The sequence below is a fragment of the Nelumbo lutea genome, chromosome 8 (assembly GCF_056320005.1).
Source record: "Nelumbo lutea isolate HS-2025 chromosome 8, American lotus-T2T, whole genome shotgun sequence".
NCBI classification, from domain to species: Eukaryota; Viridiplantae; Streptophyta; class Magnoliopsida; order Proteales; family Nelumbonaceae; genus Nelumbo; species Nelumbo lutea.
In genome coordinates, this window is record NC_142691.1 from 49,305,683 (window position 1) to 49,360,767 (window position 55,085).

General features: G+C 37.3%; 1 protein-coding gene across 8 annotated transcripts; it reads left to right on the top strand.

Annotated features, from left to right (window-relative positions):
- Positions 1–25,257: 25,257 nt before the first annotated feature.
- LOC148844087 (subtilisin-like protease SBT2.6) lies at positions 25,258–37,219 on the top strand. 8 transcript variants are annotated; one of them, XM_088956770.1, is made up of 12 exons: positions 25,446–26,145; positions 26,245–26,380; positions 26,946–27,185; positions 28,551–28,695; positions 28,853–29,247; positions 30,414–30,509; positions 30,616–30,688; positions 31,954–32,239; positions 35,398–35,723; positions 35,884–36,151; positions 36,291–36,575; positions 36,648–37,219. In XM_088956770.1, the coding sequence occupies exons 3-12, from the start codon at positions 27,007–27,009 to the stop codon at positions 37,052–37,054; spliced, it is 2,460 nt and encodes an 819-aa protein (XP_088812896.1). In that variant the 5' UTR covers positions 25,446–26,145; positions 26,245–26,380; positions 26,946–27,006; the 3' UTR covers positions 37,055–37,219. The 8 variants fall into 8 exon arrangements, with proteins under 8 accessions (XP_088812895.1, XP_088812898.1, XP_088812896.1 ...); XM_088956764.1 differs by having other exon boundaries at positions 26,251–26,380; XM_088956769.1 differs by lacking the exon at positions 26,245–26,380 and having other exon boundaries at positions 25,258–26,145.
- The last annotated feature ends 17,866 nt before the right edge of the window (positions 37,220–55,085 follow it).

Below are 55,085 nucleotides of genomic sequence, written 5' to 3' on the forward strand. Positions count from 1 at the left end.
GATAGCTAGGGTCCCCACTTCTTTTTCTTAATATATCTAAACAACTCTAAGTCTTCCCTCCCCACCATTTAACCCTGTGATAAGGAGTAGGGCTGTCAATGAGACCGGCCGAATCCTATTGGGATGCATTCAGTATGACTCCAACTGGCTCTGGCTTGTAGATTAATTGGCAACTCGATTTGCGTTATATATAAGCTATGGTGTAGGTTAACCATGAATCAAAATAGGACTGTTTTTTTCATTCAGGTGGTGAGCCAGTGGTTCAATGGTCTGGGTTAAATGAGTTAATTAGTAATATCATAAATTGTATAATTAATTAATTATATAAAGGGCCATTTACTAGAACACCCTCTGTAGTTTTACAAATTTGTTTAAATCTATCCTATAGTTTGTATTTTATTAAAATACCCCTTATAGTTTGCAACCTATTTACTTAATCGACCTTTCATTAAGAACCATTTGTTTTGGCATCTGATAAACTAAGTGGAAAATGTTCAAGGGTTTGGATCTATGATTGTTTATTTAAAAAATACCCCTAAATTGAGTGGAAAATGTTTAAGGGTATGGATTCATGGTTGTTTATTCGAAATATGCCCCTAAATTGAGTGGAAAATGTTCAAGAGTATGGATCCATGGTTGTTTACTCAAAAGTACCTCTAACACTTCTTTATATATAAAACAAAATTGACCAAATAGAGAAAATAGAGTGGTTGCCCCTGTTTTATTAGGGGCAAAAATGGCATTTTTATTTTTAGTTTCTTTTAATTAAATTTATTTGAATGGAGTATGATTAAAACTATCATTTTTTGCTTTCATCTAATGGAAAGTCAATTAAGTAAATTGATTGTAAACTATAGAGGATGTTTTAGTAAAACACAAACCGTATGGTAGGTTTTAGTAAATTTATGAAACTATATGGATGTTTTAGTAAGTGACCCTTGTATAAAAAACAAAAAAGTATTGAAAATTACAGAAAATTAGACATGACTTTAATGTTATATATTCATCATATGTTAAATAAAAGGGTTTGATTATGATACTGTAAAGATATGATATTGGAAAAAATTATAACCAATCAATTAATATCATAAAACTGTTAATCAATCAGGTGGCTTTCATCAAATTTCAAGGGGGTTGTGATTGGTCAAAACTCTTCTGGTATCATGCATTTCCAGCCTCATTGATTTTTCTAAAATAAAATTGATTATAATAAATGGGAATTATTGTCATTAATAATAAAAATAGTTAAAAATACATAACAATAATAATATTAAATGTCTAACTCATGACCCATTTTGTGGGTCCAATGGTTCGACTGGCCAGATCACAGATCACTTGATCATTGATCAAGTCTTTTTATTTTTCATTTTCTTATGTGAATGGTTCATGATGAAATTGACTCAGAAATATGATTGGTGATGGGTCAGGCTCAACAAGGTTGAAATTTACACTGCACCCAATTGCATAGCATAAACCAGGCCAATTCTGTCAGATCCAAACAAGTTGAAAAACCTGAAAGCTCACTGATAACGGTTTCAACTTTCAACTGTTTAACTGCCAAATGCCAATTAGATCGTTCAGGCTGTAAGAACCATCAAAAGAACCAGGAGAAGTGGGTCATTGGTTCATCGGTTCAACCGTAAGGCTCAACCAATTACGACAACATTTACATTTAATTATTTCTATAAGTTTTCGTTGTGTGGATATCAATTTTTTTTTATTTATGCTGTTAACTATTTCATATTTTATCTTGTCCAGTTTCACGTCCCCTCATCACACAGCCACTCTATCAAGTTGTGTTCACGTTCAGATCTGTACTGATTAGAGTTGTCAATGGGTGGCGTCAGGTTTGGGACAGGGTGGACCGGTGGATCAGTACTAATCGAATTATTAATTAGTTCTATAAAATAGATTTAAAAATGAACCAATTATTAATCGGGCCCGATCAGATTAAACCCGGTTATACTTAACATCTATAATTACCTCTGGTAATAATAACTTGAAACTTTATTTTAAATAATATATATAAATAGTAAACTGTTTATATGTTGATTAAGACACATGTTTTTAACCAAAATTATTCTATATATGATAAGAAGTATAGACTTTTAAACATAAAATATAACAAAACCAAGGGACATTTAGGCCTCGTTCGTTTTTCGGTAAGTTATTTACCCGGGTAAGTGTATTTGTTCATTTTTTTTATTTTCTAGGTAAATAAGACAATGATCATTTTAGCCTTAAAAATTCATTATTAAAAGAGGAATTTTTGTTCCATCCAAGTTGTTAGCAACTTTTCCCCACGAGAAAAAGTTATTTATCCACCTGGAGATATTGATACCTAGGAAAATAAATTTTTCTTTACCTCCACATAAATCTGAAAAAAAAAGAACACGGATTTTTTGCCCCCACCCCCTCAAAATCTAAAAACGAATACCCCGTTATATGATATGGAAAGAGTTTTGGCCAATCAAAACTCACCCTTAAATTTTGATAAATAACACCTTATTTGCTATCACGTTTATAATTCCAATTTATTGGTTTATTATTTTTGAATATTATATCTTTTCCATTTCATAGTTGAACCCTTTAACTATATAATGGATCTGGATATCCTAATCAACTTGGGACACCAAGAACTAATCCCGACCCAATTATTAATTATAACAGATATCATAAAACCAAAACCGGTATAATCGGTTTTTTTTGTTCTATCGAAGAAACCTGACCCATCGACAGCTCTAATACTACTGAACCCGGCCCACTGAAATCCCTACTGACTACTGTGTGGTGATTCAAGATCTCGAATTAAGGAATTCGAGCTCCATGCATTGGATACTCTCGACTGGATGAAATGGGATATTAACAACCATTCCTGAATTTTCTTTTCTAGAATATATTAATATAGAGCCCAAATTCCATTTCTCTTTCCTGATGTGAAGAGATAGCTCGGGCCAAAGATTCATTACTATCAGTCTCAAACTGTTGAAACTTTTACCATGTTCATCATTTGTATAGTATTGAGAGTTGAGATGATCATTTTCCCAGTGGGACCTGGTCATGGATGAGTCTCGACTCTTGACTAAACATGCACAAAAGAAGAATCCAAATATAGTGGCCCAGAAGGTTCTATGGCCCCAGAAGCCGAGGCCCAAGTTGCTGCCATATTCTTTTGTCTCTCCTAAAAGACACGCCCATTAGGGGAGCACATTTTGTCTCTTAACTGGCATGGCCATGCCATGATGGACCCTAAATCATGTGATATATAATGTGTTATGAGAGAGAGAATTGAACTATTGCAGCAATTAGAGAGGAGAGATAGAAGCAATTTGTGATTCAAAGCTTCAACCAAACAAATCAAACACAAAGCACTCAATTAGCTCTTTTGACATTGACAACAACCATCCTCTCCATGAAGCAAATTGAGATCATATCGCCCCACAACACCCTGTAGCACATCTCTACCGTGTATTTGGAATATCTCACTGACAGATGTCATCTCAAGCAAATTATAAGATTGGGGTTGCATTCAAGGAATCATGCAAATATGAAAATCCTTCAAAGCCCTAAAGCTAGTACTTGGAAAGAAAGGACAAGATGTCCAAACAGTCCTCTACATTACAATGCCCCATATCAATCAGGACCATTCGATCATTAGCCACCATTGCCCTTTGAACTTCACATGGGCTCACATTCCCAACTCTCATGGTTTTTAACCTTATATATATGGCCCAAAAATTGGATGATAGGGCGATTCAGGGCTTTATGGGACATACTGATCATAAGGACACTCAAATCAATCACTGTATTTGAAAGGCCAAAAGGTTGATCAGAAAGGATTCCAATTGATGATGATCATGCGCATCATTTAGGTTGTACGGTTGTTGGGCTAGGTGGGGCCCAGAGGGTTATTGAAATGGAATGTGTGTACCATATCAGATCACTTCCATTATGTGGAATCTTAAATCTATGCTTATATTATTGGGGTGAAATGGTCACATGTGGTGTATAAGCATGAGGACAAAGGTTTGTGGGGTTCATCCATCACATGTGCTGGAAAAAGTGGTTGTTGCAACCGTCCATGTCTAAGCCAGGATTCTAAAATCCAAAAGGAAAATCATTTTATAATTCAATTATTCAACTCGCACAAAACTAGAGCTTGATAAAATTATCCACCCCCTTTCTTTCCAATAATTGGTATGGATATTAATGCATTTGAAAATTGAGACTAAGGTCTTATTATCAACACAAAGGCTGTGTTTGGTATGAGAGAAAACAATAGAGAAATAGAAAATTGATGGAAAGTTTTTAAGGCTGCATTTGGTTGCAGTGTAATTTTATTTGTACTAGCACAAATGTATGTGAGTACAAATGAAGAAAAAAAAACGTAAATTCTTGTTTAATTTTGTCTTGGGTTTTACTGTATTCTGTTTTATTCCCTAATTTACTTCATTTGTGCTACAATCAAACACAATAAGCTAAAATTTGAAACAAAAATAGGTTAGAATTTACACTCAAATCATTTGAACTGCCATATTTTTGCATCGGTGCAAATTTATTTACATTGCAAGTTTGTAACCAAACACAACTTAAGGCTTAGTTTGGAAGGAGTGAAAATATAAATATGTAGAGTACAAAATTTTGTATTTTGTATGTAATTGTACTGTACATATTTGTATTTGTATTCTTTCCAAACTGGGCTTAAAAGAATTCCACAAATTTTAATTGTTAATAACTTTTCCTCTATTTCAGTTTCTCTCTTATTTTCTAAAAAACCAAACATAACCTAAGGCTCATTTTGAAAGGAGTACAAGTGCAAATTTGTAGAGTATAAATACATACAAAATAATACAAAATACAAGGTTTTACACTCTACAAATTTACATTTATACTCCTTCCAAACTGAGCCTAAGGGTCTAAAATCTTGTTTCACTCACTATTTTGGAGGTAAGAAGGGGGGGATTCTTCTCCATCCCATGGGCTATATAAAGAATGATGATTAGATGTGAATGCTTCATTTGATTAACCTGTTAGAGGCTTAGAGTCTTAAATGGTGTTTGGTCCATAACTTTTTTGTTTTACTTGTATCAATTGACTATCAGTAGAAAATTAAAAGCACATTTGATTTTTCATCACTTAGAACTGATGATAAGTAAGAACCAAATGCCACCTTAATGTGGACCGGTAATAGACACTACTGGGTACTCGACAATATGAATGTTGTTTTGTTTTTCAAAAAAAAAAAACTACTGCATCAGAGAAGTATTGTTTTGGCTGATATGGCAATTGTTTTCATTTATAAAACAAAATCGATGCATGTTGGCAAACACTCCCTAATAAAACACACACAGTCCCTAATTATTTCAAATTCAAAACTGAATTATCTGCTTTTTGGTTGAACTTCTAGTTTGTACATGTTTTATTGGGCCGTTGAAAGTGTTTGCATATAACAATGATGGATTCTTATGGATGACATTTCTGCACGGTTCAAAAATATTTTTTTCAAATGTCACGCTCCCCTTTTTTTAATTTTTTTATTTTTATATCCGTGCTCAAACACCCATTACTTAATATATGAGAGTCCGGATCTTCTGTCAATAAAATACATTCTAACCCTCTACCAATATGATCTCACATTGCATATTTCATATATGGCAGGTCCCACTTTTATGGTGGATTACAGTCTGATGGTGAGATGTAGGGTCTTAAATCAAGTTGGTGAGGGTTGAATTCAAATCTATTGTAAACATTTTTATTTTAGGTGTCTCATATATCCTTTTTTTTTTTATAATCAAACGAAACTTTGATTAATAAAAGGATGAGACATCCATGGACACAGCAGAACAAAGCCACGAAGGGACTGTTTCTAACCATGACCCTTTTACACAGGAAAAGCCAACAAGAAAATGAGCTAAACCATTCGCCTCCCTACACGTATGAGAGAAGATAACTGAAAGAGCTTCTGTTTTTCAGCCAAAATATCAACAAAAATAGGCCAGATCTCACTAGGGGCAGGAGGAATGCTATGGAGAGTTCAAACAATTAACCAATAGTTCAGTCAGAAAAGCAGACGCAATGGCCATGGCCTACTCTTTTGATCCACTTGACACTAGGTAAAAGTATGATTACTTATTAGGTTCGACTATTTTTATTTCAAATTTTAACTTATTTTGTTTGATTACAGTAAATTAAGACATAAAGCAGAAAAAAAGTAAAATCCAAAACAAAATTAAACAAGAATTTTCATTTTTTTTACATTTACACTCTCATGCATTTATATTAGTGCAAATAAAATTGCACTGCAACCAAATACAGCCTAATGTTAATTATGATTAATTAATATCTCTCTCTGTATAAGCTAACTTACCTTAACTTCACATCGAGGCCATAAAAGTTAAATTAGAGTTAACTCCAACTAAACCGTTGTTTTATGATTGGTGGTTGTAGGAATTACTTATAAGCAAATTATAGAAAATTCCCTATGCATATAAATCAGATGGATTCTCTCCCTTTAGCTAAATACCTTGTTCATAGTAACATTAATATTCTATATCTCATATTATTTCTTTGATACTTAATTACTAACAGATGGGTCTCATACAAAACAATTATTTATACTAAAAATTAGCAATTCATGAATGTCTACAATAAAGATTGAAAGAACAGGTAAGATATGTGCTACTAAAATTCCATAAATAATTCAAAATTAGATTGCTTAATTAATCTGATTTTTCCTTTTCATTTTTTTAGACAAGCGATCTTTTAGATTAGTACTATTTGATGGTGTGTTCAAATCCTTCTCTGCAAAGGAATAAAGGTATGTCTGATTTAAACACAAACATCTATCAACTTCTTGGGGAACTACAAAAACTTTCATCCATCAGTTTAAAGCCTCTTTTCTAAGGACTTTTTTGTGGCAAATATGTGTTGGGCAAGGTGGGTCTTCTTGACATTCAACTATCTTAGTTGGTCGGCCTTCATTATGATCTTGGTATATATTTGGTTGTCTAGTATAATGTTTGTCCCTTTTCCCCTTTTTATTGTCTTTGGGTGAGGTAAGATTGTCTTGTATGTAGGGATTTGGAGAAAAGGACGCCATATTTTCCTAGCTTTTGCATTGACAAATAAAAAAGAATTTGTTCTCTTGACTTCATTGTAAAAGAGTTGGGAGATGAATTGTAACTAAGATTTGAATGTTTAGTGGAATGGAATTATCTTTTTTGCTTTAAAAATAATAATAATTTTTGGTCTATAAGCTTGAAGACATGAAAGAGAGAATGTGAAAGATTACATATCACCACCATAAGCATTACATATTGATGCTGCTCAGTTCAACAGGCAAGGAGAAAGATGGAGATTCACCTAAAGAGGCAGTTGAGTCACCTGAGGTTATAGAAACAAGTAAGAGGCCCCACAGTTCATTCTAGGGACGGATCTCTAACACTCAAGTTAGCTGAGGTGCAAAGGTAGAAGCTTGAAAGCCTAGAAGAATAAATGAAATTAAGCACAAAGTGGGCCAAGGTGGCTAGAGCAAGAGAATAGAAGAAAATGAGTGGATAATTAGGTCCTAAAAGCAAGTGTTCCAAATAAGAAAACTTAATCCAAAATCATAAACCAATTAGGGTATAGAAACGCTGAAAATGATTCTTTATATCAAATCTAAGAGAAAATGAAGTTCAAATAAATTTAGTATAAAATTCCTACTCGCACTCACAATTATAGAGAAGCTAGCAAGAAGAATGATCGATGCAGATCGAGGTTCCCGTAGCTACACTTGTTTCACTGGATGAACTAGATTGGGCTTTGCCTCTTTATTAAAAGAATGCATTTAGGCCTGAGCTTGATCTTGAGCCTCCCATAAAGCCCAAAGCCCGGGCCGGAGCTCAAAGCCCAACCTGTAAATTGGGCAAAAAAACATTTTATTGTTATTTTACTCAATAATTAAACTGCATTATTTATTTTGAGTGACCTCAAAACCCAAAAATGTTGAAAAATCTCAATATGGCCTAAAAAAAAAAAAAAAAAGAAAAACAATGAAAAAGCATTTATTGTTAGGGTAGTTCAAACATTACAAACTTGAATCGGGTGTATAGTCTCACACCCAAAAAGAAAACTTTATATTAATTCAAAGAGATAGTGAAAGAATAAAAATGCCCCTTACAAATACAACAAATAAAATAGAACAATTGTACAAAAAGAGACAAAAAGGTAGTATATAGCTTAGATATACAACATAAACATGGTTTCATCACTAATGAATCATCCTATTTCACCAATCCCTCTACCCTCCTCCTCAAACTAATGTCTAGGAATAGGAATAAGCATTAGTTTGTCATCAGGAAATGGATGCCGAGAATGTGTCAGAGTTTTGCTAGAGATCTGCCAACTTAAGACTAGAAGACACGTGAGAAAAGTGATAGAACCAACAAAAATATTGATACCAAATAAAATGAAAATCCACTTCAATGTGTTTTATTTGTTCATGAAATACATGGTTTGAAAGGATTTTGATTGCATTAATATTGTTTGCATAAAAAAGGATCAATGAGGAATATGAAAGACCAAGGTAAAGAGAGCACGAAGAAACACTAATTCACTATAAACAGAAGACACGTGAGATACTCATCATTAGTGGATGACTTAGAACCAATATATTGTTGTTTCTTACACCTCCATGATATTAGAGTCTCCAATGGAAACACACCATCTTGTAGTGAAATGTCTAGTGTTTGGACACCCAACCCAATCAGCATCAGTATAAACCTTGAGATTAAATGGAGAAGAGGAGAAGAAGAAAAGACCATGAGATAGTGTTCACTTAACATATTAAAGAATATGAAGAATTGGTGACATGTGAGGATTTTATGAAGCTGAGACAAATTGATTGACAATCTAAATAGCATAAGAAATATCATGCTTAGTCATTATCAAATATATGTGACTTGCCAACCAAATGTCGATAAGTAGTGGCATCACCTAGAGATTCACCTGCATCCTTAGATAATTTATATTTAAGTTCAATTAGTGTATCAATTTGCTTTTCATCTGTTAATGAGGTCGATTCCACCAAATCAAGAGCATATTTTTGTTCGTTGACAAAATACCCATAGTTAAAATGTGATGCTTCTAACCCCAATAAAACAAGGAACCCAGGTCTTTCATTTTAAATGAATAGCAAAGAGTTTGTTCCAAAGAAGAAATATCATTGACATCATCTCTTGTATTCAAGATATCATCCACATACACAAGTAATAGAGTGATACCATGGGTAGATGATTTACCATGGATCCACATGTCCTACATAATTAAAAGAATGCGATAAAGATCTAGAAAATGTAGATGATTTTTCCATGTGAGAAAAAAGAAAAAAATGTTTTCTAGAAATATAACATTCTGTGAAATGCAAATGCGACGAAGTTTGGGATTATAACAAAGAAACCCCTTATGATCAAGACTATAACCCACAAAATCACACATAGCTTCTTGGAAAGTGGGTTTTATGTGTTCATGAGGAGAGAGGTGAACAAAACAAACACATCTAGACACATGAAGCAAATAAAATTTAGGAGAACAATGAAAAAAACATGCATATGGTTACAATTTTTGTAACATTATGAGGAAAGCAAATTAATAAAAAACATAGTAGTGTTGGTCGCCTCCTCCCAAAAAGAATTAGGTGTATGAATAAAAAAGAATGGTCCTCACTTGAGTTGTCATCATAATATTCCCCCCAAGTCAGAATACTTTTGTCGAGGCAATGAATAGATTTCTCACCATAACAATGAACATCTAAATGTGGGGAGCACTTTTGGTTTCTTTCATTAAAAAATTCATCCATGTGTATTTGGTGTAGCCATCAATGAAAGAAGCAAAAATTTATATCTAAGTCTGGGAACAACAAGAGATGGCCAAATATCATAATGTATAATATGAAAAGGTACATTACTATGCTCAGAATTAAAAGGAAAAGGCAACACATGAATTTTGCTTAAACAACAAAATATGCAAGTTTTATTAATATTCTAAAAAAATTCTTAGAAACTAAGCATCTAGATTGAAACAAAAAAAAAAATCAAGTTTATTACCAAAAGGATGTTTGAAATGTCTATGCCAAGGGGGCTATAAGTTATTTCTACAAATAGCTTTAGAGTTCAAAGAAATTGATAATAATTTGATTTCTACAAAATATTTGACTATCCAAAATCCAAGGCAAACAATCACCCCAACCTATGTTCCTTCCCCTTCATTGTTCTAGTTTGTATGTCCTATATAAAATAATTATCACAAGAAAAGAAAACAACATCACCATCATCAACTAACTAACCAACCAAAAATCAAATTATAAAACTAAGAAGAAAGGTAAATAAGTATAAATCATTGTATCCAGTTATACTAAGTTTCTCTCCATTTGAAGTAACCATGTGTTTATTGGATGGACGTTTAAGTGACTGACTAAATTCAAGGTATGTCATTGTCATGTGATTGGAGGCATTAGAGTCTATAATACAAATGTATCACCTTTCAATCCAAAAGAAGAAGAAATCATAGAATCATCATCCTAACTATCTGTTGTAGCTTGACAAGCTTTCAGCCTACTCTTCTTAGTTCCTTGGTTTTGGCCAACCCTTAGGTGGCCTAGTGAGACATTTAATAATTACATGTTTGTGTTGTTTGTAATAAATACACAAGTTCTTCTTATAGTGAAAAGCAACATGTCCATATTCCCTACATTCATAGCACTATATCTTTGATAGGTCCTTCTGTTTGGAAAGTTTGCTAAAAAATAGTCTCTATTTCTAAATCTAATCTCCTGTGCATAGTTGACCGAGTCAATAAATGAGTTTTTTCTCCAAGCAACTCTATTAAAATATTGTCAAGAAGAGTGCTTCCCCTAATAAGAATATTCAACCTATTAACTTCACACTTGGGCCTTAGATGCATTAAGAAATGCATAACTTTCCTATTAGTGAAGTGTTCCTTCAAGACCACAACACAGCATACAGAAGAGGTCTCACCAATATGCACCAATTCATATTAAAACCAAAGATTTATAAAGCTAGCATAGTACTCTTAAATCTTCTTTTCCCTTAGTTGTAAGAGAATATTTCAGTTTTGATTTGGTATTGACAAGAAAGGTTGAACTGCAAATATCCCTTTTTTTCCTTTTATGTCAACATTTCCTTAGTAATACAGAAACCCTACATAGCTATAGTAACATCTGTAGTGATGAAACTAAGGATCCAAGAAACCACTTTGGCATTGTTGACTTTCCATGTTTGCAATTTCTCAACATCCTCACTATCATGTTTCTTGTTTGTACCATCCACCAATTCCCAACAATCATTCCCTTCCACATAAAACTGAAAGCAACACTTATACAAAGCGTAGTTCATTCCATCAAATTTAACCGGTAGAAAATCTGATTTTTCTGTCACTATTTAGAGAATAAGAAGTGATATTGAAGCAAACAAGGGAGGAAGTTCAAGTATGACAATGGTTTCAAACGCAAGAAAGCTAAGAAACTTAGACTATTGGACCAAGTGAGGGATCAAAACCCTTTAAATCCAACTTAGATTGCAATGAAAATTTGTGATGATGAAAAAGGCGGCTTGAAGTTTCTAATTTCAACCCTAATAGATCAATTAAATGAAAGAACACAAAGAAATACCTACTTGACTGGCATCTTTCACTGGAAAAAATGTGCCTTCTTGTTTAGATCGGAACTGCTTCAAGATGACCACAAATGTTGATGCAAATAGACGATTTGGAAGCCCTAAATCTTGTTCTTATGAAAGAGAAAGAAGTCCAAAGTTCAAGGAAGAGAGGATTGAGCCTACTCTGATACCATGTTAGAGTAGTTTGAATGTTACAAACTTAAATCAGGTGTATAATCTCAGATCCCCAAAAAGAAAACTTTACACTAATTCAAAAGAGGTAGTGAAAGGACAAAAAATAAAACTCTTACAAATACAACAAATAAAATAGACAATTGTACATAAGAAAGAAAGTATAAGATAAAAGTATACAACTTAGATATATATACAATATAAACATGGTCCCACCATTGATGAATCATCCTATTTTTCCGATCTCTCTACATATATTACATGTTTTTTATTATATAAAGTATGTATATTATAGAAAAATTTATTGGGGTTAAGTTTGGGCTCGAACTAGGCATGTTTGAAAAAGCTCAAACCCAACTTAAAATAATGGGCCTAGTGTTTTCGGCTTGACCTGTCGGGCTACCTAACATGAACAAGTTTACTCGTAGCAGTGATAAGGAATCTGGCTGCGATGAGACCATATCTAGTGGTGATAAGCAAAATAGTTGTAATGCAACAAGGATGAGAATAAAGTGAGATAAAAGTAAGCAATGATGAGTGAAAACTCATCCCATCAAGCTATGAAATCACACTAGTGTGTGATTAAAAGACCCTTGCATAGGTTGCAATGAACACATACCACTTATCATGCTAACCTTACTTACCAAGACTTTTGTGGCATCTAAACAAGCACCAATGTTCTAGTCGTCATACTTTCTTGCCAATTACTAGCATTCTGTAGTTATCTTCCAATATGCAATGGCCATAAAACCGACCCACTAGTGGATATCTCATTAAGCAATTTCTTAACAACCAAATTGCATATAAGACGTTATTAGCCACCAGCTTTCCTTTTAGTCTTATGCTTATCTATTTGTGTCAACCATCTTTTTGTTTAACTATTTTGGTAGAATGTTTTATGCATCAAAACTATAAAGTAACGTTCTCTTCACATTATATAAACTATGCCAAGCTTTGTAACATACACCTTTTAAATTTGAATACAACTTACGTTTCCTTTGCCTTCAAAGTGTTTCATACCTTCTTCTATCTCTTCCCGTCTCTTGTTGATCTCGTTATACAGCCACAAAGAACCTTAAAACCTTACCACCATCAACCTATGTAGAGATTAAGGTCACTAGGCCTTGTCAAATTATAAAATTAGAGGTTCAATGTAGCTGTAGTTTGTAACCCTCCATGAACCTTTCTTCGTTAAAGGACTACCGACCACACCAACAATAAATTGGCCTACTTTGAGAATAAATAAAAGACAAATTAACTTTAATTCCTTACACCAACTATTTGGAGTAATTTCAGCTAAAAACTACTTAAAATCAATGATATCCAAAAGATTCTATTTTATGCTTGACTTTAATATTATATAATCCATTTAATTTTAAGTTTGTAAATGATTCATTTTGGTTACTTTTTATCCATAGGAAACTTTTGTTCCAATATCAATTCCCATATTTTTATAATAATGTTCAAGTAAAACATCTACACCATCTTTCTAAATATAGGAAAATCTAATATTGTCAATAAGTAATATAAAGGAAAAATATTTTCTAATATTTTTTTAATTTTGATTTCCATTGCATCAACAATATTTTTAAATTTTAAACCATTTCTATATTTTACAAAACATTCACTAATTATATATATGCATTAACTAAATACAAGATGTTAGGTAACAAATACTTGAAAATAAATTAGTCGTATCATAAAAGGTTGTAAAAAATTGTTTATACAAGTTGCAACTTCCCAATCATCATTATTTATAAAATCATGGGCATTTTCTCATTATGAAAATTAGTAAGAATGTCTTTATATGAAAAGTAACTATCCAACACAGTTTAGAACTTCACCTATGTTGATCATTTCATACAATTTTTTATATTTTATCCCATATTTATTACATAAATATTTAAATTTGTATTTTCTTGTTCCAAAAGTTCTAATAGACATAATAGAATTTCTAATTTAAAAAACATGAGGTGAAATAATATTTAAACTTTCTTGTACACAAATTTAAAATGTGACATGCACATTTAATATGAAATAATTTTCTATTTAAAAATGATTTTAATTGTAGATTTAAAATATTTATAGCTGAATTGTTATTACTAGAATTACTAAAACTAATAAGAAAAAAATAATAATTTTCAATATCATAAGTATGTAAAGTATTTAAAATATTTACAATAATTGTTAGGTAAGCATGTGGCCATTCAAGTATTGTAAAACTTAAAATTCTTTTTTGTAACAGTCATGATTCATCAATAAAATGCCCCTATGACACATATATAATTAATATTATATTTGGAATTCCAAATATCATATGTAAGTGAAATTTTAGTATTAAGATTTGACAAAGTAAAATTAAAATTTTTTTTATATGTATAAAAAATTTAAAGCATATGCTTTATTGTATTTGTATAAATGTTTTTAAATTTGGGATTAATAAATCATTATAAAATTACTAGTTCTTACCTCATTATTTCTTGTGAATATTCAAAATTACTAAAAAGCCCATTCTCAATTTGTGATTAATTTTCATTATTTTTTCCTCAAATTATTGGTCGTGTGTTTAGCCAAATGGCTAGTACCATCTTTGCTATTACAACTAAAATCATTCCTATGTTTTATGCAAATAGATTTTTCCATTTCCTTCAATATACGTCCAATATGGGGTGTATCGTATTGGTATCAGATTAGGGTGATACGAGATATGTTACAAATGGAAATGTATCTTGTAAATCATGTGTATCGGACCGATACAAGTGCATATCGACTCATATCACATTGTATCGGTCGATATGCACCGATACCGATCGATACACAACCTCTTCAATTAACAATTCAAATGTTGTTAATAGCGTGATTTGAACCTGGCCAGAACACTACTCGTGTGGTGTGTGAGCCTTACGCTATCTGTCAAACCACTTTACCATGCCATGCATTGTGAAATTTAACGAAATAGCAAAATTGTATTAATATCTATCCAAATAAAGAATCAATATGTATGTTTAACTACCTCAATTAAAAATTAAAGTAAATAATATTTAAAATTAGTATTTTATAAAAAAATGGAATAAAAACTCTATTAATTCTATATTTACATCAAAAGGAATAAAAAAATTATTTATATCAAAATATGATTTTAATCTCAAAAAATTTATACAAAAAAAATATTAATAGTAGAATAATTACTTTTCTACTTAAAATTTATAAATTTGCACATGATATATATCTTTCAAATTTTATATATTTTTATAATTATTAATTAATATTTTAATTTACATTAAATGACACCATACTTATTATTTACAAAAAATAAAAATATGTTTGCAAAATATTCAAGAATATAATATTAAATTGAATTTATCAAATCCACTAATCTACATTTATATGAAAATTTGATTTTTAATTTCAAAAAAAAATGATACAAATAAAAATTTTAGTAATGAAATAATTATTTTAATAATTAAAAATTATGAATTTGCATATGATATATATCTTAGAAATTTTAACCAATTTTATATTTTTAAGTTAAAATTATATATTTTTTATAAATTATTAAATGGTAATTTAATTTATATTTGAGAATTTAATATTTGCTTAACTTTTTTGTTAAAGTTAAAATGTAAAAATAGTAAAATTATATATTTTTTATAATTTATTAAATGGTAATTTAATTTATATTTTGAGAATTTAATATTTGCTTAACTTTTTTGTTTTTTTTTATATTTTAGTTATTCCAACATTTTCAACAGTTACTAATTGTGTCCCGATATATCACACTTTATATAAACCATTAAATTATGATCTTTTTACATTTAAATGACATTTACAATCATATAAAATTTGTAAATATTGTTAGTAATATATAATTTTAGGATTTATTTGAATTTTCTACTATATTTATGTGTATCTTGATTTTTCGTCTGTATCCATACATATTCAAAGCGTATCCCGATATATCTCTTAAAATTGTCTTTTCCGATACTTTGAACCTTGCTTCTACCATAGCGAGATTAATAGTTCATGAGGAAACACCATAAAATAAAAAGAAACTCTACAGATGAGAATGAAGACCCAACTAGTGTTTTAATCCCATGTTTGACCCGGCTAGTTGAAAAGTTGATTGGGTTACAACATAGGTTTAGGTTAACTTCTAACTCGCTATATTTAAAAAAAAAAAAACCCCTATTTGGTTCAATTAATGACCCATTAACCTGAATGGTTGAACCACTGACTTGTTTAGTGGTTTTTTGGTTTTTTTTTCTTTATATTATTTTTTTTTTTTTGAAAATTCATATAATGATGGCATTATATGAATTGATCCCTTGGCCCATATGATCAAATTACTAACTAGGGGTGGAGTAAATTGTCCTAACTGAACTTAAATATTTAGGGGGTGTTCTACAATATGAATGTTTTGTTTCTGTTTTTGGAATTGTGACATCAAGGAAAAAAAAACATGTTCTTGAAGTCTATTTTTGTTTTTAAAGGAAAAAATTTAGTTTCACTCCAAAAACAATACATGTATTCGAAACCAAAAAAAATATTGGTTTTTAAAACAAAAACAAGTTTTCCAGTATAAAAATTATATGATTTATGGAACATAGTGTTGAATAATCAAATGAAAACATGTTTATGAAACAGGATTCAAGAACTTTTTTTTTTGTTTCAGTTTTGAAAACAAAACACATACAAACACAATCAAGAACATGTTTTTTGTGTTTTTATTTTAAGAAACAAGCTATTTTCAAATAAAATGGTTTTGATTTGTTTTTGGAACCGCCAACAAGAAAAACAATTCATGTTATAGAATGCCCCCTCAGCAAACAATGATTTAAAATTTGTTCATTGATCCAAGTAATTTAATGAGTGAACCAAATAAACCATCCAATTTAAACCCTTTAACCCACAATCAGCTGGCTTCCTATTTGGACATATGATTATATGAGGGGTTGTTTAATAATAGCTGAAGAAGTTGGATTGAGATTTATGGTTTTATCTTTAACTTTAGGCTCTCTTTGTGTTATAGTATAATTTGAATTGAATGGAAAATTTTGCCTCCATTTAGTTTTGTATCCATTTGCTTGTAATTAAGACTTGAGAATGACCCCTCTTACTAAGTATGGGGCTAGTATTCCAATGTTTAAAAAAAGGGAAATTGCATATTAGTACATTGTACTTTTGGCCTAGTCTCACTTTGGTCCCCAAACTTCAAAACGTGTCAATCTAGTACCTAAACTTCCAAAACATGCCAGTTTAGTCCATGTCGTTAGCATTCTATCAATTGTTGTGCTACTTAAAACTTTTGAAAATGTCAAAATTACCCTTTGATGCCATTCATCATTATCTTCAACAATAGATCGGATTTTGACAAATTGGCTTTCTATATTGACTTCTAAGAGATTTGGGCATTTGGATGGTTGATAAAGAAAATTACATGATACCTGAATTTGTGTCCTTTCACATGCCATTTAATGGCGGTTAACAATTTTGTAATAAATTGGTATGATTTGGAAGTTTAGGTGTTGGGTTGACACATTTTGAAGTTCGGGGACCAAAGTGAGACTAGACCCAAAGTATAGGGTACTATTTTGAAATTTTCCCTAAAAAAATCATATTTTTATTTTCAATGAATCTTTTCTTTTACTATAAAAGAATTTTGATTTTTTCATGAATACTGATAAATTTTGTTTGACACCCATTTTTTATGGGTAAATTTAAGTTATTATTTTATTTGATATATAAATTTATTATTTAATTTAAGAGATTAAATCAAATTTTATTTCAAATAACAACCCACTTTATGGATCCTACATTATTTAAAACGAGTTTTGCTTTTTTCTTTATAGTATAGGTAACTACCACTAACTTTTTTTTAAGAGCAGAGGTTACTATTGTTTGAAGCTCAAACTTTTTTTAGAGGATAGGCACATGTCTAAATAAGTTTTTATTTTTATTTTTTTATGAAAGTGAGAGTAATCACTTTTGATATACTCTTTCTTCAGAAAATAAGAGCCACTTGTAAAGTCTCTAGTTTGAGGGCATTTCCTTATATATACATTAGATTTGACTTTTGTTTGATGCAAAATTTGTTCTTTTAGTCTCATTTGCACATGTTGGCCGTGCAAATTTTGCTTCTTGAAAACTTATGCAAATTTACACCACTTTCTTCTTACCTCAATTTTCTCTCCTACAAGGTTGACACCACACCATCTTGCTTCCTACCTCACTCCGAAACACATAAGCTTCCTCCTATATCCATTCTCTTTCATATGATTTGGGGACTACATCATTTTACTATCTATTTTACTTTTTACAAACAAATAAGACAAAATCAAATTTGAAGCAAAAATAAACTAGATGTTACACTCTGTTATGATCCATTTGTCCTATGTTGGTAGTACGGGATGCTAATGTGAGGTATGCCACATTGATAGTATGGGATGTTGTTGTGGGGTATATATGTGCTTGGGTTCCCTCCCTCTAACAACTAACTTTTAGGGGTGAGTTCTCGTAAGGCACATAACAAATGGTATCAAAGCCTACACTATGCCTCCCAGTTGTAATTGTGTGGTGCAGATGGTGACGTTGGTATTGTAATGTTTGGCTGGGACCAGGTGGACTAGTGCAAAGCTATCCTGTTTGGGTGCAGGGACTATGAAGCACGGTGGAATGTTACGATCCATTTTCCCATGTTGGTAGTATGGGATGTTAATGTGAGGTATCCCACATTGGTAGTGATGAGGGCGGATTTGGCCCTCCAGTGAAATTGTGACACTTGGCACCTCATGCAAGCCAAGTGCAGCCTCTTGACAACTGGGCAGCTCGGCATAGCTCACCACAGGCAGTTCGGTTGAGCTTGCCACAGCTCACCACAGGCAGCTCGGCAGAGCTTGCCATAGCTCGCCACAGGCAGCTTGGTAGAGCTCGCCACAAGCAGCTCGGCATAGCTCCCCCCCCCCAAGCAGCTCGCCACTTGCAGGGTAGCTCAGTACAAAAGAGCAGTTCGGCATATCGTAGGAAGATCTCCTGCCTGACAACCATACCTGACAGATCCGGAGACTTGCGCCCACGTCTCTCACTAGGCAGCACCGTGCCTGCCAGCCCTGAGAGTTGTCCCTTGCCTGGCAGAGCCGTACTCTATGACAGCTGCCTGCACCTGCCACCTCAGCTCTGGCAGTAGCGGTTGCGACAGAGAGACAGAGGCTGCTACGCTTGATTTAACAAGACACCACTATATAAGGACTCTAACCCCCAAAGACAAGAGGGATGGAAAAAATGGAGGTAATCCCTACTCTCTAGCTCTCTCATTTCTCCAATACCATCTTCAAGCTCTCTACAATCAGAGTGCTAACTTAAGCATCGAAGAGTCCCCACCAGGTAAATACCCCCGGGTCCCCTGCTTCAGTTCTCACAGGTTCCTCAACTTCCGCCGCCTACAAAGAGGAGGAAAAGATGGAGTTCTCGTAGGTTCCTCAGCTCCCGCCGCCTACAAAGAGGAGGAAAAGATGGAGTTCTCGCAAGTCCTTCAGCTCCCGCGCTTACAAAGAGGAGGAAAAGATGGAGTTCCCGCAGGTCTCTTGGCTCCTGCCGCCTACAAAGGAGAGAAGATCACCTCATGTAGAGGGCAGTCAGGTTGCACTACACCAGGGAGCTCCACCATTCTCTAAGTCATAGGCCTCCTAGGAGCAGAGCAAATGATGAGTCAACCAAGGTAGCTCACCATCAGGGAGCTCGGCATAGCTCTTCCCTAGGCAGTTCGCCATCAGGGAGCTCGGCACAGCTCTCCCCCAGGCAATTCACCATCAAGGAGCTCGACAAAGCTCTCCCCCAAGCAGTTCGCCATCAGGGAGCTCGGCATAGCTCCCCCACCCCCTAGGCAGTTCACCATTAGGGAGCTCGGCATAGCTCTCCCCCAAATAGTTCACCACCAGGGAGTTCCACCATCCTCTCCTGGGAGCAGGTCAAATGACGAGGTACTTAGCCAAAAAAAAAATTGGTATGCGACTAGAAATGGTTGCATCAATTGGCGCCATCTGTGGGAATACGCTACAAAAAGCTAAGTTCTCATCCTACAAAAGTTAAGTTCTCATCTAACAAAAGCTAAGTCCTCTTCTCCCAGAAAGATAAGCCCTCACTTTTTAGAAATTGAAGCTCATGCTTTATAGTTTACATTTTTTATGAACTCAAAGACTATGCAGGGAGCTAACATACTAAGTAACTTTACTTTCAATTCGGATAAAGCCTCATCAGTCCTCTTCGCAAGGTCCCCCCTACAAAGATGAGATCTTCATGGCTTCCGTGGGAGTTGGCGGCCAATAGACTACATAGGCGCCCTTACTGGTCGAGCCTTCCAAGGCTCCCGTGTGAGCTAGTAACCTAAAGTTAGTAGTGCTGCCCCCGAAGGTCGAGCTCCTAGTAGCTTCTTGTAGGAGTGGGTGACTGGCATTACAAAGCTGATGCAGTGCAATCACAGGTAGCTTGGCACCCGGTTAGCCCGACACCTCACTGGTAGCTCGGCACCTAGTCAGCTCGGCACCTCACTGGTAGCTCAACACTTGGTCAGTTTGGCACTTTACAGGTAGCTCGGCACCCAGTCAACCCGACACCTCACTAGTCAGCTCGGCACCTCACTGGTAGCTCAACACCTGGTCAGTTCGGCACCTCACAGGTAGCTTGGCACCCGGTCAGCCTGGCACCTCACAGGTAGCTCAACACCTAGTCAGCTCGGCACCTCACAGGCAAAGCCTACGGGCCACATTACTGCTTAAGATCCAGTCGCCTCTTCGGCACGGGCAAAGCCAAAAAAGAGTGGACCACGAGTCGCTCCCAAAGCCTACGGGCCACGTTACTACTTAAGACCCAGTTGCCTCTTCGGCATGAGCAAAGCCAAAAAAGAGTGGACCACGAGTCGCTCCCAAAGTCTATGGGCCACATTACTACTTAAGACCTAGTCGCCTCTTCGGCACGGGCAAAGTCAAAGAAGAGTGGACTACAAGTTGCTCCCAAAGCCTACATGCCACATTACTACTTAAGACCAAGTCGCCTCTTCGGCATGGGCAAAGTTAAGAAGAGTGGACTACGAGTCGCTACGGGCGACATTATTGCTAAAAACCTAGTCTTCCTTAGCATGAGCAAAATCAGCAAAAATGAACTATAAGTTGCCCCGAGAGCCTAAGGGCTACACTACTGAACTAGCGGAGACCTCCTCACCTTACGGGCAGCTCGCCACTTGCAGGTAGCTCCCCACATACAAGCAACTCCCAAAGCCTAAAGAATTGGATCAGCACTTACTAGCTCGTCGACTCACGGGCCAAAAGAAGAAATCTACTCCCTTTGCTGAGTTACTCTTAGCTCGAGAGTGGGGGGCAAATGATGAGGGTAGATTTGGCCCTCCAATAAAATTATGACACCTGGCACCTCATGCAAGCCAAGTGCAGCCTCTTGACAACTGGGCAGCTCGGCATAGCTTGCCACAGGTAGTTCGACAGAGCCTGCCATAGCTTGCCACAGGCAACTTGGCAGAGCTTGCCACAGCTCGCCACAGGCAGCTCGGTATAGCTCACCACAGACAGCTCGACAGAGCTTGCCACAAGCAGCTCGGAATAGCTCCCTTCCCTAAACTGCTCACCATAGGCAGCTCGCCACTTGCAGGGTAGCTCGGTACAGAAGAGCAGTTCGGCATATCGCAGGAAGATCTCCTACCTGACAACCGTACCTAACAGATCCACAGACCTGCACCCACATCTCTCACCAGGCGACACCGTGCCTGCCAGCCCTAAGGGTTGTCCCTTGCCTGGCAGAGCCGTACTCTGCAACAGCTGCCTGCACCCGCCACATTAGCTCTAGCAATAACGGCTGCAGCAGAGAGACAGAGGCAGTTATGCCTGACTTGACAGAGGCTGTTATGCCTGATTTGACAGGACACCACAATATAAGGACTCCGACCCCCAAAGACAAGGGGGATGGAAAAAGTGGAGGTAATCCCTGCTCTCTAGCTCTCTCATTTCTCCAATATCATCTTCAAGCTCTCTACAATCAGAGTGCTAACTTAAGCGTCGGAGAGTCCCCGCCAGGTAAATACCCCTGGGTCCCCTGCTTCAATTCTCGCAGGTTCCTCAGCTCCCGCCGCATACAAAGAGGAGGAAAAGATGGAGTTCTTGCAGGTCCCTCAGCTCCCGCCACCTACAAAGAGGAGGAAAAGATGGAGTGCTCGCAGGTCCATCAACTCCCGCCGCTTACTAAAGGAGGAAAAGATGGAGTTCCCGTAGTTCCCTCGGCTCCCGCCGCCTACAAAGGAGAGAAGATCACCTCATGTAGAGGGCAGTCGGGTTGCGCTACACCAGGGAGCTCCACCATTCTCTAAGTCATAAGCCGCCTAGGAGTAGGGCAAATGATGAGTCCACGAAGGTAGCTTGCCATCAGGGAGCTCGGCATAGCTCTCCCCTAGGCAATTCGCCATCAAGGAGCTCGACACAACTCTCTCCCAGGCAGTTCGCCATTAGGGAGCTCGGCACAGCTCTCCCCCAGGCAGTTCGCCATCAGGGAGCTCGGCATAGCTCTCCCCTAGGCAGTTCACCATCAGGGAGCTGGAGATAGCTCTCCCCCAGATAATTCGCCACTAGGGAACTCCACCATCCTCTCCTAGGAGCAGGTCAAATGACAAGGTACTTAGCCAAAAAATAAAAAATTGGTACATGACCAGAAACAATTGCATCAAGTAGTATGGGATGTTGTTATGGGGTATATATGTGCTTGGGTTTTCTCACTCTAACAACTGGCTTTTAAGGGTGAATTCTCCTAAGGCATAGTTTGGAAGGAGTACAAATATAAATTTATAGAGTACAAAACCTTATATTTTGTATTATTTTATATGTATTTCCAAATTGAGCCTAACGCACATAACAAATATTTGTTATCGTCCCAATAGGATGTAATGTGAATTCCGTAGGGAGACGAACACCTCCAAGAGATAAAAATCTCAATTATAAAAGATAAGTCTCATAATATCTTAATTGAGAAAAAAAATACAACTATTTTAAGACTCTGAAACTAATTTCTAAAATCTTGGTCCCAACATTAACCCACGTATCCTACTTAAACTCAATCACTATCCCCATAATTTCCCAACATGACCCAACTACTTACACTCAACTTATGACTCTTAATTGACCCAAAGTAAATATTTCTCCACAAAAATCTCAACAACCGACCCTTATAAGCCCCAATGACTCCCCCAAGTTACTCTTATTACTTTGACCCATGGGCCCGTTAGTGGGTCCGTGCCACACTCTCATGCATCTACACAACCAATGAAAATGAAATTTGCACAACAAACAAATTGAATCTTAGTAGAGAAAATAGTCATATAATAAAATATTTGAGAGCATAACCATCAACACACCATACATTTAGGTGTTGTTTGGTGCTACTTGAAATGTTGCCACATCAGCACCATCAAGGCATTTTGAATTGAAATGGCAATTGTTTGATCAACTACATTGAATTAGAATAGTTGGAAAACATTTGTAGTAGAAATACAAACTAGCGGCATAGGGAGAACCCCTACATTAGAAGAAATGGCTCAATAACCTGGCTCTAGTTTGCATCCCTCGTGGCAATGTAGACATATATTCTAGTGTATTGCATACTACCAAAATGCATAAACACCATTAAATCATCCCGTATGATTAGAATAAAGATTTTTTTTTTTGGGTTCTATGTTTTTAAAACCATTAAATTTGCATCTAAATGTTAATCTATGTATAATAATGAGTCAATCGTCATAAAACAATTGACTTTAAATTTGACCATTGGACAAGAATTTTCGAAGATTGAACATAAATGTATTTTTAAGTAAACATTAAATGTCAATACCCCGGCCATTTGATAACAGCTTAGTTCAGTGCTTGAACTGAATGATTTGTATTTTGTCTTTTAGTGAATAAGTTATTAGGCTTTAAGGCTGAAGTTGAAGCTAAGCTGAAATTGGGTTGAATAGTGCATAGACCTGTTCATGGGCCGGGTGGCCCGATGGCCCAGCCTGGCCCCCGGACGGGCTTGAACGTGGTTATAGGCCCGCAGGTTTAAAATCAGGCCAAAAATCCCGGCTCACAATAAATTTGAGTCGGGTTTGGGTTTTGTCAAAATAGTTCGGCCCGACCTAATATTAGACTTAAAGTGAGTAATGTGATTATGTCCATTTGAACAATTTTTTTGATTTAAGAATGTAAAACTATGTTTTAAAATATAAAAGAAAGGGGAAAAAAACCATATTGTAGGCTCATTGTTCATTTAAATAGGAAAAAAACTATCTAAATTTTTAATTCTAATTTGAATAAGGAAAATTGTTTTTTTAAGTAGGTCGGGCTTTAGGCTTTTTATCAGAGCCGGGCTCAGGCCCAAATTATAAGTCCATTGGTCGGGCCAGGCTCGGGCTCGAGCCTAGCATATTTCCCTTAACGACAGACCCAGCCCATGAACATGTCTAATAGTGCATACTCAAAACTTTATTATTTAATCATTTTATTCACTAACAAACAAACCGAGTAAGTGATTCAGTTCAGTTATTTCAGTTGTTATCATGCCTTGCCTCTTGAAACGGTTTGAGCCTGAAATATCAACTTTAAAAAAATGTTAATGGTACCATACACCAAAATGGGATCTAAAAAGCAAAAGCTCTATACATGAATGGCATCCAACCCTACATTATGAATATCTCTGATCTCGATATTCCTGATGTGTAGTGCCAGATACCGTATGTGCAGAGTTTTTCATTTGCAGGAAATTCAATTCACGAAACACAACTTAAGTCATTGAGAAACAGGCAAGTGGCGGCAACCCACTTAATGACTTACCCACTAAAAGAGACAAAGCAATAAGTCAGCCAATTCAGTCACTTCAGCCATTATGAGAAGGCCCCAAGGCTCAAACCTGAAAAAAATTAAGCAATTTGACAGCTGGCTTTTCAAGAAGGTTCCACACCAGAAGATGGTTGCTGTTGAAGAAGATACTGAAAACAGCCTAGAGGCTGGATCGGTTTATGGCACAGTCCACGCAGCTGAAATCCTTTTCCTCCCTCGTCAATAATCCATGCTATTCACAACTATACACATCTGTACTAGATCATCTCTCATGGGCTCTTGGCTTCCACTTAAATGGAGAATAGCTTGGGCTGTCTTCCAAGCATCAATAAACTATTAAATTATTTGAAAGGAACCCCCTTCCCCATGTGCCAAGTAGTACCGATAACATACATCCCCAACCCACCAACACAATTATCTCTCCTTCATTCCAGGCCGTAGAATTAGAATCTTCTTATGTTAGACCTATTCATGGGTATTTTTGTAATTTAATTATTAAATATTTGAACCCGAAAATTATATTAAAATGGGCAGTCAGTAAAAAAAACAGCCGTGAATGACTGAGCTCGTGTTTCTGAGTTTCTCTCCCTGTAGGCTGTAGGCTGTAGGCTGTAGGCTGTAGGCTGTAGCCCTTTTTCTTGACCTTAATTGAAGAGAAAACATTAATTAATTTACTATTTTAATATTTTAATTTAATACTATTTTATAAATATTCTCCTTTATTTTCGGTCTCCTTGTCCGGAGCGTCTGAGAGCCCTCACTACTCACTGTCTCACTCTCTGCAACTGAAGCTCCATTAATGGCAGAACCGTAAATACCCTCTTTAATGGATCGTTCTCCTCCCCAGAAACCCTAATTTCCGTCTTCTCTTCTGAAAACCCATGTCATTTCTGGTGTTTCGTTTCCGCTTCGACGGTTCAGTCCTTCGATCTCTCCACTGAAATCGTTATTTTATCTTTTTCTGTTTTTTTCCTTTCTAATTACTTTTGCTTTTTAGTGGCGGAAGAGACGTAATGTAGAAGGTTTAGTGACTACTCTGGTACAGCTTAGTGCTTGTTTCTGCTTTTGTGTTATCCATGCTTTTTCCTTTTTAGAAGTGTAAGCGTGCTTATTCTATAAGCTCTCGTCTTTTGTCCTTCCGGTTAAGTTTCTTTCATGGTGTAAATGTGAATGTCAGAGCTCCGTTGATTCCTTACGTGGGTGGCCAGTGGTAAAAAACCATAGCTTTTTTCTTTCCTTTTTTTACTTGGATTTGGGATTTTTTAATGGCGGGAATGTGAAGAGAGGAGATTTGTAAATTGGGATTCCTTTCTTGTGGATTGAGCCGGAAAAAAATCGTAGCTTTGTTCGGATTTTATGCGGGTTCGGTTGCTTTCGTGACAGCAAAATGTAAATAGTAGTTTCGGAGATAGGATCACTTGAACTTGATTTCTCTGGTAAAACACCCAGCTTTCTCATATTATTTAATTGTAAGAAGCTTTGGGTAACAGCCCAGAAAGTGTAGAAACCATAGTTTTCTAATGCTTTTTCTCTAGTTCCAGTTCTTTGATGGAAACAGAAAGCCCATAACTTGTGGTTTGATACCTTATTTGACTGTAAAAAATTCGAAGGCATGTTTTTTTGCTGGTTCCTCTGGCTGGAGCTTCTCTGGTGCAAAACATCTTAGTTTTGGTAATATTTTTTGTTTTCTTTCTTTCAACAGTTCCCTGGTCTAAGAGCTGAACTTCTCATTAGTTGTTTGTGATCTTGCTGAACCATAGTTTGAGCTCTATATATATATATATATATATTTAATTCTGGTGTTTAAATGTCTCTTAAAACTTTTACTGCCCAGACCCCACCTTTTTTTGGTGGGTTTCTGCAATTATTCGTCTGCACGACACTGCTTGTTTCCTTAGAATCTGATCTGGGTGATTGAAGATAATCTCTGCTATCATCTCTCAAGTGTAACCATGTGTTGTGTACTTGTGTATTAATATTATATTATATTCCATCTGTTTTATGTCCTTCTGCAACTAGAGCTCATGTAATGGCAGAAAATAGTTTTTTTATTCACACTCTGGCGTTCTTTCTTGTTTCTTCTCCTCTTATTGCATTATACTTTTTCTTTCATGCTATTTTTTTGTGACTTCTGCTACTTTTTTTATCCTGGTGAAGGAAAGTAAGCTTTGCCATTCTGTAATCCTTCTGCAGTTATCTTAACACTAATTCTGTTTTTCTGTTATCTGTATTACAGTTGCAGACTTGGAAGAAAGTCAAGAAACAGATCTTGAGTTACTGCAATTGCCATTCCATCGATGAAAATGATAGCGATGAAGTCATGTAAAGTTTTAGTGCTTTTTAGCCTTTTTGTTTTTGCGAAGGCAGCAGAGGTTTACATTGTGACACTTGAAGGGGAGCCTGTAGTGAGTTACAGGGGTGGTGTTGAAGGGTATGAAGCCACTGCTTCGTCTGATGAAAAGATTGATACCACTAGGTATTTGCCTATGCTTCCCCTGAGTCTTCCTTTCTCAAAATATCCAGGTTAAAATACCAAAACTGCAGATATTTATCATAGTATCTGTACTCAAATTTAGCATCTTGCTTGTTAAATCTGTAGTTACTCTGTCCCTTTCCCTGCTGATTTTTCTTTGCTAAGTACATGGCCTGGTTATCTTTGGTCCCAAGAGTTTTGAAGCCATAATTAGTGTAGAATGGATTTATAATTATATCATAATAAATCGCCCAAATATATTCAAGTAATATCCATTCTATTATGGTTTCAATAAAATAAATAAATATTTTTTGATAGGTATAAATAAATAAATAATTTACTGAATCATTTTCTTTTTTAAAGAATTCATTCATCAGGTCACTTGTATGCAGATACACCCTTATCAACTCATCAGATTACTTTTCTGCAAATCCCCCTTCTATTTTAATGCTATCGCACTGTTTTTCCCTTGCAAGTAAACCTACCAGTTGCACATCTAGAGTTATGGTCTAGGACATAAATGTTGTTTTATGCATGTCTGAAATACGAGTTGTATGTTTTTTAGAACTTGAATATCACTTAGACTTCAAGTTGTCTGAAATTCGAGTGGTATCATTCAATTGGTAAGAGTATAGCAATATATCCCTCAGTACTAGCAACACCCAAACGGTGATATCACTTAGACTTCTTTCCTACTTGAACTGCAGTGTTTCTGCCATGTAGAGAAATTATATGCTAATCCATGTTCTCTGTCAGATAAAGGGCTCCTTTGGATTGGTCATGTGTCCACCACTTTCTCTTTGACATCAATATACCCATTATATAGTGATATTAACAGCCCAATCTTCATTTTCTTCCTTGAATCCATGATGTTCCCAGAAGAAAACAAGGCTTTAAATTTGGTGAGGGCTTTGGGCTAAGACCTTAATAACACGTGAGCAGTAGGCACTACCATGCCCTAATGGAAGCTTGTAAGCTGTTTAGGCTTCTCCAAATTTCACTACAAAATAGCACTATCCATATATGTGTATTTGTACATGTATGCATTCATGCATGGACCCTCTATAAATATGTATGTGTACATATTAGGAAATATGTTTTTATTTCTAACATTGACCTTATTTATCATTTTCTATGACCTAGTTATTCTGAATTTAATCTCTGAACTCTTATTCTTCCTTTATGCATATTTCATAGAATTGCATCAATTTTATGAAGGTTATTTCTATTTCTGAAATGCATTGATTGATAATCAATTTAAGATGCAGATATAGTATTTGACCAACTTATGAAACTAAGCTTGAATAACCCAAAATAGTGTAGTATTTTTCTCGTCTGTCCTTTCTTCTAATTGGACCTTTTGTGTAGTGAATTGGTTATATCCTACTCCCATCACCTTGAAAAAAGACATGATATGCTTCTTGGGTTGCTTTTTGAACGTGGGACATACAAGAAGCTTTACAGTTATCGGCATCTTATCAATGGGTTTGCTGTTCACATTTCCCCTGAACAGGTGTATAGTTAGACTTTTTTATTTCTTTCCTAATCTATGCATTTTATTTTTTGTTCATCAATACATATATTGTTTTTAAATGAAATAAAATCCAATAAAAAATGTTTCTTGTTTTTTCTATATCTTCACCCTCATTCAATTTCAATTTGTTGGGCAGGCGGAAATCCTTAGACGGACCCCTGGTGTGAAATCTGTGGAGAGAGATTGGAAGGTCAAAAGGCTGACAACACACACCCCACAATTTTTGGGGCTTCCAACGGGAGTATGGCCGACAGGTGGTGGCTTTGACAAGGCAGGAGAAGATATTGTGATAGGCTTTGTGGACTCGGGGATATATCCACATCACCCAAGCTTTGCAACTCATAACACAGAGCCATTTGGCCCTGTTCCTAAATATAGAGGGAAGTGTGAAGTTGATCCAGACACTAAGAGGAGCCTCTGTAATGGGAAGATTGTGGGAGCCCAACATTTTGCTGCAGCTGCGACTGCGGCTGGAGCATTTAACCCAGCAATTGATTTTGCTTCACCATTGGATGGTGATGGGCATGGAAGGTTGGTATCCTTATGTTTGCATGAAAAGGAAAGTTTGCTAGGGCGTTTCTTTTTTCAAAAGATTTACTTTATTTTATTTCTTTATTTTTTAATCTGGTGCATGAGACTCTAGCATGATAGTTTATGCAAAGTAAACTAGTTGATATGGTTTTGCCTGTTCACTTCTGAAATCTATATCCTTGACTTGGATGTACATGCATACCATTTCAGATTGTTTAAAATCCCTCATTCAATAGGTCCATCCAGATAATCACTTGGTCTGAGAGAGGCATCCTGGTAGGATGATCTTGGTCAAGAAGACTAGTCTAGATATAATTTCTTTTCATCCCATCAAGCAAGCTCTCAACCCAGATGGAATCTTTGGTGAGAGTGATAGAGCCACTGACAAATAGGTTCTGTGTATATTGGATGTGTGTAACATTCAAAGGAAGAGGCAGGCATGCGACATTACCTAACACTTTCCTGTGTGAGTGTTAACATATTGTTATGAATTATGACAAGCCTTGAAATTGGATATTGTTGAGAGTAGCATTGGACCAAGTTTTTGTCAGGATCTTACAGCTCTAGAGACAAGAAGAGTTTTACGATTCTCCAGGCCTTGGAACCTTATCCAAGTTGGGGTTAGTGGCCTGACTCTTTGTTGCAACCATGCAGGCCCTAGATTATCATTTTGTTATAAGTTCTGCCCCCAGAGATTAGTGTTATTGTTCACAGCCAACCCAGATATGTTAATCATTGCCTCCTTGGAGGTGCTACCCTTCCTATATTATTTCTCATATCCTGGAAACTGTGGAAAAAAGTCCTTTGTTTCTGTTGTTAAACTTGTGCCTCTATCAGCCAATTAAGGTTGCTGATGATTTGTAGTAATTTGGTAGGATTGATAGGCCTAAATCAATTATAGTGTGTTTTTTTATCCTGCAATGTGGACTTTCAACTAATTTCTGAATATCCATTTCAGTCACTATTGCCATCTTTTTCTTAAGACTATACCATGAAAGGTTTTTTTTTCTTTGTTTTTGTGTTCAAAGCAAATAATTCCAGACAGTGGAAAAACTAGTAAATCCATTTTAAATTTTCATCTCCTATGATCAAATCAATTTTTTACTTTTGTTGTTGTCTTTTGTTCTATTTTAATTTATTTTGTTGTTTCACAAAAAAATTAACAGTCACACAGCAGCAATTGCAGCTGGAAATAATGGAATTCCAGTGCGTATGCATGGACATGAATTTGGGAGAGCAAGTGGGATGGCTCCACGTGCCAGGTGAAGGGCTATAGCTATCTTTAACACAAAACAGTATTAATTTCATGGCAATTATTCTCCTCATCATCATGTATTTTCCAAATGGTTACCATGTCTTTATGTTCAGGGTTGCTGTATACAAGGCACTGTATAGGCTTTTTGGAGGGTTTGTTGCAGATGTAGTGGCTGCTATTGAGCAGGTATGCTATTATTCAATTGCTGAAAGATTAAATGATTGACATTTACTAGATCATAGATTTATTGCAAGGTAGAAGACTGATATTTACTAGTTTATAGATTTAGATGAAAGGTAAATTTGTAGTATTATATATTTTCTTTGAACACCCAAGTTTTTGAATGGAACATATTTCAGCTATGCCCAGTGAAGTATTTCCTTATGTGTCACATGGTTACTTCAACCTGCTTGTCCAAATATTGGTCAATTAATCAAATGGGCTATGGTCCACTACTGTTGACCATGTGGTCTTCTACATTTGTTCTTTTCCAAATTTGAAATCTCTACCTCATAGTTTAGATTTAAGTTCATTTATCTTAATTGTGATGCAACTAAAAATTTTCCAGAGTTGGATGGTTGAATTGGTCATACTGCATTCACATTTTATTAGATGCATCTATACTATTGCTGAGTTCTATTTCAGTGGTTTTTTTGATAGATAACAAGATTCATTGCATTACCAGAAACAGAAAAGTACATAATGTCCAACACTCTAAACAGTGAAAATTCCAACCTCTAAGCCTTCTCTTTCTGGAACAGTGATGCAATTAACGGTTCCTATCAACTTGCCATGTTTGCTCAATACTTTCTCATCTTTTGTTGTTTAATTGCTCGTTCAATGGTCAGAGAAATCAGCACCCTATTTTTCTTTGTTGGGTAGGAAGATTGACCAATGTGTGGTTCTTGCCCTAGCTTGGTGGTAACTAATAAACATTTGTCTTGAAAACCTTAACAAACTACATAGTCGTCTTTCTGGAGGGGATAAAGCAACTGGATGTTTTCATCCCTCTTTAGAATATTATTGATGATAAATAACTTTCTTTTTATCTTGAAAACTTCAATTAACTACATGCTTGACTTTCTGGAGGGATGCGTCAACTTGATTTTTCAAGACCTTAAAATCTGATTGTTCATAATTTGGTGGATATCTTGCATTTTAATAATCTTCTAGAAGGAAAGAAAATGTCACATTTTTTCATCTTCCCATTTCTCTTGACCATGTCCCTAGTACCATTATATCAATGCAAATGGAGATATAGACCCATTGATTTTCCTTGAATTCTTTTGCTGGGTTTAAACCCAAAGGAAATCAATATTGAACCGAACAGTTGGCTGATTGCATGCTTGGAGAGAAAAATAATTCCAATTCCAGTGTAAATCTAAAAAAAATATAATTCTAATTCCAGTACACTTAATGAATATCAGTCATCGTGAGGCTTTTCTAAACAGGCTGTTCAGGATGGTGTGGACATTCTCAATCTCTCAGTGGGGCCAAACAGTCCTCCAGCAACAACCAGGACTACATTTTTAAACCCTTTTGATGCCACACTTCTTTCAGCTGTGAAAGCAGGAGTTTTTGTTGTTCAGGCAGCTGGAAATGGAGGCCCCTTTCCCAAGTCCTTGTTGTCTTACAGTCCATGGATAACATCGGTAGCTGCTGCAATTGATGATCGCAGATACAAAAATCATTTGACACTTGGAAATGGAAAAATCTTACCAGGAATTGGTTTGGCACGTAAGTTTTGTATGCTTCTTGTTTTTATCTTGTATAGATTCATCATGATGTGGTAATTGGTAATAGTCAGGAGAATATAACCATACTGGTAGGAAAATTCTTAGAAATGAAAATCAAAATTTTGATTTAAACAATCCCTGGAAACATAACAGACCAAGGTTGAACATGGTTATCTGTATTTAGCAAAATGTCAAAACTGAGATTTTTCCTTTTTTTTTTGTATATGAGACTTTTTCTTGTTCAGTCAAATTATCAATGGGTAGCTAACTGATTCATCATCTCCTAGTGTTGTTGATTTAATAACTGGTAATTCTGCCAAAATTAATTATAAACTAATCTCATCTGAGACTACCAGAAGGCTATGATACCTGAATACCTGTACATGCTTAGGCTGCATTTGGCATTCTTATTTTAAGGACTTATCTCCTTTTTGCAGTTAAAAAGTCAAGGTTCATCAAGGCACTTTAATTGGAAAAAGGGGATAAGCCCTTAAAATAAGGAATGCCAAATGCAGCATTAGTGAACAATTGCTGGGCATGATAAATACCTGATACAATACCAGATACTGCATGGTCACTTCCTAGAGTATATTTATATCATTTAGACTTTTATTGGTGCTTCTTAACAAACCATACCATAATAAACCTGGGATATCTATACCTGTATCATTGTCTGGGATCTTAGGAAATAGAGTCCTATCACTACTTTTTCCTTTTGATAAATAGTCATATCACTGCTTCACATATCCATTTTTGTGAGCTATCCAGTTTGCTCTGTCTTAAACGGTCGAGAATTAGAAGTTTAGAACTGATAAAGTGGTATTTATTATTATATGCACATGTTTCTAATGCCATATATTTTGCCAAAATGACTGAGCAACTGAACCAAAATGGACCTATCTGGTTTAGTTCATAAAATAATCTGTTTTTTTTTTTTTTTTTTTTATATATGTTCATAAAATAATCTGTTTGTTCTTCTAATCTCCTCACTATTGAATGAGTTTGCTTTGGTACCAAAATTGATATTAGATGACTATTTTTTGTGTCCTAACTGATTCTGGATGAACACCAGTTACCAAATGTTGATAATGAAGGTAAAAAAAAAAAAAGAAGGAAAAAAAGAGTATAACGAGCAATATGAAATTTAGAGAAGTTTGTGGGAAATTGGGAGTTTTTCTGTGGATCCCACAAGTTCTAGCATCCCATAGGGAACTTAATGAGAAGTGAAGTGGTCGTAGTGCTAAATTCCAATCTTCTAGAAATTTATTAGTTTTAATAAAACATACTATTTGTAGTAATATCCAAACTCATAATTTTTAGTAATTTCTGGTTTCTTTGGAATCATTAAGTTAGGGTTCCTATTTGCTTTAAAGAGTTTGTGCATGATTAGAAGTTTCTACCCATTATTTATTCCTTTTCTTGGTCATTAAGTATTTGAGTTTGTTAGCGTAAGAGGCCTGTCCTACCCCAAAGCTTTATATTTGTAAAGCTTCACTTGAGAGATAGGTTGAGTTTGAAATAAAATCGGTTTATTTTGGTCTTTGGTACCTACCCCCTCCCCTCCCCCCTTCTCATCTATTCCCAACTTCATACCTTTGGTTCTGGATCCATAAGACTACCCTCATATTTTATACATTATAAAGTGGACATTACCAATAAAAAGAATCTATTGGACTACCCCTATCTGTCCACATCAGTAGTGCAGGTTAGCGGAGTTTTATTCTCTAGTATCCAGGGTTTAGCAATTCAAAATTTAATGGTAGCTCCACAGGCTATAGTATTTCTAAGGGTTATTTGTCAAGGGGAAGTCAGGGTCGAACAATTAAGATTGCTGGCACATGGTTGGCACTTGGGTCTGTTTGATAATAGCTGAAATGGTTGAACTGAAAGACTTATTACTTAAGATTTTAGTGAATAAATTATTAAGGAGTTATCTATCAAAAATAAATAAATAAATAAATTATTAAGGAGGTGAGCTCCTTAATGGTTGAAGCTGAAATTGGGTTGATTATATTATTCCATCAACTACTTTATTATTTTGTCTGCTAAAAGACAAAGCAATAAGTCATTCAATTCAGCCACTTCAACTTTTATCAAAAGCCAGCCCCTTGGAATAATTAAGAAAGTATGACTTGGCATTATGGATTGAATACAGAATAAGCTTTGCAAATTGGCATATGGACCCTCCAGGGATCCCGGTACAAATTTACAGATTCACATGCCAGAAGTTACTCTAGACTTAAAACTATGATTGATATCTGCAAAATCAATGTAGAGATTCTGAAAATAAAACAGTCATACAACCAAAAATTAGTTCCTTGGGCACTTGACACAGGAAAATATGGCGCCAAAAGAAGGGGTTTTCTCTATTGTTTGGACAGCACTTTATCAGCGTGCATACCAACTTAAGAACATTTGAAGTAGATCTGAGTCTTGCAGCCTCATGATTATTATCCATGGATGACAGCCATATAGGATGCAGCAGATAGTGGAGCATGACCCTCCATTATATGCATCCAAGAAGGATATATCTGGAAACGAAGTAATGTCCCTCCCTATTTAGTACACTCTCCCCTATTTTACCATCCAAAGAATGTTTGGACTGGTGGTGTGCATTTTGATAGGACTAGTTGATTTAAGAGTTAAGTATGGAACCTATAACACAGTGCTTGTTCCATGTGTGCAATTCATCCATTGCTGATCATGTTTAAAACAACCCAGACTGAACCAGCTAGTTGAATCAGGTTGTAGCAGAACCAGGACCCTTTCCAGTTCATATCAGCTGCATGTCAGAGGCATAATGAAACATGGTTAAATTGAACCATGAACTTTTGATCCAAATTTAACTGGTTTCCAGTTACTTTTGATCCATATCAACTGCATCGGTGGTGTTATGTTGATGCGATGATCAAATTGGCCAAACCATGATTTAACCAGTCACCCCAGGTACTACAGGCCTTTCTGGGTTGATGCTCAGTAAGCTTTAAAACATTTGTTTTGAGATGTGGAAGTCACAAAAGTATAAATTTGGTTCTCTATTATTGGAACCATCCAACGTGAGCATCTGCTCTTATTTTGGCAGTAATGTCGACTCTGCTTACTATCCCACAGATGCATCTGCTCTTCTGTGCTGATATATGTTCTTATGGCTAATTGCAGCTGCTACAAGTTGGAACAAGACATTCACCCTTGTTGCAGCCAATGATGTAATGTTGGATGCTTCTGTTACAAAGTACAGCCCTTCGGACTGCCAGAGGCCTGAAGTATTGAACAAGAATTTAGTGGAGGGTAACATTCTTCTATGTGGATATTCGTTCAATTTTGTTGTAGGTAGTGCATCAGTAAAAAAAGTCTCAGAAACAGCTAAGAGCCTTGGAGCAGTTGGCTTTGTTCTTGCTGTTGAAAATGTTTCTCCTGGTACCAAATTTGATCCTGTTCCAGTTGGTATTCCTGGGATTGTCATCACGGATGTCAGCAAGTCGATGGTAATATCCTATGCTTAAGCTTCAATGTTGATTACTGCCAAAATATATTCAAAACTTCATGTTGTGCAAGATAGTATAGATGAAAGAAAACATTGTGCCTTTTTATCACGAAAAGCTTCATATAGCACCTATTTATTGGGCTTTGTTATCTCGATTGCAGGAACTCATAGACTATTATAACATTTCTACTTCAAGAGATTGGACTGGACGAGTGAGGAGTTTTAAGGCAACAGGTAGTATTGGGGATGGTCTTATGCCTATACTCCACAAATCTGCACCCCAAGTAGCATTGTTCTCTGCTCGAGGACCCAACATAAAAGATTACAGCTTCCAAGATGCAGATCTTCTCAAACCAGACATTCTAGCTCCTGGTGATCTTATTTGGGCAGCCTGGGCCCCAAATGGAACAGATGATTCTAATTATATTGGTAAGAAACTAATGATTTTCAAACAATTCCATGTCTCTGTTTCCTTATCCTCCTGCTCTGAATGTTCACCAAGATATATTGTGGTACAATAACTTGCAAAAATTGGAAGAAGTTAAGAGGAATTCTTGCTTTGAAACAGGAGAGGGATTTGCTTTGATATCTGGAACTAGCATGGCAGCACCACATATAGCCGGTATAGCGGCGCTTGTGAAGCAGAAACATCCACATTGGAGCCCAGCTGCCATAAAATCTGCCTTAATGACAACCTCAACAACATTGGATCGAGCAGATAGGCCTCTTCTGGCCCAGCAATACTCTGGATCATCTGAAACTATTACACTGGTGAGTGCTACCCCATTTGATTATGGGAGTGGCCATGTGAATCCCAGAGCGGCTCTGGATCCTGGACTCATCTTTGATGCAGGTACTTTCTGACCTAGGAAACAAATAATCACCACAAATTGCTTTCTAACTAGGTCAATCCTCACTTGTGTAGGTCATGAGGACTATGTTATGTTCTTGTGTGCAATACCAGGCATTGATCCTCATGAAATAAAAAATTTCACTAGCTCATCATGCAACTCGACTGCTGGCCGTGCATATGATCTCAACACCCCATCAATCACTGTCGCCCATCTGGTGGGAACTCAGACCGTTACGCGTACGGTAACAAATGTTGCAGAAGAAGAAACCTATGTTCTAGCACCAAGAATGTCCCCAGATATTGCAATTGAAGTCGACCCCCCAGCAATGACTTTGCTGCCTGGAGGGTCACGGAAGTTCACTGTGACTCTCACTGTGAGATCTGTGACAGGAACCTACAGCTTTGGAGAAGTTCTAATGAAAGGTAGCAGAGGTCACAAGGTAAGGATCCCAGTGGTGGCTATGGGTTACCAGCATTGATTGTGTTGGTTATCTATGTACTACGAGAGGATTTTGATATTCTTTGTGTAGTAAAAAATGAAATAAGATTTTGTTATGTATTTATATAGATATTATCTGAGGAAAAGATGTAAAGTTACTCATGCGAGGAGGAAATTCTAGTTTCCACTTAATTTAGTTTTTTCATCTTTTGGTTTTGATGATAATTGCAACCAACATCCCTTATAAGAAAAAGAGTGGAAGTCTTGGGTGAACCTTGGAGACTTGGTCCCAGTCTTCCAGAGAATGCCTGTTACTTTGTTTTGAATTTTGATGGGGTAGAGAATGCATGTTATTTGATAAAATTGAGCTCCATACGCCCCACTGATCAAACATTAGAGTTTTCTGTTCAATCAGCGGCTAGGTTGATCAATCTTCGCAATGGTTCTAGCTTTGTTCTTCTTTAGCACTTCAGAGTGAGGTGTAAAATGGTTATTGATATCAAATGGTTTCCCTGGCCTATCCAAGGTAGATTTCAGAGGAAATGTTGAAGGACCAAAAGCATCTGGCACAATTTATATGACATTTTATGATTTTATCTTAAACTCACCCTTCATCTTTTGGGGATTCTCTTGGGCCATGTTTTCTTCAACTCTCATTCTTGCTCATTCTTTCTAACAGTAAAATTGTAGAATTGACAAAATGGGTATAATGAGAAAATATTTCTAGAATTAAACATTTTTTTCAAAAATAAAATGATTAATTTTTTGTGTCAAAAATGAGAATAAAGTTTGAACCTATTACAAATATAATAAAATATCATATAATTGTGTTCCATGTTATTCATTTTTATTCTTTAAAGAAGCTTTGTGCCAACAGTTTAGGGGGTCTGTAGTGTGGATGAGAAATTGGGTGATGTATTTTCATCCACACAACTATGGCATTGATACATCCACACTCCACACCATGCCGTAGTAGGATGGTTGTCCTACACTGGATAAAAATATGTAGGTTGAACCACATCATAACCTCATAGGCGTACTACAAGGTGTGGTGTACATGCTTTATGTTTTGATTTCATGCATCTTGCCTACATTGTGTGAGATGATCTGTGTTGTTAATCAAGAGTAAACAATATTCTATTTTTAAGTAATATATATTATAAATAATTAAGATAATTAGTAAAAACCATTTGTTAAAAAAGCAATAATAAATCACAAAAATTAATAAAATATTATAAAAATTAAAAAATATATTAAAATTAGTAAATTTCCAATTGTGATATTTTTTTATAAAATCAAATAATTTTATAAAAAATGATAATTTTTATACAAATTATAGAAATTAAAGGAAAGGTCCATGATTTTGGAATTATCGAGATTGGATAAAATGCTTTGTGTGAAGTAGGAAATCATTAATTTTGGAATTGGCCACCATGGTGTGGAAAAGTCCACGACATTTAACCATGGACGATATTTTAAGACATGTTGTGAGCCGTTCCACGATATAGTGTGGTTTGGCCCACACCACGGTGCAACCAAACGATGAGGTGAGGCACGGCGTGTTTCAAAATGGAATATATCATAGACATGCCATCGTTCCAAACACCACCTAGGTCTTCAAAACTGCCAATATAGATTTTTATCAAATTTTTAGTAAGTGGAGAGAGTAGTGAGAGAACATACGTGGTCTACAATTTGACATGATGATTTAGACATGAGACAAGGCTCTTGGGTTGCACCTTGGGTGGGCCTAACCTGAGCTTTTGCATAGGTTGGGAATGAGTTGAGATCTTGGGTAGTCCAAGTCTGGTCCAATACAATCCAAGGTTGCCTAACTTAGGTTATGTGCCCATGATTGACATTGCGCTGCATGATGTGGAGGATGAACATAAGGAAGAGTATCTCAGTTATCACAATGAAAAGCTATTGTAGCATATGACCTTATAAATGCACCTATAGGAGCACCAATTCGTGTCATTAAGAAAATGGTGAATACTGGTGATGATCCATTGACAACTGAGTGATCAACTATGCTTTATCACTTAGAATCAGCTTTTAATGCAAGCCCAACTTGAGATCCTTTCAAGAGGTCCATTGTGGTTGAGTTCCATCTAAGTATTCTTAAACGAGTTCCCTTAAGTTTTATTTCCCTAATGTATAAAGTTGTAAGTTAGTTTCTCCAGATCTCCTAGATAAACATTCAATTTCATACTTGATCTCATTTAGTTTATCTATGTGAGCTACTCTTATAGTACAAAAGAACCATAAAGGAAGCAAAGAAAGTGGTTCCAAAAGAAAAGGAAACAAAAATAATAGTTTTCAATTCTTGTTAGTGAGGAATTTCTTTTCAATTCTTGAAAGGAACTGTTATAATGGTTTCTTTCTAGGAGGCTTGGAGATCAATATTATTCAAACATAGAATTCTTGATTATTATATTTTCTTTAGTGTTTATGCTTTAACTATTATTATTATTACATAGTTTTGAATCTTGTGGAATCTAATAGATGTTCTCCATCAAAGGGACGTTTCTTCTTGACATAATAATTTCATGGAAGGGATTGATTTGTTATTTGGATTATCATATTCAATTAATAGAATGCTCAGTTGCCAGGGGACATTGCTAAGAGTTTGCCACGTGTCTTATGAGATCTCTCTAGGATGATGTTTTCTTTCGTCTAAGGATTCTCATAATACGCATGTGATACTTCCTTTTGCGGATTTTCTATACTGACATGGCATGGATGAAGTTAGTGCTAGCCTGATGTGTCTTCCTTAATCCTACTGGGTGTCCTATCACGAGTGATATTGGCCAATCGTATTTTCGTTCAACGCCAATTTGTGATGGATTTAAGCTCATCACAGGCTCGCGATGACTTTAGGTTCATCGCAAGTCCATGGTGACTTCGGATTCGTCATAGGTATGTTGTGGCTTTGATTTCATCACAGGTCTGTGGTGGCTTTGAGCTCATCACAAGTCTATATAGGCTTTGAGCTCATCGCAAATCTATGGTGGCTCTAAGCTCATCGCAAGTTTGTGCCGAGTTGTGAACTCGTTGCGGGTGTCTTTGTAGCATTGGTTTAGTACCTTTGTTGCCATTGCAGTCACGATGAACAACATCTACCTACACATGCTATTATCTTGCTATGTCCATACTTGAAGCTTACACAAATATTTTTTTAAACACAAAATATAGTCCACCAAAAGACCACTAAATCTAGGTAGATGGTAGATGCACTTAAAAGTTGTTCTATTGCCTGTGACGCACAAAAGAAAAAAGGTTTATGACTTCCCATTTAATGCCTGGTCAAAAATCCATATATAATATTTGCTAAGGTTCAGTTTCTTGGCATCTAGGGGGCTATGATGATTCTTCCATCTACAATTACAAAAGTTATTTGATTGTTGAACACAAGGATCTGGTACCTACAATTTGTTATGTCATGACTGCACTTTATCTTTCTAAAGTGTATACCAGTGGGTATCCTGAATTATTGGTTGGGGATTTAGTTCTTTAGGCTGCATTTGGAAACAATGCAAATAAGTGTGAATGCAAATATGTAGAGTGTAAAATGGTCCATATAAATTGTAAAGTTGGGTTAGTTTTGCATTGACATATTTACCTTCTTACCAAACAAACTTTTAGCTATAATAGATGCAAACACGAATTCCAATAAAGCATATGCCTTTTTTTTTATCAAAAGCCCACTTGAATGCAAAATTACTTCTTTTTTACTGATGTACTTGTACATCTTATTATCAATGTAAATATGCATTGGTTTGTCATTTTGTCAATGCATAAATGTAATGTTGCCAAACATAGGCAAAAGTGAACAATAGTGCAAATTTACCTTGATCCTGGATTTACACTTTAATTGCATTGTTTCCAAACACGGCCTTACTTTTAAAAACTGTCATTTCTAGTATTATAAGAGCCTTATAGTAATTTGGAGCCTCTTTATTGCTATAAGGTTGTTTCTTTTAGTTAAAGATTTTATTCAGTTGTATCTTAATGTGTTGCTAAAGGAAAGTATGGCTTCCTCCTCTAGGTCTTAAATTAAGCAAGGCCACAAACCAATCTACTAAGTTTTGTTAATCAAAAGAAAAAGTAACATAAAACACATAGATTCGTTACCAAGAAAGCACATAGATGTCGTAATAAAATAGCACCCTAAGTCCAAAGTATAAAGATGATGAGGTTTTAGTTGTAGAGAGAGAGAATGTGAGAGAGATAGAGAGAAAGAGAGATAAAACATTTTGGCAATTTGTAAGCTATTTAAGCATCCACCTGGTTTTGTTAATCAAAAGGAAAAGTAACATAAAACACATAGATTCGTTACCAAGAAAGAACATAGATGTCATAATAAAATAGCACCCTAAGTCTAAAGTATAAAGATGATAAGTTTTAGTTGTAGAGAGAGAGAATGTGAGAGAGAGAGAGAGAGATAGACCTGGATGTGATTAGAATATAAGGTATAATTAAAAACATGATGGAGGAGAAGGCACATTACTTCAATCAAATCAGTCCCAGATTATAAGTGGTAGTATACTATGATCATCTTGCAGTCAAAGGAGTTGGATGAGGATGAAGAGATATTTACAAAATAAATTATGGCTATTTATCAACAAAGATAAGTGGCTTTTGCATAGGAAATCATGAACAATAATAAGAAATCAAAAGCAAATAATAAAACTCGATGAACTAATAAGGGGAAAAGAGATTCAACAGTGCCCCTTAGATACTTTGGATAATAAGTGTAGGTACATAGCACTCACTTAATCCCTCAAAGCACAACAAACACTGGATTGATACCACACAAGTGCTTGCGATCTGCTTGCAGCCAATCTTTCCTCTGCGATGAACTTACAACACATCGCAAGTCTGTGATGAACCCACAGTTCAGTGCATGCTGGTGATAAATCCATTTTTAGCATAAGCCCAAAGCAGCCCTAGGACGAACCTACGATGGGGCGCACACGTACCCAGCCTAGCGATAAATTCTCAATCACTGTGGGGCCCCGGTTCGTTAAGAACTGGATCTAGATCTTACCTACACATACGACTTTGTGGTAACGAACACGATAAAATGTCACGTAGGCCCGATAAGATGTCACCTGCTAGAAGGTGACATCACTAGCGCCATGTTGGTTAAGTAAGGCATGAAGGGGTAGTAGTACACATGAGCTATGAGGATCTCCGAGTGCAAAGAAAGTCAATCCTTGGCCAGATTACCATAGGGACACGCGGTGAAACCCCAACAGTGCCCTTAATAATTGGCAACGGATCCAATATTCACTTTCCTAGTCGAACACAAATGCCTTTAAGTCCTTCTTTTCAGGATCTTGGGGTCTTCCCCCATAAATAAGATCCTTCTCATAATGAAACAGATTTCACTCAATCACCAGATATCCCCATCACTGATCCCTTATCCGAACATTCTCTCTAACACACCCTAATCTCCGATCAAACCCTTATGGCTTCAGGACTTCCTCTATCTTTCAAGGAGACCATCACCCCTAGCCTAACCGCCACTTTACTTACAATAAGAGATCTAAGGTAAAAGAGATTCAACGAACTATAAATGAAGGAAGATTAAATTTACCTTTCTGAAAATATAGGCAAATTGGTGGATTTGGATAATAAGGTCAGATCTCTCTTCTGATAAGGGAAGCAACCTAAAACAAAAAAAAATCAAAATAAGAATTTAATAGATAGAAATGAGGACGGAGTTACTTCTCCCATTTTTAGAAATTGAGGGCAAAGATCGTTACATCTATTGCAACTCAAAACCACCCTCTTCTTTCTTGAACTCTCTTCGAGGGCTTTAGAGAAAGCAATTGAAATAGATGCAATGAGTATGCCTATTTACTTCAACAAAATATAAAAGCAAAAATTTCCTTTGTTTTAAGGAAGCAATATTTTTTCTTATTTTCAATGCAAACCCTACTCTATACACATTTTTGCATCGAAAATTGGTGCATTTTTTAACCCTTATCAAATGGATGCACACCTGAATCAGAGTGCAAATTTTCAACGATTCAACATTTACACTCCAACCAAACGTAACCTAAATTTTTCCAATGGTGGAAATACCTTTTGAGACTTCTAGATATTTTCTAAATAAGTGGAACTTAATATTGTAGGGATAAATCTTCCAATTCATGGAAATTGATGAGGAGTGTTTTGGTAGCACCTCGTTTACTGGTAACTCGGATGCTGATTGATGAGGAGCGATTTGGTAGCTTCCTAGTGGCTTACTTGGTGTGGTTGGTGTGGTTGTGTAACTCTTTAGAGAGACCTGTAAGGAATCAGTATTAGAGGACCCGGGTGGCTTACTTGGTGTGGTTGCTCCAATGCTTAAGTCAATACTCTTTGTGTGCGAGTTGAATGTTTGTATGCTAGTAAGCTAGTGAGCTAATAATCACGTGTACCTTCTCCCCCTGTGAGGTTGGAGGTGAGGCCTATATATAGGTGTTGCTTGGCGTGGGCTTTACACATCGCGTCCGAGATCTCTAGGAGGTTGTGCCTAATTAGTCTGAAGTCCTTGGAGGTAGCCATGCACGTAGAGTAGTCTTCACGCCTTGTTCAGTTTCCTCCTGAACATTCAGAGTGGGGGCCAACTTCTAAGAACCTGGGAGTGATGGAATGTGCATGCAGAATGTGTTGGCGAGCATGTCTCGCAGGTCGCCACCTATATCTTAATCAAGTCGGCAAGCCCTCAAAAGAGGTCGCTCCTCACGTCGAGGTCACTTCGGCTGGTGACGAGGTGCCACAAGTTGGCCCTAGATGGGTGCTACAAGCCACCCTGAATTGTGGATGAGGACGCCAACTAGGTTTTCGCCAGGTCGGCGTTGGAGGTAAGTTGCCAAGATGGGCTCTATCATTTTGGCTAAGAAAAGTCATCACCTATGTGGTGCTGGGGTGTCATCCAACTGTTCTGAGATGCCACATGTCATGATGTTGCCATCAAGAAGTTGGAAGAGTCTAAGTTTTGAATGCCATCAAGCTGAGATCAGCTCGGTGAAGGAGTAGCTTGTTTCTTTGGCCTGGAATGACTAATTTAATGAGCTCATAGCCGTTGGCGTTAGTCTAGTTTTGCTTCCCAAGTTGGAAGAGTCTAAGTTTTGAATGCAGCCTTACGCAAGATCTCACCGTCTTGAATATCGGGGCGCAAGGACAAATTCATCCATTCAAGGAGAGGTGAAGCAAGCACTCCAAGGACATCTACCTTACCAGGGATGTAGCCATCAAGAAGTTTTTCAATTCAACCCAATACCTCAAGAGCGAAGTTTTCCATCCCATCTTCAAGAGGGGCCTATAACTACGTGACTACCTCATCAAGTCGCTCAACCCGAGTAGACTACAACACAATGTCCATTGAGTCGATTCTCAAAAGAGTAGCCAACGAAGTCGATGTGGAGCCTGATACCGTGGTGGAGGTTAGCTGTTAAGAGATCGGCCAAGTTTGCATCTTCCATAGTGTTGAAAGTGAACTAGTCTTTCCTTTGTTTCTTTTTCTATCTCTTTTTGTTTTTTCAAGTTGGCGGTGAGATGTCGATGTCCTTTGAGATCGATTTACACGTGTTGTCAAGTTAGATAAACAGAGGGTTGACCGACTTAGATCGGTCTACCTGTTGTCATCGTGCTTTGAGGTTGGCTTGAGGAGGCCTTAGCTAAATGCAATATAGCTTTCCCTTAGGACTCAATTTGACCAGGTCGCCGAGACAGTCAGTCATTCTTTTGTAGTCTTAAATGTGGCTGCTTCTATGTTGTCACTTTGAGATTGGTTTCCCCGAGTAGGTGCTTGCGAGATCATGGCGTACATGTACCACCTGCTCCTAGAATTGCTGGCTGCTCACTCCTATTGGAGTCATGGGAAGCTCACCTTGAGGGTCAGCTCTATTGTCTACAGTTCACCTACTCTCACGGGAACCACGAAGGGCTCGACCTATGAGGCAAATTCCACATTCGGTTTGCTTCCAACTCTCAGGGGATCCATGAAGAGCTCGATTTGTATGTTACTCTCTGTGTTGGACGGTAGGTTGATGTCGCGGCTACACTGCATCAGCCCTTGGAGACGCTGGTCATCTACTCCTACGAGAAGCCACAGGAAGCTTGACCTGCAAGGGCAGCTCTACTAACTGTAGCTCACCAACATACAAGAGCCTTGAAAGGCTTGACCTGCAAGGGCATTCGCATAGTCCGTAGGCCGCTGACTCCACGGGAGTCGCAAAGGGCTCAACCTATCGGGGCGACCTTGTGAAGAGAGCTATTGAGGCTTGTTCGGGCTGAACTAAGGTCAGCAAAGTTGCTCGATCTATTGGCCATCAACTCCCGTGGGAGCCACGAAGGGCTCGACCTATGGGGGCTTCCTTACTCTGAGGTGCCTATTGTTGGTCTGCTGGTTTGCTGTTTATTATTCTGTGAATGCGTCAAACTTCTCCTCCCATGTTCACATTTGGAGATCCATGCTTCATCTCATAAAACTATCGCACTTCAATCCTAGTGGGAATCATTGATGGCTCTATCGAGGGGCGTTCACATGAGTTAGTGGTGTGTTTGCCTGGGGTAATGGGAGTGTTGGGTTCAGTGCGGTTGCTACTCTAGGAAGTGCTAGGGGCAGTGATGTTGTTTGATTGTCATAGAGGGGTTTTCAAGGTTATCATGGATGTTCTTTCCCCCCAGTAACTGATACTTTGTTCTTGATGTTGGTGCTGCTCAAAAATGTCATTAAATTAACAAAAATGGAAATTAGAATGTGAAAACTTAGCAATCTAGAAGGTGAGATCTTAGCTTTCTAGAAGGTGAAAACTTATCTTTTTGTTGCATTTCCCATAGATGGCGCCAATTGATGAGGAGTGTTTTGGCAACACCCCATTAACTAATAACTTGGATGCCGATTGATGAGGCACGATCTGGCATCTTCTTGGTGGCTGATGACTCTGAAGCCGAATTGGAGAATTCCTATTGGAAGGTGGCTTGGATGCCGAGCGGACTAGGTAGAACTAGGAGGTTGTTTGGGTGTTGAGCTAGCTAAATAGGTGAGCTGTGTAGCTCTTTAGAGAGACCTGCAAGGAATCAGTATCAGGACCCGGCGTGGTCGCTTCGATGCTTAAGTCAGTACTCTTTGTGTGTGACCTGAATGTTTGTATGCTAGTTAGCTACTAAGCCAATAATCGCGCATACCTTCTCCCCCCTATGAGGTTAGAGGTGAGGCTTATATATAAGCGTTGCTTGGTGTGGGCTTTACGCATCGTGTCAGAAATCTCTGGGAGGTCATGCCTAACCTGTCCGAAGTCTTCAAAGGTGGCCGTGCATGTAGACCAGTCTTTGTGCCTTGTTCGGTTTTCTCCGGAACATTCGATGCAGGGGCCAACTTCCAAGAATCCGAGAGTGATGGGATGTGCATGCAGAATGGGTTGGCAAGCACGTCTCGTAGGACGCCACTTGGACCTCAATTAGGTCGACAAGTCCTTGAAAGAGGTCATTCCTCACATTGAGGTCACTTCGGTTGGTGACGAGGTGCCACAAGTCGGCCCTGGATGGGGTGCTACAAGCCGCCATGAATTGCGAATGAGGTTGCTAGCTAGGTTTTCGCCAAGTTGGCGTCGGAGGCAGGTCGCCAGGTCGGCAGCGGAGGTAGGTTTCCAGGTCGGGCTCTATCATTTTGGATAAAACAAGTCATCACCTATGTGGTGTCGGGGTGTCATCTAGCTATTCTGAGATGCCATGTGTCATGATGTCACTAGAGGGCCAAATCCGACCTCATTAGAAATCTTGGAAGAAATAAAAAAAATAAAAGTTGTGGATTAATGGAGAGGTAAAACCATGTATGGTGATAAGGTATGAAGGGAGCTATTTCTTTTAGTTACAATTTCAGTTATTTGGTTGCACCTGAGCTTTTTTTTTTTTCTTTTTTTTTAAGAATCACAATCTTTCAAAAGAGGATTGAAGAAGATCGTGTTTTATAAGGAAGGGGAAAAATTGTTTGTGTTATTGTTGTTTATGTCCATTTAGAACTCCAATGTATTTTCAAAGTAAATATAAATATGTATTTAGGTTTTTTTTGGATGTTTTTTTTCATTAATCCTAAATTCTTGAAGGCTAAGACCTATTGTCTCTTGCTTGAATGCTAAAATCACTGTTTCCTAGTGTTTGAATCATTGCCATCTACTTGTTACAACTGGACCATTCTTATTGGCTAAGTTGTGTGGCACTCACTCACTTAACCCTCTAAGCAAGTGCTAGTCAAAGTTGTGTTTAAGGCCCTTCTTATACAACTTGAATTCATATAAATGAGGGAGGAGACACACACACATTACCTCCCTGAAGAATTCTCTAGAACTATGTACAGATTGCATCATTAGAGAGGTTTTCAAAAACATTCAATCTTCTATGCACTACTAGAGAATGCTCCTCTATAATAATATGCGTATATCCAACTAAGATGTCACAAGTGTGGCAAGAATTCCTAAGGCCCTGTTTGGCATCAATTCTAAAAAATTCTCAAAATCCATTCATTTTTTGTAAAGAACAAATTCTAAGAATTTTTCAAATTTTGAGAAAGAGTGAGGCATTTGGCAACTTATTTTTTCTTGTTCTCTCATTAATAAAGACCTATCCAATATTGCAAATATGAAAACTCCAAGAGGGAGTGCAGAATTGAAATATCTAAATCAATGTTGTACCTATACAAATTGGAAATAAAGATGTAAAAATAAAAATTCCAAAATATAAGACATTCAAAATGATGGAATATCCAAAACATTAGTGCAATAAGCTTCATAGTGAAGACCAAAAATCGGCGAACCAGATTAGCAATTTAAATTAAACGAGAAGAACCCATTATAAAATACAATGAAGAAACCCACTTCTTTTATTGATAGGAATATCAAAAGAAAATGAAAATAAATACAGGATTGCAGAAAAAGCAAAGAGAACAAAAATGCAATAAACAAGAAAAAAATATAATAACAAAGAGAGGGGGGTTTGGGGGTTCTTAGTTAATTAACTAACTCTACCCTTACTATTTATATATTCTCTTAAAGCACCCTTAAGTTTTTTAACAATTGACTAAAGCCTCCCTTACTGTTAACTTTCCACCACACTCTGTTCACATGTGACATCACGTGATTATTATATTTTTGAAAATTCCTAAAATACCCTTTAAACACCATCTAAAGCCACTTCTCCTATCAAACGAAAATGTTCTATTTACCCTCACAATGTTAATCGTCATTCCTTTCTTCTTTTAAGGGGTTTTCTTAGGGAGGAAGTCGTGCTACTTTAATATGGGTGTGATGGTGATGGATATGATGATATGGAGGCAAGCCAAACACTAAAGGAGAATAGAGGGGCTGGCTGGCTGGAATTATAGAAATAGAGGAGGATTTACGAACTGGGTTCGCTTTCGTCATTCCTACTTGTTTTATTGGAGATTTTGAAGCTATTTGCAGGTCTTTGCATCCTGGTCCAATAAGTTTGTTGTATTAAAGCAACAAAGGAAAACCATGGGTGAGATTGGATGTTGGTACCCCAATAAATGTCGAAGTCACCTTCAATGGCAATAGACTACACAAATGCTCTATTTTGACAACTCTGGCCATGAGTGGATAGAGAAGCTATCCACAGGTTGATATGCAAAACCACGCGAAACACTTGGCTGAGTTTGCTGATAGAGAAGCTATCCCCTTGACCCAACCATGCCTAGGTCGCCTCCATCCTTCTACCAAAAAGGCTCTTCTCAACAAGCTATCCCCCCTTTACGAGATGTTAAGCTTTTCCACCATAAGCAATAAACAAGGAAAACAAAAATTGGTCGTGCCTTAGTCAAGCCACTAGTTCTCTCTATTTTTCAAGAACTAAAGTGAGTGTAATGCTTCCTCTGCATCCTATGGAATCGGATGAAACCTTGTCCTGAAATTAGAATTTCCAGGAACTACACGAGACCTGATCTTAGCCAGAATGGTGTAGGAGTTCGAGTCGAGTGCTCACCCCTTCCAACACAAGATAGACTTTAGCGAGAAGTTGGAATTCATGGTTGTGATGATCAACACCCTTTGGGTTGTGATCAGTTCGAGGACTTAAAAGCTCCCAGGATCTGACACTATGGTGAACTTATTATTTTCTATGAAATTTCAAAAGCTTCTGAAGTCTAAACCATATATGTTTGTGATTTCATCTCTCTTTCCATAGTTATTATATTATTTCCTTTCTCCCTTTGTTTTTATGTAGTAATTTCCACTGGGTTCTCTGGTGGAATACCAAAAATCCTTAGTAGTGATGGCATTAACAAATGGATTCCAGGTTTAAATGACCAGGCGGTTTGGGTGATTTACCCTCTAATAGAAGAGAATTACCTCGTTATTATTTCTTGAGTGTTCGTGAAGTATCTTGAATTGATGAGGAAGTTGCAGACGGTTTACTGCCTTGAACCAGGGTTTGGAAATAGATCTTTTTCACCTTGTTGCTTGTTTTGATTTTCTGAGAAAGATTATGGAGAAGGGAAAAGAATTGCTTTTTGTTTCATATTCATCTTTGGTTTCTTGTATCCAAGAGTAAATCTCAATGTTTCCCCGGTTCTCGTCCTAGTTGCAAAGTTGTAGACTGAGGTTGCCATTTAAGGCATGCGCTTGTGTCATTTTCTCAACTTCCTCAAAATTTTCATTAGAAGGATTTTATTTTGAAAATTTGAAAAATAGTAGAGGGTAAATTTGGTATTTTATTATTTTCTATTAGTACTTAACAATGATATCAATTATAAAAAACAGTAGAGATACTTTAAGACAATATGTAAACAATGAATGTAGAGTTAGTCAATTAGATAAACCATAAGGATAGTTTAAGAAATTTGCCCTTCGATTAATCTCAAGGAAGGAGAGATTCTGACATGGGAACAAAACTACAAAGACAATAAAAACAATTGAAATGGTAATAATCTTAACTGAGATTCATCACAATATTGATTTGGGTTGTTTTTTACACAAACTATGTAGTAAACTCCATGATACAAAGCTTCAAAAATGAAGGTGAGAACGTAATAGAAGAGATAAGATATCAGGGCATTTTGTTATAATTTCATGAGAAATTTCGAATTGCCCTTAGTTTCATATGTGAATGGGGCATATCTGTTCGTTATAATTAAAAGGCATAGCGAGAATTGATTAAGCTTTAGAATCCTATTCTTAAAATCTAGTTTTTTTTTTTTTTTTTTTCCACTTCTAAGAATCAATTTCTAGGATGGATTTTTTTTTTTTGTATAGAATAGAAAAGGAGGAGAATGTCGATCCAAATGCTATTCTACTTTTAGCCCTTCATCTCTGACTTAATTTTGTCACCTTATGACATGTCACATGTCACTAGTAATTGGTAAGTGCTTATCATTCATCAATCCCTTCCAATGTTAAATGTTAGTTTTTTCGTTGTTGGATAATGCCTATACAATTGAAATGACATCAACCTTTCATTTGTTGTAATAGGTTTTTTTACATAAATCTCAAAGAGTGAATTTGCTTATTCTCATATTGTCAACAATATTGTGTTTCAACTATTCATAAAAAAAAAAAAAAAAAAAAAAAAAAAAAAACATTTTTGTGTTTCAATTCTAACTCTTCTTACACAAAATTTTATTAATTTATACAAAATTCCATTTCTAATTCCCCAACATTACACTATTGTCTCCTCTAAATCTAGCCATGCATCGGAGTTCTTTATTTCATTAATTCTTATTCATGTTTTTCTCAATGTTCAAAGAATCGGGTTGGGAATCGATAGGAAAAGAGAGAGTTTCACAGGTTAGAAGTTTAATTGAGGTCGCTATATATATACATCATATATAGATGTTACATAATAATATTAATTATACACATATTCAAAATATATAATTATATTCTACTATAGCATAATATTAATTTTAATTTCAATCTTTTTTTTTTTACATTAAGAATAAAGATTTGGGGCCAAAAAAGCGTTTTTTTGATCAACACCTTGGAACATATAGATCGCAAAGTTTACCTAAAATTAATAAAAAGTTTACCCTAATTAGACATTCAAGCACTAAGTTATGACCTTCGGAAGTTTGCATTTATGTTAAAAATCGATCAGTTTTCCAAAACCGAGACCAATTCATCGGTTTTCTAGTTGGATTGGCTGTGTAAACAATTTTGAGCATTCTTTTAGTTTCAAATTTAAATAATGGTTTAAAATTTTTGGTCCGATTTTCTAAATAATGGTTTTTTAGTTCAAATAGTTAGGCCTCGCTTAACATCACTCCAAAGAATCTTTTTCTTTTTTTTTTCTTTTTATGATTTTTGTAATGCTTTCATTTTGAGATGAGAATGCCATTTGGGTAGGGTCTTTTCTCTAATATGGCTTCTATCTTTTTTTATACAACAAGAAAGAGGGTTAGCACCAGTTGAGAGTCCTTCCCACCATGGATTTTAGATGGAAAAATAAGGCCATTAGGTGGAGTATGGGAAGTGAAGAAACCAAATCATCTCCTATCTATATCTATATATTAAAGCGGAATGTGCCAAGCTGGCACTTTCCTTCTTTGTGGTTTATTCTCCAAGTTACTTACCTTCTTTCTAGTTTCTTCTCAAAAACATTTATCTTTTTTTTTTTTGTTTTTTTTTTTACTTTCAAATTTTAAAATTGAGCAAAATAACTCAAGTGACCGATCACCTTTGAGACTTTTAACATTGCTCATTAACAAATTATTAACTCTCTCTCTCTCTCTCTCTCTCATTAACTCTTTTAATAATGTCTCCTTGATGAAGGAAGATTTGGCCCGACCTTGTAATTACGCAACACGTCGCAAAGGCAACAGCTCGACACAACAGCGCGCCTAAGGCGTGAAGGAACCAGCAGTCTGAACTCACTACTGGGAACCCGAACTCTCCCTTAGGCCCCGAGCCAAACCCGAATTGGCATGCCTTATAGCAGTTCGGGACACACCTCACCGAACTGGCCTGCCTTATAGCAGTTTGGGACACACCTCACCGAACTGGCCTGCCTTATAGCAGTTCGGGACACACCTCACCGAACTGACTTGCCCTATGGCAGTTCGGGACATACCTCCGAACTCAAGACTTCACCTCGCTCACCACTCCAGCACTTCGCCTCCAGGACGCCAAACTAAAACAAACTGTACTATGCCTAATACCGAGGAAGTTCGTACCCAGGGGCGGCACACCTGACTGACTTGGGATCTGACGCTTGACATCCTCACTTCAAACGGCCACCTGACACCGCCATCTCCAGTTACAGAGACGGCTCCGACAAGGAGCAGTGGCGGTTCTGTCCCAACAGAAAGGATGACACCCGAACGGCAGAAACATAGAAGTAATCATACCTGACCTGACAGAGGCCTCGGAGTGAGTGTGCGAAGTGGTTATAAAAGGCCTCCTACCCTCAACAACAAGGTATGTGAACTTTGCGTTATCTGATCTTTATCTTGCCTTTGAGAGAATACTAACTTGAGCTTCAGAGTTATCTCACCGGGTTCACCCCGGAGTTCCCTCATCTTCTCTGTTTCAGGCTACCCGTTGCTCCAGTCAGAGACAAGATCGTTGACAGCTAGGACCGGCCGGATTGTGCACCATCAATTGGCGTCGTCTGTGGGAATACTTCTAAAAGCCTCCCTCTAAATCTCTCTTACCTACTCTTACATACTCTTCTTCCAAAAAAACTCCAACACCCATGGCTTCCTCCAACAATGCTGGACGTGGCATAGAAACAAACACCACCGGGGAACAACTCCAAGTTCCCGTGGTGTGCATCGGGTAGTTCACCATCCCTCTTTCAGTGGATGGGATCCCCAACCTGAATGTGCCACAAGCAGTGGCGCCCCTGAACCTTCCTGCCTTGAAGGTCCCTCTTCCACTCCCCATCGAAGCAACCTTCGCTGAACCAACTGCTGTCCCACTGGCAACTCGCCAGAACCAGCTGGACGACCTAATGCAATGCATGCGGGCAATGCAAACCCAAATGCAACAATTCCAGCAGCATCAACTCCAGCAGCACCAGGTAACTACACCGCCTCTCCCAACACCATTATCAGCAGTAGTTCCCTCAGCTACCCCTAAACCAGTCACTGCTTCCACCTCGACGTCCTGTTCCGAGGCCAGTTAAAGCCTCCCCTCAAGGTGGACTCCCTCACCGAGGAGAAGCTTCCCAACTCTAGAACCCCCTAATAGCCAGGCCTCATCCCCAGGCCGAAAGCAAAGAAAAATTACCCCCGCCTCGCAGCTCGTAGGTGGATCGGGCTCCTCGCCCACAAAGTATGCACCTCGGCACTCCAAGCTTGAGTTCCCACTCATGGAGAACCAGTTCAGTGCCCTAGCAGCGGACCAACATTTCGGGCCCATCGAGCTCGGCAACATGGAGGCCAGTAGCGCCAACACTAGGCCCGCTCAACGAAGGTGCCGACGAAGTCGCCGAACTGCTACCCGTGTCCTACCCGAGCTCAGAGGCAAGGAAGAGATGAGCTTGGACGAGGTAAAAACTGCCCCAATTCTCTCGGTTCCTTCCCCCCTCGCTGCAGAACTCCTGGCAGTCCCCATGCCCAGAGATTTCAAGCTTCCATCTTTGGACAAGTATGATGGGTCCTTTGACCCCAACGACCACGTCGACGCTTTCCAGTCACAAATGCACCTCGCTAGGGCCAGTGAGTCATGCATGTGCATGACCTTCACCACCACCTTCAGAGGGGTGGCCCGCACCTGGTACAGGAACCTAGCCCCCGGGTCAATAAGAAGTTGGACCCGGTTCGTGCAGGTCTTCACCACACACTTCATTACCAGCAAGCGATGCCCCATGACCGAGGAAAGCATCTTCGAAGTAGTCTAGAGGGAAGGAGAATCCATCCGGGGCTACATCAAACAGTTCAATGAAGCATGCCTGCAGATACCGCGATTAGACCCTGACGTACAGCTCGCGGTGGCCAAGAGAGGGGTAATGCACAAGGAGTTCAAATGGCACATGGTGGCCAGCCAGCCCACAACCGTGACCAATTTTCTCAAGCTCGCGGACAAGTTCATGAGAATGGAGAAAGAAATCAACCAAAAAACCGAAGGCGGGGTCGAGAAAAGAAAAAGAGAAGGTGAGCCCTCTAACCCAGGCGATAGAAGAAACCAGGCCCGGGAGGCAAAGCCAAGCCAGCCATCCCGAGCTCCCTTAGCAGTTCGGATGGATTACACGCCGTTAAACACAAGGCGGACCGAGATCTTTATGACGATCAAGGACGCCCCATATGTAAAATGGCCACATCGCCTAAAGAGTAATCCAAACAAGAGAAACAAAAATCTATATTGTAGTTTTCATAGAGATCATGGTCAGTGTACCGAATAGTGTAATAATTTCCGGGACGAGATAGAGGGACTCATCCATCGCGGATACTTGAGAAATTTTGTACAATATAATGATAATAATAAGGCAAATCGGCAAGGGGAGCACAAAAAGGATGCCCCTAAGTCTAGCAGTAGACCGGCCAAAGCGTTGCAGCGACCTCCTCCAGAAGAGAGACCAGTTCGGGGAACCATCCATGTGATAGTGGGAGGTTTGGTAGTAGCAGGGTGCACTTCGGCAGCAGCTCGGACGTTAGTTCGCGAGGCAGCCCGAGAAGAACAGAACCCTCCAAAGAGGTCGAAGATGGAAGAACCGATCTTTTTTATGGAGGACGACGCGCGAGGTGTCCACTATCCCCACGATGACGCGCTCGTCATAAAACTAAGGATCAGCGAATTCGAAGCCCGGCACGTACTTGTGGACTCAGGTAGTTCGACGGACATCCTCTTCAAATCAGCGTTTGACTAGCTACAGTTGCAGAGAAGTGAATTGAAGCCCGCAAATACTCCTCTGGTGGGCTTCAGTGGAGAGGAAGTCAGGCCCCTCGGGAAGATAACAGTACCTGTGGAAGTCGGCACATGGCCTTGCGCGGTCAGACTCAGCCACGATTTCCTAGTGGTCGCGACCCCCTCCCCATACAATGCCAAAATAGGGCAGCCAATTACGCATATTCTGCGGGCAGTGGTCTCCACCTACTATCTGGCAATGAAGTTCCCCACAGACTT

What these genes read in the sequence shown, in the direction of transcription:
- LOC148844087 (XM_088956769.1), top strand. Translation starts at nt 27,007, where the DNA reads ATGAAAATGATAGCGATGAAGTCATGTAAAGTTTTAGTGCTTTTTAGC. An exon ending in GAAAAGATTGATACCACTAG is followed by an intron (nt 27,186 to 28,550) that starts GTATTTGCCTAT and finishes CCTTTTGTGTAG; the next exon opens with TGAATTGGTTATATCCTACT. An exon ending in ACCAGGAATTGGTTTGGCAC is followed by an intron (nt 32,240 to 35,397) that starts GTAAGTTTTGTA and finishes GGCTAATTGCAG; the next exon opens with CTGCTACAAGTTGGAACAAG.